This window comes from Vipera berus (genome assembly GCF_964194415.1).
Source record: "Vipera berus genome assembly, chromosome: 3".
In the NCBI taxonomy this organism is placed as follows: domain Eukaryota; kingdom Metazoa; phylum Chordata; class Lepidosauria; order Squamata; family Viperidae; genus Vipera; species Vipera berus.
This window is the reverse complement of record NC_138204.1, coordinates 114,835,784-114,887,040: the sequence shown is the minus strand read 5'-3', so window position 1 is coordinate 114,887,040 and position 51,257 is coordinate 114,835,784. Positions and strand designations below refer to the sequence as shown.

The 51,257-nt window shown below is 39.1% G+C and overlaps 1 protein-coding gene across 1 annotated transcript; it reads right to left on the bottom strand.

Annotated features, from left to right (window-relative positions):
* Positions 1-23,529: 23,529 nt before the first annotated feature.
* On the bottom strand, positions 23,530-50,984 carry LOC308666292 (regulator of G-protein signaling 5-like; the record flags this gene model as incomplete). The annotated part of the gene is made up of 5 exons (XM_081324974.1): positions 23,530-27,627; positions 28,508-28,674; positions 34,139-34,200; positions 44,475-44,576; positions 50,941-50,984. 5 exons carry the CDS (start codon positions 50,982-50,984, stop codon positions 27,466-27,468), a joined length of 537 nt encoding a protein of 178 aa, XP_081181100.1. The 3' UTR covers positions 23,530-27,465.
* Positions 50,985-51,257: the final 273 nt, after the last annotated feature.

Genomic DNA, 51,257 nt, shown 5'->3' with positions numbered 1-51,257 from the left:
CTCAGGTAAATGCTGCAGAGAATACTTCCAGGCACGCTTTCTATAGAATTAGTGTTCTACTTCCTTCAGGAATTTCACAGAGATTCCATAGACTGCTTCATCAAGTGGTAAAAATGCTAATGGTTTTCTCATCTTCTTTCTCAGCAAGAACGTTTTCATACTGGACTGCCAGAAATTCTACCTATACATCATTCCTAGTAGACTTTAAAATTTTCAGTATTTTACCTTTATCTTCACCATATGTAGCCATTAGCATTGCACTGAGCCATTAATATCCAAACCTGTGATTCTGAAATTTGCAGAGAACATTTTTAGCCAACCATTCGGTCAAATATTGAGTTTAGTGATCTCCATTTGGCTTCCAGAGCCCCCTGCATTAACAGCAGCCCTTCTACGTCCTTTGTAGAATGAAAGCCAATATGATTCTAACTCTTTCTTCATTCCTTTTCCCATTCAATGCATTTGTGTGCATGTACAATTGCCTTATCATTTGCACAATATTTCTCCCAATATTGCTATTATTAATCAAATTGATATAGCTGTCCATCTTACCTAAGGCAACTTTGGGCAATACACAGCAAAAGACAAAAATGAGAATATAAAAATAGCAAATACAAATATAACAATCATAATAATAAATATCCTGAAAAACTGGAAATCCCATCATTGAAGGAAAGAAAAACAACAATGTCCTCAACAATGGAGCCATCTAGACAGATCTCTCTAATTCCTATTGCATAACCAGGTGTTAAGAGCCTTCCAGAAGGTCAAAAGTGATGAGGGCAGTCTAATTTGGGGTGAAAGAATATTTCATAAGGCAGGCATCACAGCAGGGAAGGCATGTTTCCTGAGACCTACCTCATGCACCTAGAATTGGACCCCAAGGCAACTGGCAATCAATGCAGCTCACAGTGCTGAGATCTAATATGTGTTGCCCTATGAGTGCACATAACCATCCATACTGCTGCATACGGACCATCTGAAGCTGCCAGATAATTTTCAAAGACAGCCCTATGTATAGTCCATTGCAGTAGTCCAATCTGGCAGTCACTGGGACATGAGTGACTGTAAGCAGGGCCTGCTGATCCAAGAATGGACACAACTGGCATACATGACAAATCTGTGCAAAGGCCCTTGTAGCTATGACTGCCATCTGCTCCTTGAATAGGAGTTGTGAGTCTAAAGGACCCCCAAATTGCTTTGGATGTATCTGGAGTAGTGCAAACCCATTCAGCCTCAAAGATGGCATAGTCCTGAACAGTGGTGGGATTCAAATATGTGAACAACCAGTTCTCTGTGTAGATGCTGCTTCCAGAAGTTCATTCTGGGCCTTAGCTACCAGTTCTGCCAAACTGGTGCAAAGTGGCTGAATCCCACCACTGGTCCTGAATCAGTAGGCTCTAAAAACCAAATCCATTTGGTTGTGCTGGGGTTCAGCTTAAGCTTGTTGTCCCTCATTCAGACCCTCATAGCTTCTGGCACTGGGATAAGATATTCATGGCAATACTTAATTCACTGGGGGTAGAGATGTACATTGGCTATTTCAGCATACTAATGACACACAGCATCACCACCAGATGAATTTATAATTTATAACGAGTAGTGATTAATGGTGCTACATCTACATAGAGGGAAGTAAGCAATGGGGTACCACAAGGTTCTGTCTTAAGCCCAGTACTCTTCAATATCTTCATAAATGACTTAGATGAGGGAATAGAAGGGGAACCCATCAAATCTGCTGATGACACTAAGCTGGCAGGAATAGCCAACACCTCAGAAGACAAACTCAGGATCCAAAAAGTTCTTGACAGACTTGAACAATGGGCCCTATTCAATAACATGAAATTTAATGTGGAGAAAAGCAAGGTTTTACACTTAGGCAGGAAAAACCAAAGGTACAAGTACAAATTAGGCAAAACCTGGCTCAAAAACAGTAACTGTGAGAGAGACTTTGGAGTCCTAGTGGACAATCACTTAAACATGAGTCAGCAATGTGCAGCAGTAGCCAAAAAAGCTAATACAGTCCTTGATTGTATAAACAGAGACATAGACTCAAAATCATGAAGTATTAGTGAAGTATTAGTACTACCTTATAAAGCCTTAGTAAGATCACACCTGGAATACTGTATCCAGTTTTGGTCACCACATTACAAAAAAGTTTTTGAGACTTTTGGAAAAAGTACAAAGAGCAACTAAGATGATTAAAGTCCTGGAAACTAAAACATATGAAGAACGGTTGCAGGATTTGATGACTATTGTAAAATACTTGTTACATAGCAGAGTGCTGTGGCGGTACAGCAGCCCTGAACTAAAATTGTTGTCCATTTTTCCCCTCAAACAGCCATTTCACAATAAGCCTGGGAAGTGTAAAATAGAAATACTAAAATTTAGGAGTAAATAATTATAGAATTGTACAATCATAAATGCAAAGTGTGCAGCATAGCACATGTGCAATTTAATTACAAATGATTAGGCATATACTATCAAGCTATTTACACAAACTGAAATCTACTTAACACAATTCCACATCAATTAAACATATAAATGTATAAAATTAAATTTTCTTAATATACCTAAAGATCAGTTGGATAAAAGTATAATATACCGGTAAATCAATACAAACAATAAATCAAGCCCTACCTATACTGTATGCACACATATACATCCATGATCTAAAACCAGTCCAAGAGAGAAAAAGATTAAATCAGATGAACTACAAGTCAAATAACTGTTCACAATCATTCACAACTCTGACCTAAATATCTCATGCTAGATTCTAAATGTTCACCAATAAATTGGGATTTTAAAAATATCTCAATGAAGTTACTTTATTTGATTTCAGTAATATATTCTCTTAACATCTTCATCTGATCCAAATCCATCTCAGTGTTGCTGTTATGTTATTTTAGTCTTTCCTACTAAGAATGGAATATTCATAGTAATAGTATCTAATTTTAATTAAAAGTAATTCAAAACAAATAGATTTTCCTCCTGATCCACACTATTTCATGACCTAACTCCACATAGTTTTTGAATATTCAGTTCTCATGCTACAGAAAGATAAAATGCAGTCCCCCACAGAAAAAAAGTCTGGTTTCATTGTATAGCTGAATCTCTGATCAGTAATCTAGTCAAACTCGTAATGTCACGTGACGTGTCGTGACATATCGTGACTTTTTTCCCGTTGCCAGCAATGGGGTGGGCGCAGTTTCAGCATGATGCATCTGGCCCGCGGGCCGGCAGTTTGGCACTCCTGATCTAGTCCATCTAAACTGAAATTTTATAGCTAAACATTTTTTATTTTGAAAAACAAGCCCACTAGCACTTTATCAGCTTTGGTAGTTCAGCAGTTACGAGCTGATGAGTTGCTACCGTACTGCCTTTCCTGTTCAGACTGTTGATGATTAAATGGATAGGGTTGACCTGCAAGTTTGGTCTTGTGCAATTCTTTCTTTCTTTTCTTTCTTTTTTTTTTTGCTTATATGTTCCAGGATTAGTTCCATTTTTTTCTCGGATTATGTTTTGAAGCAGAGGTTAACCTTTTTTTTCTGCCTGCAGTGACAAGCAGAATCTGCTCCTCTCAAAAACCATAAATGCTATTTACAGAGGTATAATTCTGGCCATTGGTTGGTACTATCATTTTTTTCTCTGCTATTTACATGCTTCCTGTTTGTTAAAATCCAGTTAAAACACTGCTTCAGGGTGCATCATTTTTCTCTTAGTCAAACAATTAGATTTAGGGGGCATAAATAATTAGTAAACATCAATGATAGAAATTTAATTTAATTTTTTAATTTAATTTAATTTATATACCGCCCTTCTCCCGAAGGACTCAGGGCGGTGTACAGGGCAATAAATACCAAAAGTACAAAATACAAAAATTAAAAACAAATTATTTTTTTTTATTTTTTTATTTTAATTCCATTTATATCCCGCCTTTCTCCGAAGACTCAGGGCGGTTTACAAGCTTAGCAGTAGCCTTCATTCTATGTATATGCCTGCTTATTAGGGCTTTCGCCCCCCCCAAGTGGCATTATTACAAAGTCAGCTTAATTGCCCCCAACAATCTGGGTCCTCATTTTACCTAGCTCGGAAGGATGGAAGGCTGAGTCAACCTTGAGCCTGGTGGGATGCGAACCTGCACTAATTGCAGGCAGCTGGTGTTACTTAAGGAGGCATTAGCCCACTGCTCCACCAAGGCTCTTATTAAATTAAACAATTGTGCCCGAATACAATAAATTAATTAAAAACAGTAATTAAAACCCCAAACCCATCAGACCAGGCCGGCTTGTTCAAATAAATAAGTTTTTAGATCACGTCAGAAGGAGCGAAGGTCGGGAGCCATCCGGAGCTCAACCGGTAAACGGTTCCAAAGGTCTGGCGCGCCCACAGAGAACGCCCTCCCCCTGGGGGCCATCAGTCGGCATTCTCTGAACAGTGGCACCCTGAGGAGGCCCTCTCTGTGGGAGCGCACTGGGCGGAGGGAAGTTGACTACGGCCGCAGGTGCTAGCAATGGGAAATGCTAGCAATGGGATTATTTCAATTAGTTGTTTACTTTATTTACTCTAGGGAAAAAAGTTAACAGCTAGGATTTTGCAGTATAAATGGTTGCAACTGAATTTATCCCAGAAAAAAACATAAGTAAGATGATGGATATGCTTTAGCTTGACTTTGATGATCCAGAATAAGATACTGTACTCCTAAAAGGCTACATCAGTTAACGTCCCAATAAAGGGGATGGGAATTAATTAATGAAGGCAAGACAAGAAGCAAAAGTTTAACTTTGCTAATTTCTTTTTGCAGCTGTTTGATTCCCTTTGGTAAAAGTGTAATACAAATTAAACAAATTAACAAACTATGGGTAGGAATTAAAGCTAGAAAAAGTAGACCTTTGAAATACGAGTTGGGTTTTCCTCCAGACAGCTAAAAATGAAACTTTTAATTATATATAGAAACACGTTCCAGACTATTTTCCACTGCCAAAAACAATCGTATTTCTCAAAGTGTTTACAAGAGAGAATAATTAATAGAATGGAGTGGAGAATTTCCATTACGCAGTCAGTGCAGGGAACCCAGTTGCTAGTGTTTTGATGTTTTTATCAGTCCTGCATACCACCCTCCTTACAAGGTTGCAAACTTTAACCAACACATTGCAGTGCATTCAAAGACCATGTATGGAGAAAATAAATCTGCTACTCCTGTAAGAGTATGTCAGGAATCACTGCTATCTTATCACCTTAAACTTTTCATTTCCTACCCTAATGTGTTGGAAAAAGTCTCTGGACTCTTTTGTTTAGGAGTAAGAATGGCAGCAAAGCTACTAATCATTGGGAAAGTATGTTTGATACAGTGTATGTGGCACAAGATATTCCAGATAAAAGTATATCATTTTTCAGATACAGATGGTCAGCGACCTTTAATGAAAGTTTACAGAGGCTCTAATCCAGACATGTCAAACACAAGGCCCGGGGGCCGGATCCGGCCCGCGAAGTGGTTTCATGTGGCCCGCGAAGCCATCCTGGAAACAGTGAGAGAACGGGCCCCCACTGCCTTGGCCCTGGCCCAGAGACCCTCAGATCTGTCCCACTCCTGCCCAGGCCCCCATAGGCACCCTTGATGCGAATGATGTAGAGCTGGCCACGCCCACCCAGTAGGCCATAGCACTTTAGCCACGCCCACCCAGTAGGCCACGCCCACCCATGCCACACCCACCCGGCCCCCTGTGGGCAACCGCAATGCTGATGCGGCCCTCCATGAAATTGAGTTTGACACCCCTGCTCTAATCCATAAGGAAATTCTTCTCAGTGAACCAAGTAAAAAATCTTGCGTATCTGTCTTACATAATATAATAGAAACAGGAAGCTGGATAGAAAGTTTTTGACACTTTTGAATTTTAGAATTGGAGAAGATTCTGGAGAATACCGTGGACAGTCAAAAAACAAACCAATAAATCATCAAAGAAATCAAATCCAAGTTCTCACTGAAGTTCTCACAAATGATCAGGCTCAAATTATCCTACTCTGGACACATTATGTGAAGAGCCAGCTCTCTGCAAAAGACTCAGGTCTGGGGAAGGCGGAAGGAAAGAAAAGAATAGGACAACCAGCAACAAGGTGGATGGACTCAGTAGCAGTGGTGATAAGACTTGAAAGAAGAGGTTAGGGCAGGGGTCGGCAACCTAAAAAAGAAAAAGAGCCACTGGGAACCGGTTCCATCACAAATTAAAAAAAGAGGGAGCCGCGTGCGTGTGTCCATACACGCGCATGCGCAAAAAGGTTTTTTTGCGCATGCGCGGACGCACGCGGCTGCCATTTTTTAAAAAATGAGATGGAACCGGTTCCCGGTTGCCCGATGGCGACGGCCCGTCTGCAAAGCTGCCGCTTTCGGCAGCTTTGCAGACGGGCTGTGGCAGCTTCCTCAAAGAGCGGCACCCCTGCCCATTCCGAGAGGTGCGCGCGCACCTCTCCGAACGACCGGAGTTGCGCGCGCACCTCCCCAAACCTTTGGGGAGGTGCGCGCGTACCTCCGTGCGAAGGGGCAGCGGCGCCGCTCTTTGAGGAAGCTGCCGAAAGCGGCAGCTTCCTGAAAGAGCGGCACCGCTGCCCGTTCGTGCGGAGGTACGCGCGCACCTCCCCAAAGGTTTGGGGAGGTACGCGCGCACCTCCCCAAAGGTTTGGGGAGGTGCGCGCGCACCTCCGGTCGTTCGGAGAGGTGCGCGCGCACCTCTCGGAATGGGCAGGGGCGCCGCTCTTTGAGGAAGCTGCCGCGGCCCGTCTGCTAAGCTGCCGCTTTCGGCAGCTTCACAGACGGGCCGCGGCAGCTTCCTGAAAGAGCGGCACCGCTGCCCGTTCGCGCGGAGGTACGCGCGCACCTCCCCAAAGGTTTGGGGAGGTGCACGCGCACCTCCGGTCGTTCGGAGAGGTGCGCGCGCACCTCTCGGAATGGGCAGGGGCGCCGCTCTTTGAGGAAGTTGCCGCGGCCCGTCTGCTAAGCTGCCGCTTTCGGCAGCTTCACAGACGGGCCGCGGCAGCTTCCTCAAAGAGCGGCACCGCTGCCCATTCGCGCGGAGGTACGCGCGCACCTCTCCAAAGGTTTGGGGAGGTGCGCGCGCACCGCCGCCCATTCGGGGAGGTGCGCGTGCACCTCTCCAAACGGGCGGTGCCACTCTCCATTTGGAGAGGTGCGCGCGCACCACTGCCCGTTGGAAGAGGTGCGCGCGCACCGGGCGGCTGGGAGCCGCAAGAGACGGCTCAAAGAGCCGCATGCGGCTCCGGAGCCGCAGGTTGCCGACCTGTGGGTTAGGGATAAATCATCATGAAGAAAATCTACCCATGTGGTTACCGGGAGTCCAAACTGAATTGATGGCACATAGGCAATCAGGTTACTCTGAATCAGGACATCAGCATGGGTTAATGTGAGGTTTTTAAAGAGATTAGCTTTTTAGATTAGCATTTATTGTATTTATTTATTTATTTTATTTGTCACCCATCTCATCCCAAATGATGAAGTTAATTATATGCCAGATTATTTTATTATTTTGCTGCCTACAAGTCAGTGTTGACTCCTGGCAACTGCCTAGAGAAGTCCCTGCAGTTTTCTTGGCAAGATTTCAAAAATGGTTTGCTATTGCCTTGTTTCTAGGGTTGAGAGAGAATTAACCTAAGGTCATCCACCTGATCTTGTGCCTAAGATGGGGCTAGAACTCACAGTCTCCCAATTTCTAGCCTGGTGCCTTAACCACTGGCTCTCTATATGCAATGCTACTTGGAGCTAAACTAAGTCCTTGAGGTGGGTTAATTTCCTGGGTCAGTTTATCTTTTTTGGGAGTATCCACATCTTAACCTCCTCACTGGACCAATTAAACATGCCATGAGAATAGGGCCATCCAGTCTGTTAAGAGTATATATCAACATGTTTTTCATTTGTAAATAAATTCAAATTCTCAAAAATGTCACAAGTCTCCATAAGTCTCTGTAAGTTTCTTCTATAAGAAACCAAGCCCAGTTAAATATTCCTTAAATGTAAAGGTTCCCCCACACATGAGTGCTAGTCGTTTCCAACTCTAGGGGCCGGTGCTCATCTCCGTTTCAAAGCTGAAGACCCAGCACTTGTCCGAGGACGTCTCCGTGGTCATGTGGCCAGCATGACTAGATGCCAAAGGCGCACAGAACGCTGTTACCTTCCCACCATAGTGGTCCCTATTTTTCTACTTGCATTTTTACGTGCTTTCGAACTGCTAGGTTGGCAGAAGCTGGGACGAGTAACAGGCGCTCACTCTGTTATGCAGCACTTGGGATTCAACCCGCCAAGCTGCCAACCATCTGATCGACAAGCTCAGCATCCTAACCCACTGAGCCACCGTGTCCCTAAATATTCCTTACTAGAATAATTTACTGGCAGAAGCAATGGATTTATATATGTCTCTTTAATTGATTTATTTCTTGAACGAACCCTAGGAGTTTGATTTATTCACTGATCATAAATCATAGAGTAATTTTCAACCCCTAACAACTACATACTGTAACTAGATCTTCTGCATGACAATCTATCCCTAACCTAGGAATTTAATTTGTGAGAAAATGCAAGAAATTCAATGATAGCATCATTCAGTAAAGAGCACGCTCTTAAAATATTGTCAGGGGGAAAAATCTGATGTGCTAGATTTATGTATTTTTTATTTTAATTCCATTTATTTTAATTCCATTCTCCGAAGACTCAGGGCGGCTTACAAGCTTAGCAGTAGCCTTCATTCTATGTATATGCCTGCTTATTAGGGCTTTCACACACACACCCAAGCGGCATTATTACAAAGTCAGCTTAATTGCCCCCAACACTCTGGGTCCTCATTTTACCTACCTCGGAAGGATGGAAGGCTGAGTCAACCTTGAGCCTGGTGGGACTCGAACCTGCACTAATTGCAGGCAGCTGGTGTTACTTAAGGAGGCATTAGCCCACTGCTCCACCAAGGATCATTCATCTAACCTTGGATAGTTTACTTAGTGGAACTATAGCAGTGAAGAGCTCTTCCAATTACTAAGTTTTGAACTTTACACCTGCAAATCTGGATGTTCCTCTCTTTCATTTTGTTTATAGGATTCTAATTTATTATATTTCATATCCTTTTATTATTTGATTTTATTTTATTTTCTCTTGAACTGCTTTATTAAGCCACCTAGAGTTTAAGATAGGTAGCCATATAAATCTTCTAAATAAATCAATACATGAATCTGCAGATTCGTATGTTAAATGAGTACTGGAAAAAAGACGTCTGATGTTTTACTGTTTAGTCAGTATTTCTTCCCAGAATCTCCTTCCAGTCCCTTCCTCTGCCCCTTCCAGAAAACATTTGCTGGATAAAACTGTGTATCTCTTTGAGTTGGCAAAAAGTAAAGGACTGACCTTTCTGTGAACTCCCAGGGAATTTCCCATATGTATGACCTTTCTGTGCTCTTCCATTGAATGTCTTTGCAAAGTACAGTGTGACGTAGAACAGGGTATGATTGTATCTTGTGCGTGGCATACTGCATATCAAACCATGTATGAACTCTACAAGCTACAAATGTAAACTTTGCATCAGCAAAGCTATCTAAATTTATCAACAACATACTGTATAGGAGGTTCCATGGGAGGTCATTGCAAGATCATGCGAAGAAGACATTGCACTTTGCAAATAAACCTGTGGATTATAAGAAATCCAGGCTGAGTCATCCATATGAGATGGGACTTGGTTACACTCTTTTATAGCATTCTTCTTGAAGTGCAATCTCAAAAGACAATTCCAAGGGGCCTCCTTAAGTAACACCAGCTGCCTGCAATTAGTGCAGGTTCGCATCCCACCAGGCTCAAGGTTGACTCAGCCTTCCATCCTTCCGAGGTAGGTAAAATGAGGACCCAGATTGTTGGGGGCAATTAAGCTGACTTTGTAATAATGCCGCTTGGGGGGGGGTGAAAGCCCTAACAAGCAGGCATATACATAGAATGAAGGCTACTGCTAAGCTTGTAAGCTGCCCTGAGTCTTCGGAGAAGGGCGGGATATAAATGGAATTAAAATAAAATAAATAAAATAAATCTTGTTCCACTCTTTATTACAAGCCTATAGCATCCTTCGTGCTTTCTAATAGATACACATAACTGCTGGGAGGGCTGATGCCCAAATCTTGTTTCCTTCCATCAAAATCAGAATTCAGGAAAGCCATATTGGAGGTGGATGGTTTGTAAAAGATAAACAAAAGAATCCAGATAGGATAGAGGTGTTCCTGGTTCGACAAAATACACACACACACAATATAGTTGCATCCTTTTTGAAGATTCAGGTTTGTGATCTGCTGAATTCAAGTATGTTTTCAGCTTCTCTGTTTGATGGCAGCCAAGTAGGCAATTGCACAGCTAAAGCTAATACACCTCTCTTATTTAAAGAAAGAAACATACAAATTCTTATTCAGTGATCAGTTTGGCCAGAGTAACATATAGATTAGTTTCATCCTATCTGGAGTACTATTAACATTTATCAATTCTTAAAAGGATGGGATCTAAGTACTTGAGAGACTGTCTTTTGTGCCCAATGGCTTCTGAAAAAGTTATCTGGGGGAAACAAAACATAATATTTTTAGTAGCTCCTCTCTAGCTTTGAAAATTCCCACCAAGGCAATTAAACAGATTCTTCCATTGTCACATTTTTTTTTCAATTACAATCAAACTTCGTTGAGTGGGGTTTTTTGAGAATATGCTGGTCTGGCTACTCAACTGAATGAGACTGTGTTTAATTGTGTTTATTTTTTTTCTACTATTTTTTATATTTTATTCTTATAAGTAACTTCCTCAAGCACCATTATTTGGTTAAAAAACCCAGGCTGATAAAATGGACAGGAAAAACACAGGAAATTGCATCAGCAAACTAGGAATTAATTGCTTCTCACTTATGCTTACCACTAGATGGCAAAAAACAAAATCCAACTGACGAGTTTTTATGGATGTCCATATTGTTATTTGTTCTGTTTTGTATTTACAGCGTGTTTTGATTGTCAAAAGAGGCTGGTAAGGCAAACTTGGTTTACTCTTCTTTTATTACATTAACTGCTTTTACCCTGAAGAACTAAATGAAAAGAGCCAAGCAAATGAGATGTAATCTTATTAACAATGGTGTTTGCATTAATCTGACAAGCAGCAGGTTTTGTGGGTAAATAAGCCAATGGATGAATTGCTAATTTTATTTTACTTTATCTGAACTCCAGTGCCTAAGGAGAAGTTCTAACTTAAACGTTTCTTTCAATATTCTAGAAGAAGACATTTTCTTGTTTTCCTTTTTGTTCCTAGGAAACTTGTCAGATCTTGAAATGAAAAATTGTAGTTCCTGCCTAGGGCTTAATGTGAAGTTAATTAGCTAAAGGTTAACAGCTATCAAACTTAGTGTCCAAACATGGTATAAGCCTCCATATCCCAATGTAACCCAGAGGCAATTGTGACTAGTCAGAAAGGAAAAGCTAATAAAGTGACTGAAAAACAAGTATCTCAAGAAAGTAAGCCAGGGCATAAAATCAAGCCACACACCGACCAGCTTCAGGCATTCTAGAAAACATTTATTATATTTTACAGATGTAAAATTATGTAATTCCCAAGTAATCCCAGTTGATCCATAAAAAATGATTTCCAAGACATGTAACATAACATTTTTTTAAAAATGTCATCAACTAAAGGTCTAGTAACATATATACATTATAAGAATAAGGAATTTAGCAGAAAACATGTACCCATTTTATAGATAAGGAATAATGAGACTGAAAAGTACAGAGTCCCTCTGTGAGGGAGATGGGCAGTTTTACAATTAATAAATAATAAATAAATAAATTTGAACCCATGCATTCATCACAACTTGCCAATATTCCAAAAAAGGCAGAGAAAGAGAGAAAGGCAGAAAAATCCCAGCTTCTGCTGCTGTTTTCAAAGAAGGTTATAGGTGAGACAGAATTTTTGGCTCAGAACAAGTACCGTAAGAAGGCTAGAATAAACTGTTTTTGTCCTATTGATTCCCTAGTTCAGAATAGAAGAGAATAGAAGTTTCCATAGCCCAATAAGAGACTGGATCTGATCAAAAGTGGCCAGAGTTTGATGAACCAAATTTAACGATTCTAGTTAAATATTTTTCCCAACAGGCTTAACTCCTTTAAAACTAGAGTTGGCTTCCTGGAAGCCACCACTGTCAATGTTACCACATCTTCTTCTTCCTATCTCCTTAGGAGTAGGAAGATGAGTAGATCTCTTTAGCAATAGCAAATAAAGGAGGTAGAGCGTGAAAATGATGTAAGAAGGCATCCAGTTCCCCTTTTACTGATCGGCAAAGGAGCAGTCTTGCAACTTATCTTGGGCAGCTAGAAATTCCCTAGCATGAGCCTTCATCCCAGCATAGTAGAATGCTCTTCCTCCTTGATGGAAGCCATTGGAAGATTTCTCATCTCCCCAATATTTGCAAGGCTGCCTGGCCATGCTCAGCAGCATGATGTCTTTGCGCTTGGGCCTCTGACTGTAATCACAGTGGATAACATAACATGTTGCTAACTTCTGCAAAGCAGCTTGTAAAATTTGGCAGAAATCGACTGCTATTAAGAATGAAACAGATTCAGCACAATTCTTACATATTTCTATTATGTTTAACCTTCTAGTCACTTTCTTTATTACTATAGACTACTACTACAGAATAATACTTTACTACTATCATTTCAATATGCAGAGAATCAAAGCATCTGTGTCAAACCTGACTCAACTCCATAGTTGCCTGTACCTGCTTTTGCTCACAGTTTGCCAAACAGTGACGGGAGAGGGGGTGGTGAATTCCTGAGGGGTGGGGAGGCTAGAGAATACAAGAGAGCCTTCTGTTGCTGGCGAGACGTTATCCAGCAAGGTCAAGCTATGAAAATCTTTGAGCAATGCAGACAGTTTTTCCCAAAACAAAAGAACTAAACTCAAGTGGTGAACTAAGAACTGTGGGTGGCCCGGAGGGGAAAAAGGGGTTTTACCTATGTGTTTTTCTTTGCAGGAAAATCTCAGAAGAAAATCTCAGAATTACAGCTTCTACTGTGCCTAGATGGATCTTTCAGTAAAGCTACTCTCTTGGTCATCCTAAAGGGATCAGAGTTTCTTTTGTTGAGTGTACCAAATGGGACATTTGACATTAGTGCCTACCTGGATCCCATCTGGAGGCCAAAAAGACCAAGATGTCAGCAACAGGCAAAGACTCAGAGGAGAAGAATAAGCCAGAGGAGCCTCTGGCTCAAGAAGTCCCCAGAAACACTGCAGACCGGGGCAGGGACGCAGTTGGCAGGAGCACGTCCCAAACTGAAAGCTGAATATTCAGAGAGGGAGTGGCTGTGGGACTGAAGACTCACTGGGTGAAAAACATGGGGAAGGCGGCAGAGGACCCCCTAATACCCACAGGAGTTAATGTGACCTGAGTGAGCAAATGGAAGGCAAGGCAAGGGACAGGCCAATCAAGCTCGCCGCTGCCACCTGCAGCTCATTGATGGAGCAGCTGGGAGAGAATTTTGGAGGCCTGGAGTCCAAGGGAGTGGCCTCACTGGGAGCCAAGGCAACAGTGGTGAGGACAGGGGGAGTGAAATTGCTAACTACCCTGCCTCCTCCCCTCCTATAGCTGGTGGTGCCAGCAGCTGCAGGGGCAATTGGATCCCCTTCGCAGGGACCAGCGGCAGCAGATTTCGCCCTCTTTCCCCCAGCATGGCAGCAAGTAGTCCCAATGGCTCAAGCAGGGGTTGGGGCTCCTTCACGTCCCCTCCCTGTGGGAGCAGTGGTCTTACCGCCTGTGTACATCATGGTGAGAGACGAACAGCCACCGTTCCCCCCCCCATGGTCCAGTTTGATGGGGATTTGGGCAAGCTGGCTTACTTCTTAGCCCAGACATGGCATCACATGGAGTGCTATGGGGGAATGTACCCAGATGATGCAGTCAGGGTTCACACAGTCCAACTTGGAGGGCAGAGCAGCCAGATGGCTGGTGTCCCTGCACCATGCTGGGATGCAGGAGCTGGATGACCTAGATGCATTCATGCAGATTCTGTGTGGACAGTTGGAGGATCCTGTGGCGGCTTGGAGCACTGAAACCCGCATCCACACTATTAAGCAGAGAAAGCAGCTGGTGGCAGAGTACATCCAGGACTTTCACAGCCTGGCCAGCCACCTTCCTGAATGGCCCAAGTGCATGTTGGTCTCCTACTTCCAAGGGGGGCTAGATTGAGAGCTACCATTCCTCCACCCACTAGCCAACCCAAGAAAGCCCATGAAGTCAAAGGAGAAGACATGGATAGGGCAGGAAGTTGTTGAGTTCTCTCCTCAGTCCAGTGAGGAGGAGGGAATTCCAACCAAACCCAAAATGGATCCAGTCTTCTAGGAGACCAACAGTGAGGGTGAAGACAACCCAATGGTAAGTGGCATCATCATCCCCATAACAGCGAGGGTGGAGACCTAAGCTTTAATGGTTTTTTTTATTCTCTCTCTCTCTTGCTCCCCACCTCTTACACACACACACACACACACACACACACACACATACACACACACTCTCACACAAACATATGGATGTATGCATACCCGCATAGATAGCATAGTTTTCCTTCCCAATACAGCCCCCAGGTACCTTCCACATGGTTTCAAAGTGAAAAAGAGAACAAAGGCATAACAGCCAAAAATTAAAATTACAGGGGAAAAGAAGATGAGAAGGAGGGAAGGAAGACATTGGCAAGGAAGGCAAACAAAGGTGTCTTGGAAATAATGGATAAGACAACTTTCCTTCCATAAAATACATTTGAGATACAGATAGTCCTTGACTTACGACCAGAACTGAGCCCAAACATTTGGTTGCTAAGCAAGGCAGCTTGCTTAGAGTTTTGCCCCATTTTATGACCCTTCTTGCCACAGTTGTTAAGTGAATCATTGTACTGTTTGCTTAGTAACATGGTTGCATGTTGGTTTCCTCATTGGCTTTGCTTTTCAAAAGATCACAAAAGGTGATCACATGACCTCAGGACACTGCAGCCATCATAAATATGAGTCGGTTGCCAAGTGTCTGAATTTCGATCATGTGACCATGGGGAGCTGCAATAGTTGTAAATGTGGGAAATGGTCATAAGTCACTGTTTTCAGTGCCAGTGTAACTTTGAATAGTCACTAAACAAATGGTTGTAAATTGAGGACTAGCTGTAAAAATAATTACCTTTCTCATTCATGCATTGAATTCCAGTATCTTCATTATGAAGAAATCTAAAAGGAAAGCTTCTTAACATTCATCTTTAACAACGATAAACTTTTCTCTGCTTTTTTGACAGTGTGTCTGTTTAACATTCTACAATCCAGAAGAAGTAAAAAGACAGGATTATCAGCCATGATACAGAGAAGCTGACACTGTTGAAACTCAAAGCTGTTGGCATTGAAAGAACAAGAATTATTTAGCAGGAAGGCTTTCAAAGATGAAACTGTTACAAACCTAAATGAAACACTGATGCTGAAAGGAATTCAATTAATAATGATCTGATGCTGAAACTTTTGCCATTTTCAGTAAGCCTGGAAATAGTTTACAGGATGCTAAAGACATTAATCTGACAGAACATTCTCTAGAATATTAAAAGATTGCTTAACTTAACAAGGTATTTTAAACCATTTTCTTGGAATAGACAATAAATACAAGATTGTGAGGAAATCATGCGTAGCAGGGCTGGCTGAAAGGCTTTGCGGGAGCCTGCCTGAGCAGAGGGAAGCTTGGACAGTTCCTCCTCACTTCCTGTGAGCTCCAGCTGGGAAAGACATTTTATTAACACCTTGAAAGGGGAGCTGCAGCGCGCAACGGAGGAGAGCTGGACTGGGAGGGCCTGTGCTTTGGTGGCCTCTGAGGGGGTAACGCTACACATGGTTCATCTCATAACAACTAAACCTCATAGTCTTGAATGCTGCGTTGGCATGTGTGTCATGTTGAAATCCAAAACTAAAGAAGAATTTCAGTGGGAATCAGAAAAACAATACTATATCACAGTGTCTCACTCAACAGTTTCGTAGATATCAGCATTTTTGTGCATGACAAAATAAGACCATAGAACTGAGGATGCTGTAGAAACACGAGTGCCAATAAGGTTTCAAAGAATTCAGTGAGTCTTCCAAGCACCAGCATTTCTCCCACCCAGTTTCAAGTGCACCAACTATCTTAAAAAAAGAAAAATGCACATATTCAAAATAACATTAGAGGAAGTATGGCAGATGGTGGTATGATAGGTTTCTTTAACTTTACAGTATATAGCTGTAGAATAATTACATGTCGCATTTATATACAATTCAAGCATCAGTGCATTTAACCAGTTAAGTAATTGGACTCCATAATACACTGCTAACGCAAAAGAATAAAAAATCATATGTTATGCAATAATGAAATAATATAATACTATTGAAAGGAAAAATACTAATTTTCTATGGGTTTTTCTTTTTTGTTTTTCTGATAAATGTCTTGTATTTTTTTCCCACTGCATAATTTTTTCCAACAATACAAAAAGCAGCTGACTGCATGTTAGAATAAACTTCCCTTGTAGTCCAGAGTCAGACATTTGTCTCCTTCAGTTTTTCTATTTTTGTGATGAAGAGATTGGACTGCAATCACCAAGAATTAAGGGATTACATCCCTTCATTGGAATGTTGAAAGCCTTTTGCCTTGAGAAAAGAAAATGAAATGAATTCTATAATAAAACAATATATGGATAAAACAAATGTAAAACTAATGTTTACTCATTTGGTTAGACTGTTATCAGTGTATAGCAAAGTAAATGCTAATTTTTGGAGTAAGACACAGTTTAAAATCAAACTGCCTCCCAGCAAAGGCCAGGGTCCATGACACCATTAAATTTCAACAGGGCTTCTGTACGTGAGGAAAGTCATAGAGCAGTAACAATTATACATAGCTGAAAAGAATTTGAAATATAATTATCCTTTTTGCAAAGCCCAATTTTAATTGGCTATGCATACTTTCGTAACTAGTTCGGTTAAACTGCACGTTTTAATCCAGCAGATTTTTCAGGTGCTGTGTTATCTTTAACCATTAAGCTAGCCTAGTGTGCTGGGCCATTGTATGATCATGAGACTTAGGTCATGGATTTTATTTATATGTTTGTTTGTTTGTTTGTTTGTTTGTTTGTTTCATATTTCTAAACCACCCATCTCCCTCAGATGCATTAGGAGGTGCATATTTATTTATTATATTTTTATACTGCCCTTCTCCCGAAGGACTCAGGGCGGTGTACAGGGCAATAAATATAAAAAACAGAATACAAAAGTTGAAAAACCATTAAATATAATGCCCAAATTTAAAATTTAAAACAATAATTAAAAACATATTAAAACCCCAACCCTAACCCATCAGACCAGGTCAGATTGCTCAAATAAATACGTTTTTAGATCGCGCCGGAAGGAGCGAAGGTCGGGGGCCATCCGGAGCTCAACCGGCAAGCAGTTCCACAGGTCTGGCGCGCCCACAGAGAACGAACTCCCCCTGGGGGCCACCAATCGGCATTCTTTGATCGGAGGCACCCTGAGGAGGCCCTCTCTGTGGGAGCGCACTGGACGGAGGGAAGTTGACGCCGGCCGCAGGTGTTGCCGTAGGTAATCCGGACCCATGCCATGTAGGGCTTTGTACGTCATTACCAACACCTTGAATTTCACCCGGAGGGCAACCGGCAGCCAATGCAGCTCGCGGAGCAAAGGTGTAACATGGGAGTATCGGGAAACTCCCAGTACAACTCGCGCGGCTGCATTCTGCACCAGTTGAAGCCTCCGAGTGTACTTCAAGGGCAGCCCCATGTAGAGAGCATTACAGTAGTCCAGACGAGAGGTCACGAGCGCATGAGTGACTGTACGTAAGGCATCCCGGTCCAGATAGGGTCGCAACTGGCGCACCAGGCGAACCTGGGCAAAGCCCCCCCTAGTCACAGCTCCAATATGCTCTTCTAAAGAGAGCTGTGAATCTAGAAGGACACCCAAGTTGCGCGCCCTATCTACAGGGGGTAATAGGTTAACAGTGAAAAGTGTAAATACATGCAAAAACCTTAAGAATAAAACTCCACAATTAATAACAGTGATCATAAAAAGGGGGAAAAAGAAAATAAACTGGAAAAAAATATGTTCTTTTAAAAAATTGTAATATATTGCCAAACAACAGATATCAATAATCCAGTGGTGGGATTCAAATATGTGAACAACCGGTTCTCTGTGTGGATGCTGCTTCCGGAAGTCTATTCTGGGCCTGGGCAACAAAAAAAGTAGCTACCGGTTCTGCCAAAGTGGTGCGAACCGGCTGAATCCCACCACTGCAATAATCCATTACTACAAATCAGGACTAATTTTTTTCATCCAAAGTAGTTTCATAGTCTCTAATCCACAACTCTTTATTTTTTTATTTATTATACAGATTTCTATAGCTGCCCAACTCCCACGGTGACTCCACAGGCCAGTGCACAGCATTAAAACTCTACAGTTAAACATCTACAGTTTTAAACCCCACCCCCTCTAGCCACCCCTACTTCTACAGCCAGATAGACTCCTATTTCTGGGGATTTAGCCAAAGAAACATATGCAATTTTAATGCACAGCAATTAGTCACCATCATAATGACAAGCCAAAGGGCAACATGTTGATGTCAAGCCAAAGGACAACAATAACTGAGGAGTCCTTGGTGCACTCTGAGTTTGGTGGTTTTCTTACAGACAAACAAGCTAACAATAAACTACAGTCTGATCAAGAAATCACCGAGAACGTTCCCACCAACATTGACAGGGCAAGCCACTAGTATATAAAAAGATAGCAAACCCCACTCTCTTCTAGCACTGATGATATTACATAGTTGGGTAATGAAACATCTGCAAGAAAATAACTGAGCTCAGAGACCAGACAGTTCAACCCTAAACCGCAAATATTCTCATCTAGTGGTAAGAATAATTAAACAAGATACATACGTTAATATTCCAACTTATGAATCATGTCTCACACTGTGTGAGCGCAACCCATCCCAATTAAACTTTCTCAGAATTGTCAAGTATGCATTAAGGTGGCAGTGTGGGGTGTGGTTGTTGTATTAATCTCATTTTAAGAACATAGGAAATTAATTCTCTCTTAGTTTATCAGAGGACATTCAAGCTCATTAATCCAAAGGTTGTGTTAATTTAATTTAATTTAATTTTAATTTAATTTAATAATTTGATTTCTATACCGCCCTTCTCCCGAAGGACTCAGGGCGGTGAACAGGGCAATACACAATAAAAATATTATACAAAAATTAAAAAGCCATTAAACATTATGCCCTTAAAATTAATACATATTACAATTAAAACTATTTATAAAAACCCAACCCCATCCCGTCAGACCAGGCCAGCTTGTTCGAAAAAGAAAGTTTTGAGATCGCGCCGGAAGGAGCGAAGGTCGGGGGCCGTCCGGAGCTCAACCGGTAAGCTGTTCCAAAGGTCTGGCGCGCCCACAGAGAACGCTCTCCCCCTGGGGGTCACCAATCGGCATTCTTTGATCGGCGGCACCCTGAGGAGGCCCTCTCTGTGGGAGCGCACTGGACGGAGGGAAGTTGACGCCGGCCGCAGGTGTTGCCGTAGGTAATCCGGACCCATGCCATGAAGGGCTTTGTAAGTCATCACTAACACCTTGAACCTCACCCGGAGAGCAACCGGTAGCCAATGCAGCTCGCGGAGCAAAGGTGTAACATGGGAGTATCGGGAAACTCCCAAGACAACTCGCGCGGCTGCATTCTGCACCAGCTGGAGTCTCTGGGTGGACCTCAAGGGCAGCCCCATGTAGAGAGCATTACAGTAGTCTAGACAAGAGGTCACGAGCGCATGAGTGACTGTGCGCAAGGCATCCCGGTCTAGATAGGGCCGCAACTGGCGCACCAGGCGAACCTGGGCAAAGGCCCCCCTAGTCACAGCTCCAATATGCTCTTCCAAAGAGAGCTGTGAATCTAGAAGGACCCCCAAGTTGCGGGCCCTATCTACGGGGGGTAATAGCTCACCCCCCATGGCCAATGATGGGATAATCGGAATTTCCCGGGATGCCGGCACGAACAGCCACTCAGTCTTGTCAGGGTTGAGTCGAAGCCTGTTCCTCCCCATCCAGACCCGGACCGCCTCCAGGCAACGGGACATCACGTCGAGGGCATCGCTGGGGTGGTTTGGGGTAGAAATAAAAAGTTGGGTATCATCAGCATATTGGTGATACCCAACTCCAAAACCACGAATGATCTCACCCAGCGGCTTCATATAGATGTTGAACAGGAGAGGCGAGAGAACTGATCCCTGAGGAACTCCACAAATGAGAGGTCTCAAGGTCGATCTCTGCCCCCCTGCCAACACCGACTGCGAACGTCCCAGAAGGTAAGAGGAGAACCACTGGAGAACTGTGCCTCCCACTCCTAACCCTCTGAGACGCCGCAGCAGGATACCATGGTCGATGGTATCAAAAGCCGCTGAGAGGTCTAAAAGGACTAGGACAGAGGAGCAACCTCTGTCCCGAGCCCGCCAGAGATCATTCGCCAGCGCGACCAATGCCGTCTCCGTGCTGTACCCGGGCCTGAAACCCGATTGGTACGGGTCTAGGTAATAATAACTAATAACTAATAATAGGTAATATTATTAGGGTCTAGGTAATAATAACTAATATCAGTTTCATTGACTTCCATTTTTTTTAAAAAAAGGTTACTATTTAGGAGCTCCAGCAAGTCTTTCGAAACTTCCACCCACTCTTAGACTACAAATATAGAAATAACATCTGAATCAGATATAAACCAAACAAAAATCCTTAAGTCTTGTAAACAGAAAGCATTGTGAGATAAATCAAACCCATACTTTAATTTTGCAACAAATGTTTTTAAAATGGCTCCTTCAGAACACAGCTGATCAAAAGTAATAATGTTCTGAGACGCTCAGCTTATGCCCTAATATCAACCACTTTAAAATAATTTTTCCCATAACATATGGCTTTTATGGGTAAACGGGTCAAAATTATATTGGTAATCCAATATTTCCCATCTATTCCTTGCCACATTAAGTCTACCTGTTAAAACTAATTTGTGCAAACAACTTTCTCAACAAATATTTGTACTTCATATAATGAAATTTTTTGGAAAATAAATTTAATCAATGCCATATAAAATTACTTATAGCAAAGTGATGGAATATACACAGGGAAGCCTCTCAGAATACAATAAATATTGAAGCAAAAATCACTTTAATCATATTATTGCTAAGCACATTGGTTTGTGCTTAAATTGTAAGCCGCCCTGAGTCTTCGGAGAAGGGCGGGATATAAATGGGATTAAAATAAATAAATAAATAAATAAATAAATAAATAAATAAATATTGATTTTACCCCAAATTGAAAGGCATCCTAGATCAATATCTTAAAAAAAAATACAATAAATTTTCAGGAATCAAGCATTTCATGATACAGTATTTAGTCTGCCAGAGTTAACTCCTAATATCAGGAATGGCTAAACTTAGGCCAGTGCATTTGAGATTCAGAAGCAGTCCCACTATTAGTTCACTGATGGCAAACCTTTGGGGCTTGACCTTTCAAAAATTTGGAAAATGCCTAATTTGACTCTTCTAATCTGTCTGTCTGTCTGTGTGTGTGTGTGTGTGTGTGTGTGTGTGTGTGTGTGTGTGTGTTTGTGTGTGTGTGTGTCTGTGTATGTGTCTATCTCCCTCCTTCCCTCTCCCTCCCTTTCTCTCTCTCTTTCTCTCTCTCTCTCTCACACACACAAATATGAACAAAAAAGAAACAATTCTTTATCTCCCCTCCTTCTCATCTAGGCCACCATGAACAATGGCATTTTGCAACAATACCAATTGATGGCCAAATATGGCTCTATGTTTGTGCCTCGGTTTGCTGGATCTTAAATAAGCAACCAAACAGAAACATCATTTATGATTTATTTGAAATGTTCCAGGATAAAAAGGATTGCTTTATACAAGAGAGAGAACGAGAAAAAGAAAACATATCTTCCCCTTTAAATTTAGCATAATCAGGGCTTTTTTTCTCATAGAACGCCCAGAACGGAGTTCCGGCACCTTTTTTGGATGGAACCTTGTAGAGTGGGCAAGGCGGGTTGTATGACGTGTGAGTTCCGGCACCTTTTTCTTTTACAAAAAAAGTACTGAGCATAATAAAAAGTGTATTTTTTATTTATAAAATAACATTTTGATTAGATTAGGGGGGGAAATCATCTGTCTAGTTACATCATAAGAATAAAGTATCCAATAATATGTAAGCAAAAAGATTGAAAAGATATTATATTCTGAACAAAAGTAAAGAAAAAGGCAAGGCAAAACCATTAGAATGTGTATTGGTAAAGGTCACAGTCGCTTCTTAGCACTGGGTTTAATGCTTCATTTGTTCCTCCTTGCTTGGGAATGGCTGAAAATGAAAGTGCTTCAGCAAGATCCCAGTATCTGTAATAGAGGCTTTTTACATTCTTCCTGCAAGGGTAAGCTTATGGCCAATTATTAACAATATATAAATAAGGCAAATTAAAAAACAAGCAGCCTCAGAAAACCGCCCAAAAGCACAGCCTGTTTCTTGTGTGATTTTCAGAGGCTCCACAGGCCACACAAAAGCACAGACCTCTCATGTGACCTCCTGAGGGTTTCTCACGCAGCCTCTGCAGCTTCCAAAAACTGCGTTAAGAACACGCTTTCAAGAACTGTTGTTGTTGGGTGCTGGGAAACATGGCATGTTTCCTACATGTGTTATAACTTCACCATCACTGCTCCATTTGGTTTTGCAGGAGCTCTATTTGTCAAATGCCATTATCATTAGCAGCTTAGAGACACATTGGGCTTTTATGGGTGTTTCATAATAGAAGAGACACTTCTTTCAAACTGCTTTCAACATTTTGCATGAACTAATTTTAACTCTCTATATCAGGGGTCCCCAAGCCCCGGTCCGTGGACCAGTACTGGGCTGCGGCATGCCAGCAACTGGGCCACACCAACAAGCAAAGCCCCATCCACGGGATGCAGGCAGCACACAAAACCACACCCCCTCCAGTCTGTGGAAAAACCTCTCTCCACAGAACCAGTCCCTGGTGCCCAAGAGATTGGGGACCTCTGCTCTGTATCAACTAGTCTTGATATGCGAGAAGTTAAGGAGATGGTGGATTTGTCAAGGCAGCATTAATGGCCCTGCATTTGCTTTCCTCCAAGTCTTGTTTTCAATCTGTTTCCTTTTACCAAACTATCTGGCCTTACCTCTTAATTTTACAGCTTCTTTGACCTGATCTAAATAAAATGATGTATGTATGGAGCAACCAGCCAGAGGTTGACAGAGGATGAATTGTAGGCTGCTGTTGAAGGAGGAAGGTGCAGAGTGGAGGGAGGGAGCACTGATGTACAGAACAGAGGCTTGTTTCTGTATTTGTATGCCTTTATTACGTTTCCTAAAGGCAATTGCCTAACAGTATCGCACAAAACAACAAACACCCGATGAAATGGGAAAGCATGCTTTATTTAAGACTGGTTGAAAAGCTGGTTAAATATTTTTAATCTGACATCCATCTGTGACTTGCACTTTTCAAATCACAAACTACTGCACTCTAGCAAAAGTTACCATACAAATTTAGAAAAAAAAAAGTTACTACATAGTTAAATCTACTGGAAAGGTTTTCTGCTTAGTCCGAATGCAATGAATAGAAGTATCAGAAGCATATAATTTGCATACATTCTATTCATTCATGACGTTTGCGCAGGAGAAGAATTTAGAGGTCTTTGCCAACATTTATTATATATGAGCCTACGAGTATTAATAAAGAAGTAAGATGAATATAAATATATAACCAATGTGTGTTATTTAATAATAAAAATAGGATAACTAATATCAGCTATGACAAGACCACTATCTCACTAGCAGGCTATAAAATAATCAGAATAAAAATCTGCCATGCTCTCTTCTTCCCCCCACCTCCCATCCCCCACGCACAATCTGACATGCAAGCCCTTCAAAAGTAAATAGAATACAAACATGTTTTACAACTCCATTTTTACGGGAAAGATTGGAAGCTTCTGTCTGGCAGGACATCTCTATTACCAAAAAGCAAACAGTAGTTTGGATCTACTGATATTGTTAAAATATATCTCAAAGATCAGGAAATATTTCGCATTAGTATTTGCTGTAGCAAACCAAAGAATGATACAATTTTCAATGGAATCCTTAAGTCCTTGCAAGAATAACATGCAATGTGTCAAAGCTGCAATTCTGACTTACTTGATTTTTCCCTTTTCACAATAAAGTTCTTACACCATCTGATGAAGGTTTTTCTTTCACTGCCTCCAAAATGGTGGGCACCACTAGGTGACCTAAACCCTGCCATGTTTTAGTGTTGCCCACGTTGCATACATGTAAAAAGGCATGGGGCTTCACTTGCCCAATTGCACCTGTCAACCTGAAGCCAGTAACCATTGCAATGGATACTCCTATCTGACAGACCAAATCAAAATAAGGGATGTCTGCTAATATGATAAGCAATCTATTTTTTAAAAAATGGAGAAAGATATGGGGCAGATTTTTCTTCCTATTCAGAAAATAGCCTCAATATATTCTGTGCTGTGAGATTAGGGGGGGAAATGATGCATAACTCTTTAATTTTCATGATGTTGCTGACATTTAACCCTACTTTTTAGCTAGGCCTGATACATTTAGTCTGTTAGGGTGGAAGCAAAATTTATAAGTTATTTTTTACGACAATTTTAACAAGCTTGTTGAACCTTTGTTTATTTCAAGTCACCAGGAATAGCACAGAGCCAAGTAAGTAGGCTGCTGGGTTAAACTTATTGACCAGCTCCTTCATACTTCAGGATAGAGTAGCCTATGGCTGTAATTGGAAAATCAGGAATGAGGCAACTGAGGCCTAGTGAAGTAAGAAGATGATAGTGATGGTGCAGAAGAACAGATAAGGAAAACAAAACAAGGGAAGCCAAACATGTGGGACCTCTTCTCCCTGTTGTTGTTGTTGTTTTTCTTTTGCTACTCAGGATGCAGGGGAAAAAAACTAAACCATGTAAAGACCCCATACTGGGCCCAATCCAGTATGACCATCTTTTGCATGAGCTCCACTAAATCATGTAAAGGGCATGGTAGTAATTATGGCTTACCTCCCCTTTTGATAAAAATAAAATATTACAAACATATTACAATCAGAAAAAAATATTAGGTTAGAGAGGAATTTAAATCAACCTCTAGTTGGGTGATGTTAGACAACTTGTCAACTTGAAAGTGACTTCTATGCACATCCTGCCATAACACTAAATCAGCATGGCTGTCAGGCAGAGTTACCACAGCTGATGGGCAAACAGCATTGAGAGATTTAGTCACTCTCTCACCTATATTGAATGGTTGACTGGTACTTTTCAAAGTAGAGGTTTTGATTGTAAACTGATTTTTAGACTATACAATTGGTCTATTATTTAAAAAATGAAATGCATTTTTCATCTCTTTCTGGATGCCTTTTCTATTCATATCACTGCAGGCTAAATATCTTGAACTGACTAATACATATATTACAAGAACATTTAAATCTTGTGGTTAAAGTGTATGGTAAAATAATACTTTGGGAAGTGTGCTACAGACAGGTTCAGCTATGGTTCAGCTTAAATATTTCTATCATAATTCGTAAGAAGATTTCAGGGAGGTTATTTAAAGCTGTGCATGGGCACTGGACTTTGTGCAGGGCCATTATGAAAATATAACACTTATAAATTTAATACGGAAAAGAAATAGATAAGAGAGGTAACAAAAGGCCTGGGTTGTTAAACAAGTCATACTGTTTGAGCAGGTCCGTTGATTTATTCTCAGTCTTACCCCTTCCCTAAATATTTTAGTAATAGCCATTTAGCACAGGATCTGAATTTATCTCACATCTTTAGCACTGCACAATGGATTCTGAATCCATCACTGTTATTCCAAAAATGATTCTCTGTTCTCTGTTTAATAATAGCTAGAACTTTCACAACTGAAATCCTCTAAACTGTGTATATTCCACAGGAAGCTTAAAAACAGGTTTTATTGACTGATTAAATCTGCAAAAATAGAAGATTTAATCAAGTGGTAGATAAATTTTAGTGGAATGCATTTAGCTTGATGGGTGACAAATTGTCCAGATTTACATTCTTCTATGAAGAAACTTTTTATTTAAAATGGATACTGTAATTGTTTCATTATTGTACGATTTCTATTGTCTGCTAGCTATGAGGGTATCTATCAATTTATGATTTTCATCAAGCTGCTCTTTTAGTAACAAATTAGCCCAGGATTTTGATCAACTGCTTATTTAATTCCAGTAATATATTATTGCTCTTTGTCATATCATTAACTTTGGGTTGTTGTTTTTTTTCAATAAACCCAAAATCATCCCCTTCTTGCTACAAATTGCAAATATAATTCAAGGATTCTCATATTAGGGTAACTTGGTTTCATTTGAGGGATATGTTGTTAAATATTTCCTTATTATATGTAGCAAATGCTGGTATTTACCAGTTTACATTGTCCATAACAACATAGCAAATACTAGCTGTCATCAGAAAAGGATGCAGTCAAATGAGATATTCACCTGTTAAATCGTTGAACTAAAACTATTAATGAGAGCATTATTTCTGTTAGTAATATGAAGTACAGTTCACTGAAAGAATATCTGAAAAGCAAAAGACATTTTGTAATTTTGTTTTGTTGTATTTTTGTTTTGTATTCCCTCAAATAAACCATGCTGGGGTTTTTTTTTATCTCCTCCACAACTGTAAGTGATGTTTAACACAGGCTTGATTTTTCCTTCTTTAACACATGTTTGCATTTTAAAAGGCACCCCATCCTACCTTATGTTTATCTATGATACTGCGAAGTTACTGGTTAACTTGTGATTGCTGATCAGTGGCAATAACATATATTTGTCACATGGATTGAAAACTGTGCACATTGTTTATCTAATTACTAACTTACTAACTGAACAATGATTGAAGGCTACCCAGTTCAGAATTCTAGTTTTTTAGGACAGGTGATACATCCCTAAAATTTCAAAATCTGGGCTATCCTTGACTCTACAAAGCTGACATCAAAGGCAGACAGATGGTCCTATAAACAATTTGGTCTTTTTACATGTAAATAATTGGTGTCATATTTTTGATTGAGGTACTCATCTAGCCCAACTTTGTGCCAGCAACCTTGAGTAAAATAATAGTAAAGTAATCTTGAAGGAATAAAAGAAAGACCAAAACAGTACAGTATGGTCACCATGTTTAACAACACAGACTTTGAGTTTTCAAAGCCTGGAATAAATACAAAGCAAAGCAACTATCCATATAAATAAGACATGTTGATTACTAGTGATTGGAGGAGGCAATGACCCTGTGTTGATGTACCAATGCCTTGCACAGCTTGCCACACTGCTACTTTATTAATTCTTCATATAAGTTGGATCGCACAAATCTGGGCAGAGAATCCTTCTCCATCAGCATGAAGATTCTCTTCTGGGCCAGGTCAAAAGTGCTTATAGATGGTTCCACCAGATTCTTCATGGTTACTGATTTGGTGAAATGGTCAATATTCACCTGAGAAGAGGGAGATAGAGTAGATAGCTGTAGGAATTACATAGGACATATCTCACAAAAATCAAGTGATGTGCCAACAATATACTTTACATGGGGCATTTGCAAAAATGCTTCCCTGATGGAAAAAAACCTGAAGCTAATAGCAATTCCATATGTGAAGCCAACAGCTAATAAATATCCCTTGATAAACTACAGCTGAAATAAATATATATTTAATATTTATAACAAAAAGTCAAATAAGAAACATTTGATTCACATAAATAGATTTTTGTTAGAGATGTTAAAAACATGAAGCCAACTGTCATCAAATCTAACTATAGGATTTATGATACACCCCTACTAGTAGTGCAAAATAATACCCTCCCTCCACTAATTACATAATGTCAGCACCAGTGCTTTGTGATCATCATCTATTAATGCTGTTTTAATCTTAATTAAAGGAAATGCCACTTTAAACATAGCACTCTACCACTTCTTTGCACTTCAGAGGACAGTGAATAACCTCGCTGATGAAGTTCTCACCTTGTCTTGCTTTCTAGCTCATGGACTCTCGTTGCAGTAATATGTTGGTGTGACTTGTATGATGACTGGTTCACTTTTCAATGCATTTGTTTATACTGTAATTTTTAATGACTAATCTTCCCTTGCACAGCTTCCTTAGACTTGTTTCTGTTTTGTAACATTCACAAATACAGTCTTTGTTCAGTGTAGTGTAGAACTGGAACAAATCAGTAATTTCTTCTGTGACAAGGGAAAGGATCTGTGTTTAGCTGTGCACCCCATAGAACCTAATCACAGGGGCACCTTCAAGAGATTAATTCCCTAATTCTTAACAAAAGCCAGGGTTTTATCTCCATTCAGCTAATGGCAATCAACTAACCTCTTTTGGAGCCTCACTTTGGATAAACTCTTCATAGATCTTTTTGGCCTTTTCAACCATTTTGGTACGCAGTTTGGTCTTCTTATAATCTTCACACGCAATCCAGAATTCAATGTTCTCTTCACTGAATTCAGATTGGAGGAAAGTCCGGAAGCTGGAAAGGCCATCTGCACAGAGGAAAAAATTATTTTAAAAAATGTCAACTACAATTGTGAAATAACACTTTTTTCCCCAAATTATACTTTCCTAATTAATCCTCTATTGTGCAACAGTCCTTGATAACTTTTTCTTTGATCAAATACTTATAAGATTGTTTGTAATCCTGGAACAACATCATTCAGCCCTACTGATGTGACTCTGTCCTATCAGTTTTGTCAAAACAAATTTTGGAAGATAACATAGTATGGTTAGCAAACCATGTTAACTGATTATAAAAATAGGGAATGAAAGAATCCAGACACCAATGACTTCAACCACACTATAACGCATATTATAACTTTCTTTCATATCAATTTTCCTTAATTCTTTGCTGTGAGACAAGGAATATGGTGAGGAATCAGCCTTGCCTCAACAGTTACAATCAAGAAGTGAAGGCTGGACCATACACCCACCAATATGCATTTCTAAAGAAGCTGAGCTAACTGGAAGAGGAAAGAACAACTTTTGCTTGCAGAAGCTCCCAAGCAGCCACAATTTTTCACTACTTCTAGTAACCAAATTTTTTACTACTTCTAGTACCCAAGCACTGATGCACCTGGTATTCTTGGAGCACCAAAAGTATGCCTTGTATTAGATATCCAGTGAAACTCAGTAGCATTATCCATTTGTTAACTCCAAATGAAAATCATAAAGATATTGCATGCATGGTTGTATGGTGATTAAAAAGGTAGATAGAGTAAGGAAGAAAAGAAAGGGGGGATATGAGATTGATATCTATAATGCGATATAATTCTAAGCTGGAGATTCAAAGAACTTTCAGGACAATTAACACAAAATTCAATTCAATTCAAAATTCAACTAGCAGTAATATGGAAGAGTTGCTTGAAGATTTTGAAAGTGATGCTTTGGAAGATATTGGATAATCCTTTCTTTCCGTATACTTAATTGCAATCAGACGTGGTTTTTCCAACAAGCGGGCCTGGACTGACTACGGTTTTAATTAGCTTTTTACTGGTTTTTAAATTGTCATATAATTATTGTATTTATTGTTTAATTCTTTTTTAAATTTTTTATTTTATGTTTTTAATTTTTATTGTTGTGCGCCGCCCTGAGTCCTTAGGGAGAAGGGCGGCATATAAATTTAAATAAATAAATAAATAAATAAATTTGTTGTAATTTCTCTTGGTTCCTGCCAGTTATCTTATCTTATGGATTATGTTATCTCATAAAAGGGCTTAGTATCTTCTTTTCTGTGTTAACTTCAAAGCAGCGAGAAAAAAATCGAATAATCGAACAACAGAATTGAATGGGACCTTGGAGGTTTTCTAGTCCAACCCTCTACTCAAGCAAGGAATCAGTGGGGTAATCTCTTTTGCCAGTATTGAATTTATTTATATAAAATAATAAAATGCAAGAAATAGTTGAAATAAAAATAGTTGATACTGTCAACGCAGCACTCTGGACAAAAGTAATTTGATTGTTGTAAATTTAAGTAGCTAGGTTTACTGGCATTTACATATAGCATAGCTAAGTATGATATTGTGCTATACAGTAGCTTGAGTTTTTTCAGAGAGTTTCACCACCAGCAGCACCTTCGGCCATTGCAGAGAGTTTTCTTTTATTTCCTTGAAAAGAGTTTTTTTCCCCTTTTGTCCCTAAGTGGAAAGCCAGTTTTCCTTAGTCTTCCTGCCACTAAGGGATAACTCTTGCAGAAAGTTCTATTTCCTTACTCTCTTACAGCCTTGCCACAAGGAATAAGGGACTATTTTTTAATAGTATTTTGTTAATTTTCTATTATTACAATTCATTAGTGCTTAATGAACAATGTGTTGTCTGGGTTGATTTGTTTTGCTTAGTAATACGAGTTAAGTTCTTACTCTCCATCCCATTTTTCCAGCCATTGATAAAATAAGTTCCATGTTTGAAAATATTCTGTATCTTCTTTTTTTTTGATTCTCAATGTAAGTCTATCCATTTCAGCACAGTCCAATATTTTCTTGATTACCTCTTCATTCAATGGTGTTTTTTCATTTTACCAGTGCTGAGCAACTACAATCCTCACTGCTGTTAATACATGTAATGTTAAATATACACTTTGTTTATCATTTTTTTCTGGAATTATACCTAATAAAAAAAGTTCAGGTTTCACTAACATCTTTTCTAACCAAGTGTGTATTTTTGTCCAAAACTTTTTTTGTTTTAACACACGTCCACCATAGGTACCAGGAGTTTGATTGTATTTCCAACATTTACTAGACATATTTTTAAATATTTTTGCTAATCTGACAGGTGGAAGATGCCATCTATAAAACATTTTATATGTTTTGTTTATACAAAGTTGCCATTGTCAATTTATAGTTTCTTTCCCATTTCTCTAATTCTATATTGTATCCAAAGTTTTTTGCCATATTATCATTGTTTCTTTCATTGTTCATCTTCCATTTTCAAATTCAATAAAAAGTTATACAATTTTTTAATCATTTTTTCATCAGAAGTCAACAACACTTGGTCAAACTTTGTCTGGTCTTTGTAAAAACCATATATTTTAACTTCTTTATCATACCTCGATTGCATTTGCAGTTGAGGCCACCATGATAAGTCAACATCCTGATCTTCTAACTCTTGTTTAGATTTTAATTTCCCATTTGTATTCAGAATATCCTTATATGTTAGAATTTTCTCAAGTTTAACTTAGTTTGGGTGAATGAATGCTTCCATCATATAGACCCATCCTGGGATTTTTGTATAAATGTTTGATTTTATCTTTTCCCATACAAATAATAATGCGCTTCTTAAGAAGTGGTTTTGGAAATATTTGTGGATTTTATTCTTTTCATACCATAAAAATGTGTGCCATCCAATTTGCAAGTCATCTCCTTCTAAATATAACAATCTTTTATTTCTGAGGGTTAACCATTCTTTTAACCATATTAGAGCACATGCTTGGTAGTATAAGACCCAATCCGGTAGTTCAAATTCTCCATTTTCTTTAGGAACTAAGGGACTAAGTTTTAACTATAAGTAATCCTTAACCTGGAACATACTTTTCCTAAGTCAGCTCCATACTAAGCAGCTTACGTATGCAGGTAGTTCTCACTGAAAAAAGTAACATGACCATTTTTTGCACTTACAACTGCTGCAGCATCCCCATGGTCAGGTGATCAAAATTTGAGTACTTGGCAACTGGCATGTATTTATGACAGTTGCAATGTCCTGGAGTCATGTGATCACCATTTTTAAAAACATTTTATTGAATTATAGAGTAAACTACATAATACGAAGCAAATAGTAGGACCAATGGGGAGGGAAAAGGGAAAAGAAAGTGAGGGAGAGAGGGGAAAAAGAAAAAAAAGTTATTGACTTCTGACTTCCTCTGTAGAATAAAGCATTAACTTCAAGCCACCACTTTTTACTTTTTCACAATAGTATAAATGGCCATTTCTGTAACAACAAATCAATCTAATCGGTGAAACACAAAATCAAAGTTTCATTTTTTTCCACCTCAAGCACAAAATCCAGAAGCGGTCTCCATGTAGAAACAAAAGTACTTGTATTCTTTTCTTTAATCAAAACAGTCAATTTAGCCATCTGTGCCAGCTCCATCAATGTTTGTAGCCATCGTCCATAGTGGGAATCGAAATGTCTTTCCATTTTTGTGCATACAGTAATCTTGCTGCCGTCAACATAGCTCTAATTGGGGTCCCAGTTTGTTTTTACTATTGTTTTTCACTATTGTTCAATCTGTATACCTACCTTACTCTGTACACTGCCCTGAGTCCCTCGGGAGAAGGGCGGTTTATAAAAACAAACAAACAAATAAATAAATAAATAAACATATTCAAGATCAAAGTTCCAATTTTTTCCCTAAGTCTTTTTCCATTAGACCCAAAAGAAAAAATTCTGGTTTCATTTTTATTTTTATTTTAAAGATTTTCTGTACCAAAATGTGAATCCTTCTCCAATATTTCTTTGCTTAATCACATGTCCACCATAAATGATAAAAGGTCCCTTCTTTCCCTTTAGATTTCCAGCATTCATTTGAAATACCTTTATACATTCTAGACAGCTTGTCTGGTGATAAATACCAGTGAAACATTATCTTATAGAAATTTTCTTTTAAATTGTAGTTCAATGTAAATTTTAAACTTTTCATTTACATATTCTCCCATTGTTCCAGCATCACATTATAACCAAAGTTCCTTGCCCATTGTATCATACAATGTTTTACATGTTCACTGTGATGTATTGGCCTTATCTGTTTTAATTCACTTGCTTAATGTCCTGACTGCTTGCTTAATGTTTGACCTACTTTCTGTGTGTTATGTAACGGTTGCTGTGCTGAGCTAGACTTGCTGTCTCCAGGCTGTTAATGAGGTTTGGGGTGGGAAACTGCTACTTTAAACCTATTGGTTGCTGCCTAGAGGCCAACCGTATAAATAGCTGCGCAGCAGTTATTAGCTTGCTTCTGTTATGTTCTGAGTTAGAATAAACTTGTTGCTGTTTCAACATTTTGTCTCGTTTAATGCCTCAAGAACCGAATATTTAATATTCACTTTCCAAATTTAATTTCAATAGCATTTCATAAGCCTTAGCATACTCTTAGTATGGCACATTTAGTGAAGTGATTATTAAAATCATAATTAACTTTAACTTTATCATAACATAAATAACTGTGACATCCAAGCCTTTAGTTCATGACCTTCCAAATCAGGTAGCCTCTTATTCTGGAAGTTTCTTTTGACCAAGCCAGGCAACATGCCTCAAAATACAATTTCAAATCTGGTAAACCCAAAGTCCCTCTTTCCTCAGCATCTTGCAATAACTTATATCTAATATCCCTTTGCCATTGTTTGAATGGGACATCAGTTGCAAGTATTGGAAATGTCTGGAACAGAAAAAGCGTCTTTGGTAGAACATTCATCTTGATTACAGAGATCCTCCCCAATAAGGATAAATGCAGTTTATCCCATCTTTGTAAAGTGATTACCATTTATAACCTTCCCAGCTGGCTTCCAACAAGCAAAGTTGGGGGGGGGGAGAAGCCAGACTTGCTTAACAACTGCATTGATCTGTGGTAAAAAAAATGGTCATAAAATGGGGTACAACTCACTTAACAACTGCTTAGAAGTGGAAATTTTGGGCTTAATTGTGATCATAAGTCAAGTACCACCTGTATCTTACTCACTAAGTTACAGTACAGAGAAAGGGTTAGGGTTAGAGTATTATATACATCCCACATGTACTCTGATCCTTCTGCTTCTGATCTGAGATATAGGCTGATATAATTTTATACTGCATATAAGACTCATGCAAATATACTAAATGGTAAAGATGACAATAGGTTTTTATTTCAGTTGGAATCTTAGCACTCCTCTATAGATGACACAGCAATGCTTTATCATAGTTTCTCAATATCCTATTATTCTTAGGATAAATGTTCTCAATAGGTTGAGATCTTTAGAAAAGACTTACAAGGGTTTTGAAGGAGCTTTTCCAAGGAATTGTGCCACTGCCAAGCTTCTTCTGGGGAAGGTCTGGAAATATTAAAATGAAAATATATAAAATATATAAAAGCACATTCTTTAAATCAACAAGTCAGAAAAGGAGTCTTTTATTCAGGGCTTTTTTTCTCATAGAACGCTCAGAACGGAGTTCCGGCACCTTTTTTGGATGGAACCTTGTAGGGTAGGCAAGGCGGGTTGTATGATGTGTGTGAGTTCCGGCACCTTTTTCTTTTACAAAAAAGCACTGCTTTTATTGAACTATTGCTCTGCCTTATTCATGATTTTACAACCTCCTTATAATCTCTTTCACTAGTTCTGTAACTTTTCTTAGCCTTGAAGCTATCTGTGGCACAAATATGGCCCAGCAACCTCCTTCCTACGCTATGCCTTTACAATGTCTTTATCTGATGCAGCAGATATACTCCTTTCCCCCCCAGTGAACTTCAAAACTATTTATCTTTGAGTGGTATGAAAATCCACTTTTTTCAAGCCAGCTTCACCCTCTCTAGACACCAAGTCTCTGAGTCAATGATAGCAGAGAAAGGTCATGGGATGAAGTAGGAGTGCGTGAATAAGACATTTGCTATTTCATACTGCAACCCCCTTTTTATTATATGGAAGAGCATTAAGTCATGACCAAAACGAGACCAATTACCAGCTAGTGTTAGTGAATAATCAGGTTTCCATCAAGTCTATGAAAAACGGTTGCTAAAATAGAGTGAGTTTTGACAGAGTCAAAACCTACTGTCTGTCTGCCATCTGTCAAGGTTTACCTACTCCATAGCCCTGGTCCCAACCCTGTTAAGATTCCTGTTTTCCCACTGGCTGGTTGAGTTTGATGGAGAATTCTAATAGAATTCTAATGCAGTGATCACCTCTTACATGACTGCGATGATCTTTTCCAATAGGCCAGAACAGCAGCTCTCAGCTACCAAAAGTTCCGAAAACTTCTTTCAAAAGGTGAACAGAACTCCCTCAATCCCCATGAAGAGCTGAGAGACCATGGGGTAGGAAGGGACTAAGCCTAGAGACAATGAGCAGCCAATCTCCCACCTCCCACAACCAAGTGATCGGCGTTTCATCTGGACTTCTGCCATTGGATGCACCAGAACCAAATAGAAGGGTGTGGCTGACTGATGAGAACAAATAAGTTTGAAATGGCTATATCAGTCTCCCTTTAATTCTTTGTTAGCAATCTAAAAAAATTACGCATATATAGCATATTTCTCCTTCACAGCAATGTAATCCTGCAGGGAGATATCACTGATCTGAACATCGTCTGTGCTCCATTTTCCAAACAGCTTGATAAATAAAATAAACCTTTATTGTCAAAGTACAACATGTGTACATTGAGATTAGCTGAGCCTCCCCCCATGCTCTCTCCCCCCAACACACAGTGACAACAAACCCTCCATCCCACCACACTATGTGAACCAACTACACCACACACCGGCCTCCCAAGTCAATTCTGCATAAGATTATGTCCCATTTAAAAGCCTAACAGCTTTTATCAGGGGTCTCTGCCATAGCAGGGGCTGTCTCCCAGTCAGTCATTCTCCGATCTCTAATATTAAAGTGCACTGTATACTACTCTATTTGGTGACATGATGACAATGAAAGGATGGCAGTAAAAAATGTTATGGTATCTCAAGTACTGGTGGACAACAGTTTAACTTGATGAGGAAAAGCCTTATTTGAAAGAACTAAAAATATGTGCAGTTTACATGGAACTGATGCCAATGACTCGTTAAATCCATCTAATCATGGATGTAAGTCTCATATATCTTTCAAGCGGTAAAAAGCACTTAGATGGTAGACTTTGTACTAGGTCTAGGGAAAACTAGGAACATATAGATTGCCTCAGGCAGGCAGTTCATGGTCATGTGGCCATTTCAGCAAAATGTACTTTCCTCTGCTTTTCGGTACGATCAGATAAACATGTCTGTGGATTTGTTAATTGAAAATGAATAGAAAAACAGCAGGGAAACTGGTATGGCCAAGAAAATTGGTAAGGCTGGAAATTAGTCTACAAAAGCTGACCATCAACTTGAGGTAGTGGAACTTGAGGAAAAGATACATGGAGATCAAACAGAATAATAGCGTTGGAAGGACCTTGAAGGTATTCTAGTACAACCCCCTGCTCAAGCAGGAGATCTTTAAGGGGCATCTTATGGAGGAAGAGAGAAAGCAGTTTACATGGGGCTGGAGGGATAGCACTATTTTTGGTTATTCTCTGATACGGCAAGATTACATATACGGTACATTTAAAGTACGGTTCCTTATATTCTTCCTTTAACATTTCAGCTTTTGTCATTCCTCTCATCCTTTTTATTTCCAACTCTACATTGTCCTCTATGAAGCAGAATGGGTCTGAATGGAGGATAATTGTACTCCATTCCCTCTGAGTATTCCCCTGAGTATTCATTCTTTCATTTTATTTTTCAAAATCTGAAGTTTGAATTTTTTCCCCTGCTTTGGCTGTAGCTTTGGGATCTCGTTTTGTCTCTCCCACAGATTTATCATCAGTTCCCACGCTAGTCAAGAAAATGATTGCTTTTGTCTCAAGTGAGTATGCTACAGACTCCCATAGCAAAGTGGATGCTAATTATCTGATTTTACTCAGGCTGTAAGGATTTGAAATTAAAGTATTAACGTAAGACAAAATAGCAACTACTATAGAAGTCCATACAGATACCAACAAGCCTAAAAGAGAAAAGAGCTCACTAGTGAAATACTTTGAGATTGACTACTTTGCCTCAAAAGACATAAAGACAAAAGATCTGGGAAATTCTGGAATCAGGAAATAGAAATTTGAATGTGCCATTTCTTGCGCTCTAAATGCCACCACAGTACTTTTATTAAGCACTTTTAATAAATGAAAGGATGCATATAAAAAGTAGAATGGGAATGTTCGTTAATGAATAAAATTATAGGTTCAACTGCTATAGAACTGCAGTCTCGCTGGACTGACAGCATACACAAATGTTTCTGCATGATAATGAGTAGAAAGCTGCCATAAAATGGAAAAAGTAGCAACTATAACATCAGAGGTTAGTCAATGGTTTGGAAAGTTGTTTTTGTATTAATTAACGGGTGGGCTGATCTTCATGTCTCCTACCTACAGCACAAAGATTTTCCCACGAACCATTTTTAGTGGGCATAATGTCATGACATCTCCTTCAGTCAGTGGCTTGGCCTGCTCTAATGTCATGGAGCCAATTAAATTCATATTTAGCTGCTCCAGTTTTAAAGGCTCACATGGCAAGACTGACACAAGTCTTGCCATGTGAGCCATCTGCAATGCTTCAGCGATTATGCTGATGATCATGAAGTCATAAACTACCATCTGCCCAGCTTCTGTCTGCCCCATTAGACTGCAGCTGCCATGCTTTTCTCCTCACATTGCTAAGCATTGCCCTCCATGGCTTAGTTTGCCACAGAGATATCACACCTGGCTCCCATAATTGTATCTGCTCATGTAATTATACCTAACTGGCTTCTTTTTCTATACACCGGTTTAGCAAGCCTTTGAAAGAACTATAAACCTATTTGCATGTATTTGTTTACTTATTTTATTGTTTATCTCAAATAAACGTGTTCCACATTTTTGTTGCTTCTTCTCACGAGGACTTTCAGGTGGTGTTACTTTCTATTGTCTTTATTTCTTACTTTACGGGAACAACACCATTTTTGCCTATTCTAATCTATGCTCTGCATCTAGGTGCTGCTAATGTTGTCACTCCCTTGCAGCATTTATAATTTTCTCTTTCCTGCTTCGCCCTGTGCCTGACTGACAAGTAGGATATGCGGCATAGGAGTGTAGAATAAATGGGGGAAGAACCACCCCCCCAGAAATGCCTATAGATTTCAGCCTATAGCACTTCACTGCAGATGAGAACTGTCAGTCAGACCATGGTTTTTGACCCAGATTTAGTGTTTTTCCAAAACAGTGCTAGACCTGTGTTAGAAAGAGCCCAAGGGGTAGGTCAATAATGCAGGGAACCTCTATTCCAGCAACCTCTATCAGGGGTAGGCAACCTTGGCTCTTTTATGACTCGTGGACTTCAACTCCCAGAATTCCTGAGCCAGCCATGTTGAGGGGAAAGGGAGAGGTTTCCAAGCTGAGCCATGCTGGCTCAGGAATTCTGAGAGTTGAAGTCCATAAGTCATAAAAGAGCCAAGTTTGCCTACCCCTGCTCTAGTTGGACAACTTTAAAAGTGGCTAAGGCCTTCATCCCTGGTACTTGCCTATATAGCCAACCAAATCTCCCTGCCTCATGTTAATGAGTGATTAATGAATGTTTTTCTTGCCAGCAACATATCCTTTTTTTAAAAAAAATAAACTTAACTGTTTGTTTAGCCTCTCCCCTGTTTAATCAAGCAATTTGTACTGGGATGAACCACCCTAAACAATTCTTTTCCATTTTACTGGACTAAGCTGAGGAGTTTTATCTTGTCAATAGACAAAACCATTTTTCCTGGCCTTAATCCAGGACTCATAGGCCTCCCTCGGTTCTGTATAAGTGCAGGAAGTGGTTTGGGGCATGACATTTAAGTTCATGAGAATCAGCTTTCATCAAATAAAAGTTTCTGTCCACGTGGATACAATCTGCTTAATTGTTTGGGGCAAAGGGCTCTTCAGGCCAAAGAAGGGGCAAAAAATAATCAGGGGAAGAAACCTCAAACATTTGCCTCTTTGCACTCTGAGAAAAATCAGACCAGACCGAATTATGAAACATGGTTCTATTTTTAAAAAATAATTAGGCAAAAAAGGCTAATTTGCTCAGGAAATTTTATTTCTCAGATTGATGTACTGCCAGAATCCAGCTGGGGTTGGGATAGAATACCTACAATCTTGTTCTCATCACTAGAGCAGCCCTGGTCTTCCTTTTCCACCCCAATGGGAAACCAAACACTTTCCTTCCCAAAGACCCGTGGAGAACCCGCCTCACCACATCTGTTTCCATTGCCATGACAAGATCTGCTTAATTATGATGTTCAAAACAGCCCATAAACCCACAGCCTAATTTGTTCCAAATGGCTCTGAAAAGAGTGCATGATCTACCTAATTTGTCTGTAGCAGTGGTTAAAATAAGCTATTATCAACAGTGCCAGTCACCATGCAATCTTTAGATCAGCCTTTTTTTTAACAGCCTAATTGGAAACAGATTCAGGGACAATCAGCCAGAAGAGGTTCCCCTTGTGCATTAAGGCCACTTTTTCCCCTAATAGCATCGCTGCTACTGGTGTTCATTTTGTTCCAGTTCCTGGAACTGCTTTGTCTTTCGTAGAGATGGGAGACTGCGTTCTCACAGAAAAAAATGACAGTGATTAATGTTGGCAATTTGCCTTTGGCAGCGGCAGCAGCAACAGCAAGTTTCTTGAAGTCCACAGATAAACACAAATGGAGCCATTTTTTGTAATGGTCTTGTATCAAAGTATCACAACCATTTAACATTGTTTTTATTCATATAAGGTAAAGGTAAAGGTTCCCCCGCACATGTGTGCTAGTCGTTTCCAACTCTAGGGGCCGGTGCTCATCTCCGTTTCAAAGCCGAAGAGCCAGCGCTTGTCCGAGGACGTCTCCGTGGTCATGTGGCCGGCATGACTAGACGCCAAAGGCGCACGGAACGCTGTTACCTTCCCACCGTAGTGGTCCCTATTTTTCTACTTGCATTTTTACGTGCTTTCGAACTGCTAGGTGGGCAGAAGCTGGGACGAGAAACAGGCGCTCACTCTGTTACGCGGCACTCGGGATTCGACCCGCCAAACTGCCGACCTTCCGATCGACAAGCTCAGCGTCCTAACCCACTGAGCCACCGCGTCCCTATTTTATTCATATAGCTCTTCTTAAATTTGCCTGCTGCCAATCTAGTTGAACAATAATGATATAAAACCTTCTAAAGACACTAATGGTGTCAGTTTGTTGTAGCAAAGAAAATAAGCGCCTTGGTGGAGCAGTGGGCTAATGCCTCCTTAAGTAACACCAGCTGCCTGCAATTAGTGCAGGTTCGCGTCCCACCAGGCTCAAGGTTGACTCAGCCTTCCATCCTTCCGAGGTAGGTAAAATGAGGACCCAGATTGTTGGGGGCAATTAAGCTGACTTTGTAATAATGCCGCTTGGGGGGTGTGTGTGAAAGCCCTAATAAGCAGGCATATACATAGAATGAAGGCTACTGCTAAGCTTGTAAGCCGCCCTGAGTCTTCGGAGAAGGGCGGGATATAAATGGAATTAAAATAAAAAAAATAAAAAAAATAAAAAATTAAAAAATAAGAATAAAAAGCAAACAATCTGAGGGTCTTAACAGCACCTTAAATATTAGCACATTTTAACTATTCAAGCTCTTGTAGATGATAATCTACTTCTCCAGAAGCACAGATGTTTTCTTGTGTTCATAGTTGTTCTTCATCAGTGAAGTAGGGATGAAAGATTTTAAAGCTTTCAGCATCTGACAACACCCTCAGGGAAAAAATTCTTAGTATTCTCTATAATTAACATAAAAAGCAATTTTGCCTTTCTGTAGGGAGATATGCCTGTCCCCTTTCTTCCCTCTTTCTTTTCCGCACTTCTTCCAAAGTAACTGTGACCACATTCCAGACTACTAATGAAATGAGTGGATATGGATTTTTTTTTTAAAAAAGGCTTTCAAATTTCAAGTTTCTTCATTAGTAAAACCAGTCTTCTTCTTTTTTATTTTTTATAATATTTTATTAGTTTTCTAATTTCACAATTAAGTATTTAAAAAGCAATGTGGTAACTGGGTTGATCAATGGTTCAATAATAAATAAATCTTTAGTATAAATCTCAAGTTACAACATCATATATTTCCTCTCTTTTTCCCTTAATACCTACTATCTCATATTAGGCCAATACAGTTCTTATTGTTAACAACTAAGTAAAAACATCTTTGTTACATTTATTAATAATTTTTAGCTTATACATATCTTAATTGTGTTTGCATTCAATCCTTGTATACATTCAATGTCCTGTTATTGCTTTCTTCCCAAGATTTAATTCCCTGTCAATATTCAAATTAACATTTGGTATTTATAATTTCCAAGCTTTAGGTAACCTAAATTTCCCTTATTTCAACTTCTTGCTTTTTCCCTTTTCATAACAAAATCTAATATTCTAAATACCCATCTTATCTATTTGAATACAGTCTTATTCTGTTTTCTCAAAGTTATCTATTTTCCACCATATTAAACCATCTAATTAATAATACAGTATACCCTCTAATACATCAAAACCATTATATGTATTGTTTGGATTAACCAATAAATCAGTAATATACATTATTTTTTCATTTAGGTGTAATTTTTGAAAGCTCAAATACTCCGTCTCTTTTTCTGGTAATATCTATTATCTCATATTGGGCAAACAGAATTCTTATTTTCCACTGATTTCCAAATATTTTATATTAGGTGACCAAAATTTCCCTTATCTCAACTTCTCCCTTTTTCTTTTTTCATACCAAAGTCTATTAGACTTGTTACACATCTTACCTATTCAATTATAATGTTACTTTATTTTCTAAAAAATATCTATTTTCCACCATATTCAATCCTCTAGTTAGCAATATGAGATCCCCTCTAATAAATCAAAACCCTTATTTTCTTCAGCCTTACTCTGGCTTTCTTCTTTTGCCAACTAACCTTCCATGTCAATGCTTTTGAGTCATCAAATAGTTCTCCCTTTATTATTATATATATTATTTGGAATAAGAAAGACTAGTTGGTTGCAGTTTTTTTGGAAGAACTAGCCTCCCTATTACTCCAATTTCCCACAATTGTCCTGATAAGTTTATCTTCCATTCTATCTGTTCTTCTTCCTTTTCCTCAAATTTCTTCTGATTTTTGTAAAACATCTTTTCCATTTTCAGTGTTGTCACTCCCTTTTCTGATTTTTCCATTGGCTGGATCTGTTGGTCAATTGGGTCCTCTGTCTTAGTATTTAGTTGTTCCACTTTTCCTGTTATTTTCTGCATTGTTAGTTCTTTGGTTGTAGTCAAGATCTGAGTTTGTATATTTAAGCTGGCATCTTGTTCCTTTATGTTGCATCTTATTTTGTCACAAACTGAAAGAATGGTTTTGTATATTGATTTCAACATGGAAAGAATTTTTTCCTGATCTTCATCCATATTCTCTTGATAGTATGTTAAGTTGAAGATTTTAGAATCAAACATTAAGAATAGTTTTTTTGTTTTTATAGCTAGGTATGGGACATCTATTTCATGTGTTATAGGTGGTGTTTATAGTAGAAATTGTTTGTCAAGTAAGAGTTTATAGTTTATAGTCCAAGGTATTCCATCATCTCGTGTGATAACACATGCGTCTCGTGTAAATAAATAGGAAAGCAATTCCCAATGTATAGCTCTGAAAGTCAGTAAAAGTTTACATTCATAGTTCAAACAGATATGCCACCCAGAGGTTCCTTCTTTGCAGCTGAGTTTTTCACAGATGATAGCTGTCAAGGTCAGAGAAGTTTTTTTTCCTGGGGTCTGGGCTTCAAGCCAAGTCTCTTTTAAACAATCACAAGTTGTAATACCATACTTTGCCACATGATGTCACTGATGCCATTTAAATTTTTTAAAGTCCAAAGTTTTTATGATAGTTTTTCAAGTCTTATTTCTTTTTTTAGATAAAAACAAACATCTTCAGTAAGAATAGGAATACTTTTAGTCCCCAAGTCTCAAAAGCATATACATACAATTAGATTAAAATTGTTCTTATAGTTGCTCTGCTTCCCTTGGGTAGTTAGTCACCACTATTCTTAGAGGGAGGGGTAGAAATTCCCTTCCCTCTCTCCTCACAGGGGGAAAAATACTTTGGGCAGCTTTTACAGGAAAAAATACTTAAAGTCTTAAAGAGAAGATCAGATCTCACCCAGTTTCATCCACTTTGCTTTAAAGGTGCTTGATGGTGATTTTGATTTCGGCTGTCAACAGCTTAGTGACAAGCCATATTGCTATGGCTGGTCATTCCCCCACCAGTTTGGAGGGCTTCCCAGGATCAAACAGAAGGGCTGCCACCTTCCCGCGATCAAGCGGGGTTCCCTCCTTGCTCATCGCCCCTACAGGGCGACTTGCGACCCTTTCCAGGGTCCCCCAGCAGGATGAATTCAGATGCGACAGATGGAGGTCATCTTCCAGCGTCCACAGCACCACAATGGGAAACCAGAAGTCCAGTAAAACCAGTCTTCTTGATATTATCAGTTTCAAACGTATCAGAATTATAAGACAAGCACAGAAATATTTTTCAGGCTGATCTGATTTTGCCTTTTCCAAAATGAAAAATGTATCTTGTCCCATGTATCATGGAATTAAATTTGTTAACAAATGCTTGTTTTAAATCTCTTTTGAGTTCTGTATCATTTACCCACTAGTGGAAGTACAATGTGTGATTTCCTTTTCTAAGGTATGGTGAATGTTATAAGAACCAGTGGAATATAACAATTCCAGATAGTTCTCTTGCTAAATGAGTCAGTTGTTAAGTGAATTTTGCCCCATTTTACAAACTATCTTGTCACAGTTGTTAAGTGAATCACCACAGTTGTGACATTAGTAACACAGTTATTAAGCGAATCTGGCTCTACATTGACTTTGCTTGTCACAAGATCGCAAAAGGTGATCACGACCCCAGGATACTGCAACCATCATAAATATGAGTCAGTTGTCACGTGTCCGAATTTTGATCATATGACCATGGGGGAGCCACCTTTGCCCTACAAAATGTCATTATGTGATGGTAGTAAAATGCTTAGGGACACTTGTTTCTTCCACCAAGGCTATACCTCTGAACATACTGTAGTGAGAGGCAAATGGCTGGTCTTCATAATTCAAAACCAACAATTATGCACTCTTATTGTCTTTCCATAACTCACACCTAAACTTTCTTAATTTATGGCTTTAAAATCAGCAGTACATCTGAATACTAAGAAAAAGATAAATTACATATGTAGTGAATCGATTTTCTGTGATATTGGATGTAATGTAGACATATATTTGTAAAAGATCGTGTGGTGCAAATGTTCAGTTTTTAATGGGTCTTCAGTCTGTGATTTGAAATTGCACTGCAAGGAAGATATCTGGTGATTCTGACATTATTTTTGCATAATGCAAATGACTTTGTCAGTATTTAAAGTAACGTTATGAAAAGTGTACCTTAGTAAAATGCAAAAGCCATGCTGAAAGAACTGGCTGCAGATTAAAGCATATCTTAATCAGGGACGGGGAATCTTCCCTCCGTCCCCTAAACTGCTAAGTATGGACATGCAGCAAATAGACTAATAATTATATACCTACTTTTGAACCTTTGCTGGCTTCTCTGGGTAAGGGATAATCAGGTCAATAGCAGAGTCTGGCTTCTGGAGGAGCGTGCCTAACTTTGTCTTGATTTCTTTGGCTCTGGAGAGAAAAATTATGAAATAATACATGAACATACAGTAGTTTCCGCTAAATGCAAAATTGAAAAAAGATGCTCCATTTGAGTGGCAGGGCATTCTCCTGAAAGTTATGAGATCCAAATATGTTACATTCTTTCTACATACTGAAAATAGTACAGTACGTTCAATTAAGATGATCTGATCAAACCTCAGATAACCTGGTATCTTTAGATAGGTTTGACCCCAGCTCCTGTCATTCCCAGTCAGTAGATTGACTGATCCTATTTCATTTAGTTTCAGCTGAAGTCATTAATAAAATAATATTTTTCCTACTTACGTATCTTTCACTCATTTAGAATAAATGGCAGAAGAGTTATGATAAATTGTGAAATAATTCTCCATCACAGAGGGTCTTATAGTTTTAAAGGGGTGTGTGGAAGTCAGGTATTTTTTATTATAGCTATATGATGGTTTTAATATTTATTTATTAAATAAATTTATATGGCTGCCGAACTCTGTATGGTTACTCTGGGAAGCTTACAACATCCACAGAATAAAAACCCACAATATAAATCCATACCTCCCTCCTCCCCACAGCAGCAGCAAGCAACACAATCAAATCAGTTACTTGATCAGCTCCCCTCAGACCAACGACAAATCACATATCTACCAAAGTCCAGGACTGCCGGAGCAGGGCTGGCACAGCAACAGACAGAACTGAGGACAGTTTAGCCATCCCATCCTTGCTTTCCATTTTCAACTGCCCTATGAAGCTTGGGAGAATGGACAAGACATGAAATATAAAGAAACAGAATTCTTACAGGAGTCCTTTGTGGTGGGCGATCTGCTAAGATTTTGCTTTTCTACTAGGAACAGGAAAAGAGGATTAATTTCAAATATCTCTCTTCCATGTTTGCAAAATATGACTAACCAAAAGAGATTACTTAGGCCATTATTTTTTTATTATTTTAATTCCATTTATATCCCGCCCTTCTCCGAAGACTCAGGGCGGCTTACAAGCTTAGCAGTAGCCTTCATTCTATGCATATGCCTGCTTATTAGGGCTTTCACACACACCCCAACTCTGATTTGATTTTGCTGTTTGCATGTCTTTTTTTTTTACTTAAAAGTAACTCAAAACACTGAACATACAAAATACTCCTTCTTTTTATTTTCCTCACAACAGTCAGCTCTACCTAGTCATCCCACATATCATCTGTACTAATTAGTGATAATGAAGCCTATTGATTATCAGGACAAAGCCTGATTGGTGACACATGAAATTAAATATATTTATCTGCTTGTGTTCATGGAATACACAAAGTTATGATTTGCTTAATCATAGTTTAAGGACTAGGCCATAATTCCTTGGGTTCATACAAAATGCTAAATTGTAAAATCTGGATTGCTATTTGGAATTACTACCCTGGATTAGCATATTAAGCAAAAAAAAATAAGGTCATATATTATAGCCTTAATTCAGTGCTGGCTTTAGCCGAACCCAGCTTAAGAGTACTTCCAGACAGACAATTGCATCTATGGATTCTTTTTGTCCATGATGGATCATCTCCAGAAACAAAGTTATGGAAAACATGATGGGGAAATGGAGAAGGCACAAGTATTGTATGGAGATAAGGAAGGGTACATCATGGTACATGGATGCAAGTAAGATAATTCATGTCATTTGTGTGATGGCAATAGCTTACACCTGATGACTCCTTGGCTTGGGCAGGGGGTTGGACTAGAAGACCTCCAAAGTCTACTAAAGTCTACTAACTCTATGCTTCTATGTCATCGTGACTTGTACCAGATATCTATAATCTGGAACTCATAGTATAAATAAGACAGAGAGATTGCACAATACTAATCTTGCCAGATATCTGTTGTAAAATTATCTTATAAATAGTCCTTATAAACCTTAAGTCTGCTAGGGATCTGTTCTGCTCTTGTATGCCATGCTCTGGGATAAATAGGATGAACCAAACTATAAGCTCTCCATGTCCAATAATAGGGAAAAGCAGCTATTTAAATTAAAAGCAAGCACAAAAATTATTGCCGCAAAGTGCCTTGGCTGAGTTCATTATTTCATCTCAAGTCTTCTCCTCATTCACACCCTCTCATTATTTTGCTGACAAAAAACTTCAGTTGTAATGCTTAAAGGAAACGCAGCCCCTCTGAACACGGAAAGAGACTTCTGCCAAGTTAGTAGCAGCTGAACCCAAAGCTCTGCTGCTCAGAATGCAGTCTTGGGGAAATTTGCTCTCACACCTAAAAAAAAATAGTTTCATGCTTGTTTAGTTGCTAGAACTCGTGCAAAGAAATTTTGAAACATTTGTTAGTTTACCCCTTATATTATTGTAAAATAGACAGTGACTTTAAATGTAAAGAATAGCCCATCCAATCAATCAATCAATTGATTGATTGATTGATCAATCACACAGGCAATTTTTGTTTTTGTTTTTCTTCCTCAGGCGTTTCAAAAGTAAATCATCAAATGATGTAATGTGTTATGCAGCCTTTGAAAGTTTCTTGATGTCATTAATTATCAGCCTTTTCAGTTGCTTTAATTTCTATTTCCATGGGCAGGAAACCTCTGAGTTTTCCAGATATTATCTTTTTAACTGTTCTTCAGATCTTGAAACGAAAGCTTTACTCATCCATCTCTTTGGAGGATGTCAGCATATACTAAGGCCACTTTCCTAATCAGCTGTTCCAAGAAATCTATTCATTTAACCCAGGAAGAGCCTTCTTCATAGGCCCAAGGGTGGCTAAGTGCCCATGCTTCTTCTTGAAACTGCAGAGTGTATTCAAGCCCCTGCCCTAATAACAGAAAAAATACTTTATGTAAAGTACAAAATAAAAAAAAAACCAAACATATATCTTGTGCTTGCATGCATACATGCACGTACACATACCTGATAAAATTTAATTTTGGATGTTTTAGATCTTTACAGATTAAAAAAAACAGCAATTTGTTGCCCATTTTGGTTGGATATTTTGGTAATATGGGTCACATTCCAGTTGGAGGTTCCAAAGATAACACAACCAAAAATAAATAAATAAATCTAGTTTTATATATTAAAGGTAAAGGTAAAGGTTCCCCCGCACACGCATGCTAGTCGTTTCCGACTCTAGGGGCTGGTGCTCATCTCCGTTTCAAAGCCAAAGAGCCAGCGCTTGTCCGAGGACGTCTCCGTGGTCATGTGGCTGGCATGACTAGACGCCAAAGGCGCATGGAACGCTGTTACCTTCCCACTGTAGTGGTCCCTATTTTTCTACTTGCATTTTTACGTGCTTTCGAACTGCTAGGTTGGCAGAAGCTGGGACGAGTAACAGGCGTTCACTCTGTTACGCGGCACTTGGGATTCGACCCGCCAAACTGCCGACCTTCTGATTGACAAGCTCAGCATCCTAACCCACTGAGCCACCGCATCCCTTCTAGTTTTATATATTGTTGTTGTTGTTGTTACGACAAGGCAGTAATCCATGAAGGGGTTTTAGATGCTAATTTCCCATTTATTCCTTATGGATAAAAGAATATAAACTCATATCAATATACCTCAGGACTGTCATTAGACACACTAAGATAATAACCTGAAAAGGCAAATATTGAGAAGATGAAGATGAACGGAATAGAGTGGAAGAGGCTAGGGGGCCATTCTATTACCAATAACTAGCCTTTTTCAGCTGGTCAAGATCCTTTTGAATCCTGATTCTGTCTTCTGTAGAATTTTGTTATCCCTCTTAGCTTTATGCCCTCTGCAAAGAGATTGAAAAGTGGTCTCTCTCTCTCCCTCTCTCTCTCTCTCTCCCTCCCTCCCTCCCTCCTTCCCTCTCCCTCTCCCCCCCCTCTCTTCATCCTAAGTGTTTCCACTTGGGGGGGGTGTCTCTCCAGGTTGATACAGACTCTTTAATGTATAAATGTTGAGTAGGGTGCTTAAACAGTGGCTGAAGCATCTAGCAAGTGTAGGGTTATTTTGTAAGGGTAAATATACTGGAGGACGTCATCAAATGCATTGTTGAAATCATTATACACGTCACTATAAACTCTGGCAGTGTGACAACTAGTTTCCAGTTAGATCTATTTCTCATTTTGAATTTATAAGCAATAGCAAATAAAGTTTAACATTTTAAAATAGTTGTCCCATGTCAAAAGCATATTAATGGGAGAATTAGATTTCCTATTCCAATGGTACCAGTGTTCATTTTTAAAAAAACAAATTCATGTAGATGCTAATAGTGAAGCATTAATCCTATTCTTATTACTATCCTGAAACTATTTTTATGAAATCTACCCATGGGTAGAGTCATCAAAGTCAAGAGTCAAATCTTAATGCAGATCCAAGCTAAGAAATAAAGGACAATACCACATATGCATAATGGATATGAACATAGCATATTCCATTTCTTTCTCTGGAGCAGTACATAGGGCAATTTTTTCATTGCAAAGCAGCATTGTTCTGATGATACCAAAGATGTGACAAAACATGTCTTCAGACATTAAGCAAACACAAAGTTAAATAAAATAAACCAACTGGCAAAAAATATAAGAGAACAATTAAATGACTTGGCTTTTCCACTATCAATCAATGGAATCTCACTTGTATCATAATTCATAACTCAGAGAAGAATGTCTGCAAAAATTAATTGGCCATCACACAGTCACACTCGGTAATAAAAACTACTCTTAATCTAGTGAGGTTTGACATGTATATTTGCACCCTCTTGTTTCCCATATGTATTTTCAGGAACCCTAGATGGAATAATAGAAAATTAATTAGGATGGCTATAAAACAAATTGTGTCTTCCTCCACGTAGCCTTCTATGAAAAAAAAATCTTCCTGAATCAAAATAGCTCATAGACAGTAGATAAAATCATAGAAAGAGAAATATACAGAAAGAAGATCCAGAATCTATAGATTCTAATCACCTTGAAGCAAAGTCATTCAAGTGGTTTTGTTACTCCTGCATTATGGTGGGCCATTGTGATAAGAAATTCACTACTCTCAAGTTTTTGTACCAGTTTTTGGTTCGTTTCAGGCTAATTAAAAGTGCTGGTGAAAAGTTTTTGAAATTCATGACTCTTCATCATATATACATTTCATTTTTTGAGATCCTGCTCTTTTTTTATTTTACTCCATAATTTTATCATAGTGTTTATTTATCAGGGCCTGCAATTATCTAAGTCACTTCCTTCCTTATCTAGTACTGGAAATACATAGAGATTGCACTTAAACTCGCTTTTCTTTTCTTTTAGTTGAAGAATAGCATAATTCTGCATTGATGCAAACCAAGTTGTGAAAGTGATAATGGGTAAACTCATTATCAATGGATAAGGTGTTGTATCATTTAAAATCATAAGCTGATGGTGATTTGCTGGAATGTTTTCCCCCCAAATAGGTTACTTCCAATACTATGATAGAATTCTGCTATTTTATGATAGTTAACAAATAAACTATCAACACTTGAAGACAATGTCCTCACCTATATTTTAAACTTAATTTTAATTTTCTTCTTCTTTATAATAGCTACAAGTGTGAGTCAGGGTTTACAGACAGGTTATATGAATGAGTAAATGAGTGGATAGATGGGCGAGTGAATGAAAGCTCGAAAAATCATCTTTTTTTCCTTGTACTCAATGATGGATGGAAATTTAAAAGAGATCAGTGTCTTATGATCTCTGAAAATCTTTTGAGCGATGGTGTAGTGATGATGATTTAATTCTCATAAGATATTTATCTCAGTAGCTGTCTGCTTATATCTTGAGTTTTAGCATGAAGCTGGGAGGAAAGTAATTAAAAGCATGAGAAAAAGCCAAACAAAATATGACAAGAACAGTTCATGTAAGACGATCTGTCATCATATTCTTGTAAAATAGCATCTCTGTGTGAGATAGAGTTTTAAAGTGCATCATACCTTTAAAAATCAATCAAACTTTCCCTTTGTCACAATTTTTTCTGAAGGAAAAAAAGTTTTTAATTATGCTAGTTTGGATGAGAAATTCATATTAATAACCCATGCTCTGCAATACATCATCCCTCCCACCTACTAGTAGATTTAACAAGATTTTGAATGATTTGGCTCCTCATTCTTTAACCATTTGTTAACACCTTTTTTTTTAGTAATTTAGTAATTTACCTTTTTTTGTAATTAACCTTTCTCATCTCAAGCCCAATGAGAAATAAAGGCCATTACTTTGGTCAGTTCACTTGCTTAATTCCTCCAAAACTAAATGAGAACCGAACTTCCCAACACTTCTTTAAGCAGGCATCTCTTCTGCACAGAGATGGGCTAAGCTTTTATTCTGCCAGATGGCTGCCGCGTCTCCGCTATCTCCATCACCCTCATCACTTTCCTCACTGATAGGCATAAATTTGTTCTCTCACCTCTCCAGGCATGTGTGGGGCAAGGCTGCTAATCCTTTGCACATCTTGCCGTGTGGTTATTGTATCCTTGAAGACAACCAGATGGTGTGTGAGAAGGCAGAAGCGCTCGCTGTCTGTAACACAGCCTATCTTTTTCAGAAAGATATAAAGCGGCTGTCTTGAATCCCAGCCAGCCCCTTTGGCCAATCACGTTGAGTCTAGTGTTTTGGAGCAGAGGAGCAGAGAGGAGAGAGAGTCACAGATCATTCACCAGGCCGAGAGATGGGATTTTTTCCTTTTCCTCTTTTTGTGTTTCACAAATTAATGACTGCTCACTC